The 63,739-nt window shown below is 37.4% G+C and overlaps 2 protein-coding genes and 1 long non-coding RNA gene across 3 annotated transcripts in view; 2 read left to right on the plus strand and 1 right to left on the minus strand.

Moving 5' to 3' along the window:
* LOC127850024 (lambda-crystallin homolog) overlaps positions 1-2,218 on the minus strand; it is an 8,966-nt gene extending 6,748 nt beyond the window's left edge. The window contains exons 1-3 of the mRNA XM_052382764.1: positions 2,033-2,218; positions 1,358-1,592; positions 9-170 (exon numbers count right to left, since the gene is read on the minus strand). Coding sequence (XP_052238724.1) covers positions 9-170; positions 1,358-1,592; positions 2,033-2,079 — 444 coding nt within the window. The 5' untranslated portion in view covers positions 2,080-2,218. The remainder of the gene's footprint in view (positions 1-8; positions 171-1,357; positions 1,593-2,032) is intronic.
* A 4,308-nt stretch (positions 2,219-6,526) lies between these two features.
* On the plus strand, positions 6,527-57,545 carry LOC127850025 (ATP synthase subunit b, mitochondrial-like). Its single transcript, XM_052382765.1, has 8 exons — positions 6,527-6,664; positions 29,117-29,144; positions 33,440-33,503; positions 43,041-43,266; positions 44,012-44,172; positions 49,663-49,791; positions 50,411-50,488; positions 56,940-57,545. Exons 1-8 carry the CDS (start codon positions 6,637-6,639, stop codon positions 57,105-57,107), a joined length of 882 nt encoding a protein of 293 aa, XP_052238725.1. The 5' UTR covers positions 6,527-6,636; the 3' UTR covers positions 57,108-57,545.
* On the plus strand, positions 40,268-40,995 carry LOC127850034 (uncharacterized). Its single transcript, XR_008035003.1, has 2 exons — positions 40,268-40,708; positions 40,866-40,995. It is a non-coding gene; the product is annotated as an uncharacterized LOC127850034 (long non-coding RNA).
* Positions 57,546-63,739: the final 6,194 nt, after the last annotated feature.

The following is a 63,739-nucleotide window of genomic DNA, read 5'->3' on the forward strand; positions in this document are numbered from 1 at the left end:
CCACTCACAGGATGCGCCACGAGGACATTTTGCATGTGTGCGAGACCGTCAGCAATCATGGAGGCACACAGACAACTACTGGAGCTAGCCAGGATCACGTCATTGCCGACCAGCGCGTCAAGCTCTCGGAACACCTTTTGTTTCAGCTCGAGGTTTTCTGGGACGCATTCCTGTCATGGATCATAGAAAATGACTTATTTGGGCTGGCTCTGGGTAAACAGGGCTCAATACATGTGCAGTCAGAACATGCTAATCATGAACGACACTTTCCGCCTTAATTTTATTTTTTGTTTAAATGAAATTTCTTCTTTGCGAAGATTGAAGTCTAGGTGGAAAGTGTCGTCAAACACTAGCCTGTGCAGTCCACTCATTATGGAGGTTATAAATATGTATAAAGAATTTATATAATATTTATCTTCAAAAAGACATTAAAACATTTATAAAAATAACATGGTTAAAGACAATTACCCACACAAATGTTAAGTAACATAACATAATTATGTATTTTAATGAGTTTGATTTGTGCTATTTTTTCAGTGTAGGTACAAAATTATAACACGTGTTAACATGTGGTATTTAATTCTGGAAGTATATAAGTTGTAGAAAGCTATGTTCCAAACCATTCAAATATTGGTTAAATGAACATATCTGAAAGATACTCAATCAAGTCTAACTACATAATTTGGTGAGATAGATTCAACTGATCTTTTTTTACTTTCATGATTTTTCTAAGAAAGTTAGAGCAAGGTTTTTTTGGCTTTTAATGTTCAAGTTGTTAGCACAAAGAGGAGGTTAAAACTAGGAGAAATTTGTAAAGCAACATGCAAGGGTCTTAACTACTCAAAATCTGTTGTTTTTTACAGGGCACTAATTGAGGTATGAAGCAAAATTCTTTGGGCTGTAATAATTGATACCATGTTTTCTCCATGAGACTGATGTCCTTGCATATATAAGAACATTTCTAGTCCAAAAGAATATTTATAAATAAAAAAGGGAGAAAATGAATAAAGTTATAAATGATGTTATGTGTATTTTAAAATAAGATTTAAAATAATGTTATGTACATGTATCAATGAAATACAAAATTACATATTAACTATCTATAGTAAAGGTACATTATTTAAGCAATCATGTAAAATAAGATTTAAAGTAATGTTATATACATGTATATATATATTTCAATGAAATACAAAATTACATATTAACTATTTATTATAAAGGCACACTGTTCATTAAATCATACATGCCAATTATAAAGGAAAATTAATTATGGTAAATGTATAAGTTTTTCTTGTAACAATGGAACATTATTTTTTAATTAAATATTAAAATTAACATTTAAATAAAGATATTTAACCTGGACATAAAATGCTCCATTCAAGCATTCCTGCAAGGAGCCAGTCCCTGATATTCGTTCAGCTTGTTCCTCAGCTGTGCCGGTTCCCTTTAGGAAACCCTTCTGTTCATACTTGGTCAGCTGGTTCCTGGTTCCTTCTAGGGCCCGTTGTAGCTGCCCTGGTTCCACGTCATACATGCTGGTCTGGTACCCTGCACTAGCAAACAGCATAGCCCAGTTCTGACCAATAAGCCCACTGAAACAGACAGAATTGGTCCATATCAATACTCACTGAGTCTTGATCCATTAACTACCTGACACAAATAATAATAAAGGCTGAATTAAAGAAAGGATTATTAAAAAGAATTTGTTTGTTGTTTTTTCAAATTAAATTACACATCTAAGTAAGTGAATGATAAAAAACCAATAACAAAAAGTTTTTTTAGTTATGAGACCACACAGTAACACTGAATTGTTGTGCTGATTTACATAACCAAAAGCCAAAGCTATTTACTTGTATAGAAATGAGTCAACAAACGGATCCGTGAAACAAACTCTGAAAATGTAATTGAGTGAAACAAATCCATAAAAAGATGTAGCTTAAAGTGATGTTATTGGGAATAAATGTATGGGATAAAAATGAGTTGGACACCGGCCAAAGTAAATAAATATATTGTAGAGTTTTCTTCATGTTACCTTCCAATAATAGCAACTTTACGTTGTATTGGTGCATTTATCTCCATTTTAGCTGTGTTGTTTCCGAATGAAAACAACAGAAAATCGTAGAATATGGGTTGACAAATAGGCCTATCTATTAAATTTCAAGAACGGTGATTTTTAACACGCGTCTCGTGTAAATGGTCCTGTATGTGAAACGCCCACTCGAGGTCAAAATTCAGAGCGTTCAATTGTTTCCAGTAACGTTACGATCTATTTTTATAACAAACTTTTAATGAGTTTGAAACGTTGCAAGCGAATCTGCACGTGTTTTTTTTTATTTGGAATGTAGGCTTTTATTACCGTTTAGCAAACGGAAAAAATAACGAATTCAAATTTCCGTATTGACGAAATAGATGTAGTTTGAAAACGTGGTGTACGTTAAACATTTTATTAAGCTAATCGGATATTTGTTCTATAATAATCTCAAACAAATATCTTTGAAAAAAAATTCGGCGTATACACTTAAAATAAAAGTTGAAGAATTGCTGTATTCTTTTCCATTTAAAAGTGGCATATCCACCGAACGAAATTGTTGTTATGAACTGCACGTAGCATATATATGACCACATAATAGTGTTCGTACATGCAAATTTTTCTACGGTAATGACATTTACCGATAGGTTTTCATTCATTTCGTTGCCTGTAATTCGTGTTATTTGAGATCAACGAAAGCAACATTATGTAATCAACTTTTCACATGTCGAATGACGATTTACTTACCCAGCAATGACCCTGAAAGTCCTGGGGATGAAATTTACTTGTAATTAATTTGTAATTGTTAATGGGCTAAAACGTGTTTCTGTGTTTCGCATCAACATGCAGAGAGTGGTCCGCATTTCCCTACACTGATAAGTGTAACGCCCTATACTACAAAGACGCGGTACTGTTGCCAATGTTTCGCGAGATTATGCTAAAATCAGACAATGGATTGAATGAAGCGTATTCATTCGGATAGTCTGGCGTTACGTGAATGTCATTTAAGATGAAAAGCTGGATTTAACAGTAACGCCGAGAAATGATTAGCATAAAGTCGCCGCTTTGTATGCCGATCCGATTTCTGTTTGTAATGCAACTAAGTTCTGAAATGAGCCGAATAAGTGTATCCAACAAACTCAATGTCCGTCTGTCCGTGGATCCGATACTTTGTGTCCGCGCGAGATAAAAGGAAGTAATGGTTTGATTTTGATGAAACTTTGTTTGTTTTTTACAGTTAAATGCTTAATGTTTAATAATAAAAAGTGTTTGGCTTTTGATAGCAAACAATGTACGAAAATTATATTTACCGGAAGTTAAAGACGTTATATGTAAATGTTTTTTTGGAGTCGGGCATCGTCATCAAATGTTCTTTATACCCATTTTGTCAAAGATAATACTAGTATTCGATGTAAATTGACGACCAAACGCAACAAACGTGTCCTGAAAATATTTGTGTTGGCTTTTATTGAGGAGGCAATTACTTAGTATATCAGACTGATCTGTGACAATTTTCAAATGAAAGCATACCCCTGTTTACCCAATTTTCTTCAAGACTTCGTCACCAAATAACATATAAATCCAAACCATTTTACAATCATTCTGGAACTGGACAGAAGACTAGCTGCATGTCCATTTTTTTGAAAGAGTAGAAATCATTCAACATTAACATGTTGAAGTCACAATGGCGTCGATGGATATGATGTCAACTTGTAATAGGGATGTCTCGTATTCGAACCCCACTTGGCGATATTTGTAACAATCGTCAAGTATTTGTTGATCCGAGGAAACAGACTCAATTGCCCCTCTGTAAGCAAAAGTTTTTAGTGTAAGCTATCGAACTTTGCCTAATATGAAACCCTCTCCACCGCACAATCTTTCTTATTATGTAAAGTGCACAAAATGAGAACGATTGACCCATTTTCGCCTACCTCCGTTTTTAAGACATAACGCAATTTGAAATATCGATATTATTCAAAAAATATTTTCAACAACTTGTTTTCGCAAACCAGTCGTTGACGAATTTTAGCGTTGAGGCAACAATCTTGAAAACATCCGTTTGCTCGCCGCTCAGATAGTTGACGGCGATCGGTATAGTTGGTTAGCGACCTAGGCTTTAATTGACAAAACTCTATTCACCAGCCCTTATGTTTGTGTTCACGTAATCGGAGATAAACACCTTCATCACATATATTAAACAAACGGTTGCTTGGACGCTCAGAAGCTTAAAATGCAATCGGTTGCAGTTCAAAGTCTCAGATGGACTAAGATGCGTCTACAGGGCCCGTAAACCGCTCTACCGTGTTCTCCACGAGAAGAGTACGGAGGCAGCATATGATGATCGTGCGGCAAGTTCACGTTCCTATTTGTCCGAAAAAGAGGATACATATCGCCTTATCGGATTATTTTAATATCACATATCCATATTGCCACACATGTATTAATTGTAAGGTTAACATGCGATGCGCGTATTGTACTCATTACCACAAAAGCGTTGAAAAATGGCTTGACAGTCAGATTGGTTTCCTCGAACGAATGAAGATTATTTTCAAATCAGACATCAGAAAGAGCTTCAGTTGCATATTCGCTCATCGCATGGGCACTGTGCTGACTTTTATGGGACATCATATAGGCCCATGCGTTTATTTTTTAATCTTCGAATCTATACGTAGCCAAAATACTAGTATCGTGTCAACTTGCTTCTAACAATCTTGTATATCGTTAAATCAAAGCGCTGAAGGCACTGAAGTTGTTCGCTATTGCATAATCTTAGACGTAACTCATTTTTCAAAATTATGTTATTGCTTTTTAAATCGCAAGTTTGAAATGAACACAACTCATTCGAAATTATAAAGAGTGTGTCTCAACGCACAGGTCGAAATGTTATGAATGACCAGTGCTGAGCGAAAATACCACGTGATTAAGACGCAGCAGATAGTGGACTATTTTAATCATTCATAAACATTCTTCCGCGACAAGTATATTTCTAATATTGTTTATTGATTCTTTTCTATATACGCTCCGTTCAAAAATATTTCATTTAACACGATATTCACATTATGTTTCCATTTGTGAATGAATATATTTGAAGAACTCAAACCTTTGGCATAAATTATACAACTCTTTCTCGGCCCGGATGCGGTACATGCGGCAGTTATCAGGTTTATCGTAGTTAAGAAATCGGCTCGAAACGCGTGGTATTAACCTTAGTTGTTAGCAAGCGAACAACCGAAAACTATTCCTATTGTTATTCACTGTTCAAAATGTTGCCTATATAAAACTGGTGGCGACTCCACGTTGGATACTCAGGTTTACTTCCCGTTAGCCTGCCATATCAGATATGGAGATGAGCGGAATGGGTTTGTGAGGTCGATCACGATGGCAGCTACCATTCGAGACAATGTCCGTTATTGATAGACTGGTAAATATATCGTACACTCTGGTGCACGCCTTGCGAAGGTAATTCGTGGACATCTCGACTAGTAGTCCGCTTCACGTAAGGAGTTATGACAGACATTTGCTTACAACTGCGTATTTTTTTAGCTCTCAATAGCGTGCGTTTGGTCGTTGCTGGATATATAAATATAGAAAAAGTCATAACGACTGTAGCCGGGTTGTGTATATAGAACACAAGAGGGTTGTGTATATAGAACACAAGTGGGTTGTCATTTATATTCTTTATTTTATAGATGTCTATAATATTGAAAATGATGGCATGAAAATTTGTACAAAAACAATTATGAATAACTTATTCAAATTGCAATAATTTAACATTGCAATGAAATACATAATAATCAAATACATTTATATAACAATAAGCTATACAATACAATGCAATGTAATACCATTAACAATAAAAATAAACTCACCAGCGTCCTGAGGTCTTAAGTTTTAAAATAAAAATTTGCTGACAAATGGAAAATACCAACATCTATCTCTTACGAGACTTTATGATGGAATATCATAAACTAGGGTATAAAACCATTAAAACTCTATAGTAAAAACATCTCACATAAAAACATGCAGTGTTAGTGAATCATTCACTCACCAATTAGCACCCACACTGATACTCGCTCACATTAGTGCATGGGTTAGTAATATTGAAGGATAAGTGTCAGAATGAATACCCTGTTACATGACGGTAATGGTTTCCACCTAAATATAAAAGATGCTTGTAGTCATATCAACGATGATTGTTTTCATCTCTTTATGAAATAAATACATATTGAATCTAGGTTATAAGAAGCACCGGTATGTCTATACCGAAATCATTGTTATTATTTGAATGCCTAAATTACTGGAATACATTAAGGATAGTATGATCATATTTCCTCGTTGTTGACAAAAAACGTCTCTGGTTATTTACAGTATTCATGATTTTAATGCATTTTGGATGTAAACCTCATTTTGAAGAGCGCAAAATACTTATCCGAGACGGCGAGAATTAACTACCTCTACTCAACGAAATGTGTGGAATTTAGCGATCAGTAAATTGATATTTATTAGTGTAGTTTAACCCATATTGTAGTCGTAAAAACGCTTTGCGGTAGCATATCCGGGTTCCGGCCGAAAATACTGACCTTGCCGGTTGGAATAATTTGTCGAAAATGCTTTCGACGCTTGCTTCAAAGACAAGTATGTATAGAACGCAATTTCATAAACATTCTTTAGTCAATTGAAACTCATCCATTTAAGCTCTCACTCATTGTTTTTGCCGTGACACTCAAATAAACACTTTTCGAAATGGTGGGTGGAGAACGGTTTTAACTTTATACACAATGGTAACTAGCCACCTTTGACTAAAACGACGCGTTAAAGTGCCATTTCCATGGTTGAAAACTGTTAAAGAAGGTGGCTTGGCTCATTTGATATGTATAGGAATGCAATTCTGTTTATGGTAATTCAAGGTTACACTTCGTAGTTAGCTCACTTTAGCCTAATAGGCTACCGGTAGTCCAAATTTGTGACGCTCTTAAATATTAAGCTACTTTTTATATGGGGAATATTTGGAGCGTACAAAGGGTGAAAGACCAATTATGTGGTGGGAATTTTTTGTTCTTTGTCTATATTGTTGCGCAAGGATTTTGTGCGCAACATACAAGCCCCGATATAAGACACTTAATAACAACGGATTGCAATAATATTTACATACCTGTGTAGATAATTCATTTCTCGATAATGTTCCGTTAAAATTATGTAATGACACTTTGAATTTTGCACGCCTGAGCAATTTAAATCCAACCACTATTCAATTTTTCAATATCTCTCGATTCGCTCGCTGTGTAGATATAAATCGATAACACGACCTCGATGTAAAGCATCTGGTTTAAAGTGGAAGAATAAACAGCGTAAAATACAGTTTGCGTTCGTCTGTTGCGGTGCAGCGCGTTACATAGTAAACCGATGTTATACTTTTCTGGATTAATTTAGCATTGTTTTTTTTTCTAAATTGACAATTAAAAAGTTCTGAAATAAATTACATCTTTTATTTTTATACTGTACATAAATAATATTGATACAGATCGTACAGTATACCGTCCTTTGTAACGTAGAATGTAAGTACATAACACAACACAGACAGAGGTGCGAAAAAGACATGCATAAACACTTCCTGAAACTTAGAACAGTGAATAGAAACTGCACCATATCTGTTTTGAACATATGCTTATTAAATCGACAAAGTTTAGCATACTAGATCTAGTTACGTAAAAGTCGGTGTAAAAAGCTCATGTTAAATAAAATTACGCGTACACGTTACACCGTAATGCCTTCTTCTGATTGGTTCATATTTAAATCAGTTACATGACATGGCTACAGGTCAGTGATTGTTTTGCGATTTAAGCAGAAGTTTAACTGAAGAATTTATGCCTTTCTTACTTCGAATCGACGATATTTGATGTAAAAATGAACTTCTGAATTAAAACTGAATGAGTTGGTAATGTTATTTTGCAATTTTACGCAAATTGATGAAAATTTAAACTTTCTGGTTTCCACCACAAAAAAGGTCCTTCAACGATGAGACGTTCCAAAGAATTTAGCCCATATAAAAAGTATCTCTAAATTCTTTGCGCGTCTTATAAATGAGACTAAGGCTACCGGCAGCGCCCTCACACTACTTTGGGCGAAGGGGTCCACAGCCTTTAAAAGAGGGAATTTTTTGTAAATGGAATTTTATATCACTGGTTTCATCTTCCTGTATAATAAAATTTAAGCCTATTATATTCGATAGTAGTGTTCCCTTTCATACTAGTTGCAATAATACAACTTCCAGCTATATTGACCCTCCAGGTCGCTTGGAGTTGCAACTGGTAAGACGATTTACCATAGAAATTTTACTGCCTGGATTCCAGGTGCTGATTTATTGATAACATTAGCAACATAAACTATTTTCTGGCATAAATTGACACAAATAGATCGTCAATATATCTATAATGAGCAAATTAAGATAACTTACATGATATGGTGTGCTCGCAGAAGAAAGATTTTGATCAAAGTTTCAAACACATCAACCGTAAATGCAGATGTCGAACTTGTTTGCACATGGAACATTTTTTATTAGCCAAAAGAAAGTTTAAAGGAACCAGGGGTTTTTATCTGATTTTGGGGAAAGGGCCTGGCCTTTTTTGAGGGGAAAAAAATCGCGCAAAATGCTGGATTTTGGGGGAAAAAATCGAGCGAAACGCCGGATTTTGGGGAAAATAAGGAAAGTCTTAAATAATCAATTCAACATATTTTGCTGTTTTTAAAACAAAATTAAGGCAACAGATAATTTAATTATGCAATATGTTATATTTTCTACACTGGATCAGGTTAACTTATGTATTTAAAGTTAAAAAAAAAAAAAAAAAAAATTTTTTTTTTTTTTAGGGGAAAAAAAAAGAAGTCTGGGGGAAAATTTAAATCTGAGGGGAAAGGGCCGATTTTTGGCGGGTCCCAAAGAAGGAAAAAAAGCCCTGAAGGAACGCATGCGGTGTGTTTACAACAACATGCACCAATAAACTGTTTACCTATGCTTTTCTCCGAATATACAATTTATGTTTTTAAGAACGTTTATTTTCAAATATTAAATATTTGTTTTAAATGGACAGAAATTTTGTATACAATTTGTTCAAATTTTAATTAATACTTATGCAGTGCTCCAGATAACATGCGTAAAGGCGTAAAAACAAATTAAATTTCTTAAATAACGATTTAGATTTAAAATCTTTGCGTAAAGTTACGCATTGAAAAAATAAAACACGAATTTCGAAATTTTCGAACGTGCGTAAAACTTCCAGTAGCAAATTATATACTGTAAACATTTCATCCCGGTTCTGACTCCTTTAATTAGGCGCTCAATTAAAACTACAACTTTAAGTCAACGTCACTCAAGCGTTTGCTGTGAGGAAGAGCCACACCTAAGAACGGTCGAAAGGCCAAATGGTCTCGATTCCGTTCTTCTAGTTTTGCAGGCGAGTCATTACTGTTTATTGTACCTTTTTGATTACGCTTATCGTAATTGTATTATACAAGTAATATACTGTATACCTATTCAAAATGTCATTAAAATTAAATGTTAAATATAGTTTTTGATACAGTGTATGACTTTAACGGCAACCAAAAGGCCATTATGACCTAAGCCGAGTGTCAGTGACTGTTTACATCAAAAATCAAAATAGCCGGAGAAGGAAAGCCTGGCTTTTCCAAGACTATAAACCAAAATGTTGAATTGTTGATGTATCAAAAACAATGAATAAAAAATTATTTGGTAATATATTGTTAAAAATTAATTTTATAAATAGGGGGTAAAATAAGAATTATTTTTGAAAATAGGGAGTAAATAAGAATTTGACAAAATTTTTATCTGGAGCTCTGTACTTGTGTTAATTTTATATGAAAAGCAGTCAGACAACAGACTTTTGGAAGAAACAAAAGGAACGACGACCCATAGATCAGCCGTAAGGGAATTATAATACAACAACATCTACAGCAGCAACATGTTGCAATATATTGTCAGTTCAAAAACCCGTATTGCAATATATTGCTAACTTGTACCAAAATTATAACTTGCCAATTACCCGATAATCCCGTATATTCCAGTTTTAAAGCAAATTCTGGTATAAATTTACTATAAATGTGCTCAAGAATAACAAGAAACACAAACATTCGCAAATTTTCTTAAGTATCAAATACATTTTGGCATTCGTTACTATTTAAAAATGTGATGAAATGACGTCCAACCGGGGCGTTTTTTTCCACTAAACACGCGTAATTTACCTAACATTATGTTCCCGTTTTTTTACAACACAAAATACACCCATACTTTCCATGCGAGGTTCTACATGTCTGTATAATTTTCATGCGCTTTTTATTGAGACAAATTAAGGATAAAGCACTTTTTATTTGACGCTAAAAAATTTTATTGTCGCATGAGCATTAAAATTTGGAAGCGTATTTCCGAAATTCGGATTACAAATTAAATAATGCTCAATTCATAATCGAACGAAACATTTACAGCTGTGTGCAATTAATTCAACGATAATCTGTTCAAAAGCATCGAACGAATGCTCCGATGTAACAACGCTACTCCGTATAATACACTTTCAGAATGCTATTTTTACGGAAAAAAAATATATTTACACTGCTTTGTTTTGTTTACCTTGTTATCATTATTTCGAAGGCTTTTCTGGACGAAATGTGAATGAATTTTTGTAAAATTTTCGTACTGGTATGATGAAAATCGTATCGCAATACAATATGCGGATTAAGTATTGCGATATATACCGATATACCGGTATATTAATGCAGCACTACCATTTACGCAATAGAAAATAACAAAAGTGTAATGCATGGATTATAAGAATTATGATTTCCCCAGGCGATTTTAGCCCAGCGGGCTAAAATGCCTGCTCTTGAAATTCTCACAGGCGCTTGCTGTCTGCATTTGGCCAATGTTCAATCAAAACATGCATGCTCTTATCAGCGGTGTGTCCATAAGGGGCTTAGATAACACGTATGAACGATTTACGGGTAGTTCATGGGGATCAATTATGGTGTTTGTCCCCTGATAATGGTCGATAATGATCTATTATTACCGGTACATGTGGAGTAAGAGCAATTAAAGATATGCTCAAATTTTGTGTTCGTTTTATTTTAGTAAGTTTAAACCTTTTTGTTTTAGCTCGATTGCATCGAAAGCTGTAGGCTTAAATAAACGCTCTCGAGTCCGTTTCCTGGAACTTGAACCAGTACTTTGTGTCTTTTGGGATCAAAGGAACACTCCCAGTGGGTTCGAACCCGTGACCTCCCGATCGCTAGGTGGACAACCATTTCCCCTACGCCACAGCGATCTTCAGGTTTTTTTCTGCCTTCTTTGGGAAAAGGAGTCTGACCAAATTTGGAATTTTTTATCAACAAAATTGCCCATTTTGGGAATTTTTGTTTCGTGAAACGGCTGATTTTGGGGAAAAAAAATTGAATTAATCATGCTTAAATAAGTCTGTGGTTTAACAATTTTCTTTATATAAACACATTCAAAACAAACACTGCCCAAACACTGTTACAGCAACATTTTTCTCTGCTTTCTATTTTTAAAAGCATCACAAAGCTCCTCCAATGTTTTGTCACTCAGGTCTAGACCTTCAATGCAGGTAAGCATTAGTTTGACATAGTTTAGCAATGCCCTCAATCTATTAAATCTGCAGCTGAAATTCGGCGGCAGTCCCCCACCTGAAAAGTATACTTTTTCCCCCTTTTGTTATATCTCAATTCTTTTTCAATTAAATCTTTGCAAACATACTAAATTATGACAAATGCAATGAATATAGTGCAAACATGTACAAATGTAATAATGAGAGAGTAAGTAAAAAAATCCCCCAAAAAGGGAAACGCAGCGAAAATTCCCTCTCCAAAGGGCTGCGGACCCCTTCCCCCAAAGTAGTGTGAGGGAGCTGTTTGGTTTGAGTGAATGTGCTGCGTAATGGGGAGAACAGCAGGTTCATGGTGCTGAATCCTCGCTCTACTACAGCAGTGCTAGTTGGTATTATGCACATCAGCTGGACGAGTTGGAACATTCTGGGGAAGCATGCCTGCAGAGCCTCGTCACCAGCAAATGCTGCCAGAAGCTTCCCTGGTGTAGTGGCCTTTCCACTGAGTCTACACAAGACAATACATTTTGCTGCGTATCTTCCGAGCCTGTCTGTTCAGGGTTACTCGCGGCAGTAATTTGGGAAGATTCTGAGCGTTTCGAAAACATCGATGATATCGTTACACATCCTTTACCGTCTATTTTTCGTGGTTTTTTAATGTAATATTTACTATTGTGCGAAGCCATGATTGAAAATAAGCGTCTGCAGATATGGTTTAGAATGTGTATTGTGCGGCTCTATATACTCATATATAATGCGGAACAGTTCGAACGTCAACGCTGAGAGTAAATGCATCCAGCAAATAAACCAAAATATCTGTGTCACTAAAGGCTTTATAACGTCACGAATGAAGGGAAGTCACTCTTTCGATATAAATTATGTTTACTTTTTACGATTTTGAAAAATTTTATTTTTTGGAATTGGGAAAAATGCAATCAAAATTCGATTGGGAACGTGTCCGTTTGCTTTGGGAATGCCTCCGTTTCCCGGAGGCGCAGACAGTGCTGAAAACCCCCTGATCTTTTAAATATTTTAATTTATAACGACTATTGCAGAAAATAAAAAAGTATAAAGAACTTGCTTCAAAAATAAACCGTAACTGATGTGTGTTGCGGTTGTGTGTAATTTAAGTTATCAATACAATTAATTGGAATCAAACGTCTTATTTGATTACTCCCGACCATTTAAAGAAACATTCCTACTCAAAATCAAAAAAACATTTCATACAATTGTTCGTAAAATAAACTTTACCAATTAAAAATCAGTGTTCCTTATGGCAATTGCCGAAATTTCAACGCCAGATGTGGACTGGTAAAAAAGATGTTTGTAGATACAAAATTTTCGTTATTATTATCGTTTTGCATGTTTATTCATACGACACATATCTATTCATACGACACATGGACACTAAAATGGTATTCGTGTGTCGAATGAATAGATATATTCGCGGGAATTAATTGTGGCCACAAATAAATAAACACGAGTATTTTGTATCTACAAAAATCTTTGTAATCATACCACATCTAGCGTTGAAATTTTGGAATATTGCTATAAGGAACACTGATTGTTAAGGTGTTAACTTTAATTTACGAAATACTTAACGAAATTTTCGTTGATTTTTAGCGTTATAGAGACTTTAAAATGTGTTCACATTATTTCTTAACGGCGACTATAACTTAACAGTACCAATAATTTATGTATTCAGAACCAATAGATATATAGTTTCTTTCATATTTACGAAATTGGCTATATAGCTCCAACACATTTTTCTTTAGTCTTTGTGCATGACAGAATACAATATAATAAACAACCAGTAGTTGGATTTTCCATTGGTCACAGAATGTTTTTCAATATCTTTTTGCTTTCTGTTTATTTTGGTTGTTATTTAATATTATAATATATGACTTGAATGAAATGAACTGAGGACAAATACATTAATATTAAAAGAAAGTGTGGATTTTGATTTATAACATTTAGAAAGTATATAAAGAATTCCACGCCTGCCGCAGTGCCTGACCAAATTCCTGGGGAAATGCCAGTATATCTATCTCTCTCTCTCTCTCTCTCTCTCTCTCTCTCTCTCTCTCTCTCTATATATATATATATATATATATATATATATATAGACATATATATATATATATATATATATACTGGCTAGTGTTTTTTTTATGGCAATTTCGGGGCCGATATTCGGCCCCATTCCCCTCAAAAAAGAGTATAATTTATTATATTTTTCCCCCATTTTGTAGAAAAAATCCCCTCCAAAAGTAAAAAAAAAATATATATATTTTTTTTAAATAACTGTCTTATGATAAATATACAGGGCTCAACATTAATGGTTTTCCTATTTCCCCCTGGCAAGTAAATGTTTGGTCTGGGCAAGTTATTTTATAATTTAGTTGTCCGTCCGGAAAAGTGCAAAAAAGAACAAAGAGCATTTAATTTAGACTTTAACTGCTGTAATCATTTTGTTAAATGTTCAAAAATAAAAAAGGTTTTGTGGTGTATCATTTTGGTTTATTAAACAATATGAGGTTAACAGTTGATGTGATATTTCATGTTTGGGCAAGTTGCTTTACCTTCAATGCAAGTAGATTTTGGAAGTACTGGTTGGTTTTTTGGTTAATGTTGAGCTCTGATATATCTCAAATTTATTTCATAAACAACTAATAAAGTATATAACTATTATTAATATGATTTTGAATTATTATAGAGTTATACTAAGTTAGTTTTTCTCAAATCAGTTCATTTAACTTGAATTGCATTTTTTTCCCAAAATGGCCAGGGAAAGGCCTGATGTATCTATATTGTGTCAATATTCGTTGATAAAAACATTCCAATTTAGTCCATTTTATTGATAAAAAATGCTCAAATTTTCCATTTTATCAATTTAAAAAATCCCAATCAGACTCAAAATGGCTAGAAACCCTAAGACATGAAGGCTGCACTGTCTGAAACTATAATGTTGAAAAAATCATTGATATATATTTAAGAAAAAGGACAAAGACATTCAGCTGTGAATATTACTTTCATGCATACATGTGTATTCATATAATAAATATCATTACGTATAAAAGAGTAAATTTTTATTTTCCCCTTTTCCTAAAAAACGACACGTTTTTCCCCTGTGGACGGGCCCCGTCACCATTCCCCTACAGGTGAAAAAACACTGCTGGCATTTCCCCAGAAATCTATATATAATATTTGCTTGTTATTCTTGTCTGATTATCATTACATTTTAATCAGTGACAATAATCGAATGAAAAATCTCTCCAAAACACCTATCACACCAACACATCCGCATTTTGCAAAGCACCTCAACAACACTGACAAAGATCACACTCACATACAGAACAATTTTTTAAAACGCAACCTTCCCTAACGCATAACACACTTTCACCCATCTCTTTAGTCAACAAGGTCTAATACAGACAGCCTCAAGCACTCAACACTCTTAAACGTCTTTCTCAGTCCACTGTCTCCCACTAACGAACGACCATACGGATAGACAACCAGTGCTTTCCACAAGATTTTTGTCAGGCGCACTGGGGCTGCAGATAGGGGTGGTTCGGGAGGGGTGTTCCCTTCCGACGTTGATTTTTTTTATATTTAACGTGTCAATTAACGTTCTGTGGTGCGTTTTAACTCAAAGAAAAACAGCGTCGAAAGACGTCATTTGGTGCGCTATGACTCTTAAAAAAATCCTCCTGTCATTTAAAAATATATGTACTTCTTTATATTGTTTAATTGTTTTAAAACTTTCCTGTATTGACAGTAAAATCCTGACTCGAACGATTCTCCAATACATCCGTTTCAACCCGACTCTTACTGCATACTTACTACTATTCAAGATTCTATTTATTATCCAAAAATCCCGTTTATTCCGTTTTTATAAATCACTTTCTGGTAAATATTTACGATAAAAGCTCTCAATTATTTCTTTTGAACAAACCTTGCCATTTTTCTATAATATCAAATTAATTTTAAGTGACTATTTATAGATTTGATAAAATATTGCCTCTGAACATGCGTCAATCCTCTGACATGTTGTGCGATTGTTCATGCGTTGTACATGCTGCATAATTTTCGCGCTCTTTTTAATTGAGAAAAAGATTCGACACAAAAATAAACTTGCACTACTAATTTGAAGCAAGAATATTTTAACGTTGCGGTAACATTTTACATTCGGAAGTGTGTTTCGGATTAAATACACGTTAACGTCGACTTACAGGAAAGGGTTTCGGATAACATATTTAATTATTCCCATTTGAGATTTTAATAAATATTAACAGTTGCGTTATGAATTAAAGATAATTTGTTTAAACACTTTAGTCGAATAAATGTTTTGACGGAATTATGCATAAAATTCACCAGGATTACGGCTGGTTGCCATCATCAGTCTTCTAAGGACAAAAAATTTACTAGTGTGCGTAATTAATTCAACGAAAATTTGTTAACGCATTACGTGTCGAATAAATGCCAGAAAAACGTTATAAATGGACATGATGAAATATACATGTACTGGAATTAAATTGTTATCGCATAATTGTAACCGGGAGTTATTTGCACAACTTACTCGCTATAAGTAATTATTACTCTCAGTTAATTTCTTGTATTAATTACAAGAGTCATAGGTAACACTTGTTTACAGTAAAAAGGTGTGATGATGATGCCCGAAACCGTCTTTAATGTACTTTTTTATCACGTAATTGGTACAAATTCTTGCTAATCAAGCTGCGAGTAACTTTTACATCGTGCCCGACGTCAATAAAAAATAATGGTCGATAGTTAACCCCGCCCTCATAAGCATTCGCATAACCGATTGGACGATGAACATCACAGTTTGATGACGGAAAGTTACCTGCAGTGTTTTTTTTCGGCTTAAGCTGTATTAAGACAGCTTTTCACCTTAGCCTGACCTTTGTTAGCGTCCAATAGAATTCAAATAAAACTTGAATACACTTCATTGACTGCATTGGCTGATTTGAGAATACGACCAGAACATTGGAAACATGTCCGCGTCTTTGTAACACTGTTTTACTGCGTGTTCAGCATGAAACAATTTTATATCTAATGAAAAGGCTTAATAGATAGAACAGTTTTACACTCAATCTCGACATCAATACAGTTTGTGCGTCCACCTTTTATTTTCAGAAGATTTTCAGCGCGAGAACGTTTGCACTTAAGGCTATTTTCTCATATTTAGTACTAACTTCCATATTCCTGTCAACATGTTAACATGTTAAAGTATAGAGAGCAGTGGAAGCGAAGACTCACTTTAATGCATTGCATTTCAACTCGCAAGGTATATCGGGTCAATTTGCGGCCACTGTGTGTGAATGTCAGAGTTTACATACAGGTCATCGCTGCGTCTCTACCCTATGTGCTGATCGGAGTTCGCAGCCAGGAAAATAATCGTTACATAATAAAGACGCTATAGCGTGAACTAGGTGAACTGGAATTTTCTTTAGACCAGACAGATGTTAAATGAAGATATCCAGCGATATCATATGGTATGTCAATAATAGATTCTTAATGTGTTTTACAACAATACCATGATAAATATTATTTTTAATTAATTTAACAAGAATTATGCCATCATATTGACTAATGAATTAAGCATGAGCGCAATGATTCTCGATACTGTTAAAAAGCGAATCAAATAGCAACGCCAGACAAACCACTAAAACAGGTTTGTTCGAAGAACGCACGTATAAATATTTAAAATATATACAGATACTTCGTGTGTGGCCGGTTGACTCATATGTTTTAATTTCACTTCCATTCTTCTTTTGGTTTTCTGTTTTGTATCTATACGTTTATGACCAGCAATATGTAATAATGTAAAATAAGCCGCGAAAACTCCGCGTATCATCCCGTACTGCGTTTGCTGCAGCTAAGAACTGCACAGAAAAAGACATTAGCTATCTTTGATCTCAGTCATTGAAGTCTTTACCTTTCATTAACTGCAACCACAATCAACGCCGTATATCTTTTTTAAAGATATTTCTTGTTTCACCTATAGGGGAATGGTGGCGGGACCCGTCCAAAGGGGAAAAACGCGTCGTTTTTTAGGAAAAGGGGAAAATTAAGAAGTCATTATTTTATATGTAATGATATTTATTATATGAATACACATGTATGTATAAATGAAACATTCACAGCTGAATGTCTCTGTTCTTTTTCTTAAATATATATCAATGATTTGTTCAACATTAGTTTCATTCAGTTCAGCCATCATGCACAGTATCAGTTTTCCAAGCCAATTGGAGTCTAATTGGGATTTTTTTAATCAATAAAATGGCAAATGTGAGCATTTTTTATCAATAAAATGGGCCAAATTGGAATGTTTTTATCAACAAATTTTTACACAATATAGATACATCAGGCCTTTTCTTGGCCATTTTGGAAAAAAATTAAATTCATGAAGTCCACTGATTTGGGAAAACCTAATTTAATATAACTCTTTATAATAATAAAAAATCATATTAATTATAGATATATACCTTGTTAGTTGTTTATAACATGAATTTGAGATATATCTATCATGAGGCAGTTGTTTCAAAAAAAAAAAAAAAAAATTTTTTTTTTTTTTTTTTTTACTTTTGGAGGGGACTTTTTCAAAAAAATTGGGGAAAAAAAACAAACTATTTTTGGAGGGGAATGGGGCCAAATATCGGCCCCGAAATTGCCATAAAAAAACACTGACCAGATAAATCCTTGTCTGCATTTAAATGACTGTGTAATGTGGCTAAGAATAATCTATACGCGCGTCATGCTATTCTCTTATCAGTGGATTATCCATTACCCCATGTGGTGTTTATGGCGATTACTTGTGAAAGTAGGTACCGAGTGCTCTTTTAAAACAGGGAATATTGATACACTGATAGAGAAGCCTTTGATTTTTTTTTACAATCTCCACTTTCTTTCACTGAAAAACACACGGGTCGGAAAATTTCAAGCGCCCCGTGGACTCTGATTTCGAAATTGTGGGGGCGCTTAAATGGCCTGGGGAAAACCCTGTAGACAACTGCAAGGGATGGGGTCTATATTCTTTTATTTTAATATGTATTTCAATATTTACACACATTATCAAAGCTTTACAATATGTACACTAGGAGACCTACATCTATACACTTTTATTATGCTCCCCTTCGAAGAAGAGGGGGTATATTGCTTTGCTCATGTCAGTCTGTCGGTCGGTCTGTCGGTCCGTCCACCAGGTGGTTGTCAGACGATAACTCAAGAACGCTTGGGCCTAGGATCATGAAACTTCATAGGTACATTGATCATGACTCGCAGATGACCCCTAATGATTTTGAGGTCACTAGGTCAAAGGTCAAGGTCACGGTGACCCGAAATAGTAAAATGGTTTCCGTATGATAACTCAAGAACGCTTAGGCCTAGGATCATGAAACTTGATAGGTAGATTGATCATGACTCGCAGATGACCCCTATTGATTTTCAGGTCACTAGGTCAAAGGTCAAGGTCACGATGACCAGAAATAGTAAAATGGTTTCCGGATGATAACTGAAGAACTCTTATTCCTAGGATCATGAAACTTGATAGGTAGATTGATCATGACTCGCAGATGACCCCTATTGATTTTCAGGTCACTAGGTCAAAGGTCAATGTCACGGTGACCCGAAATAGTAAAATGGTGTCCGGATGATAACTCAATAACGCTTATGGCTAGGATCATGAAACTTCATAGGTACATTGATCATGACTGGCAGATGACCCCTATTGATTTTCAGGTCACTAGGTCAAAGGTCAAGGTCACAGTGACAAAAAACATATTCACACAATGGCTGTCACTACAACGGAGAGCCCATATGGGGGGCATGCATGTTTTACAAACAGCCCTTGTTTTAATATTTATTTCATAATCACACACAGTATCAAGCTTTACAATATGTAAATAAGTAGACATACATCTATATACGTTTATGCTAATATTTATTTCATTCCGTTAATTAAATACTAAATTCAGGGAAACAGATAAGATTTCATGTCAATTAGTTTTCACTGCAAGCTTTTTTGAAACAATTAGTTTTTTCCCTGAAATAAATTTGTCAAAAAGTTTTTTACAGTTGATAAAAAACTTACCTTTATTTCTGGATGAGATGAGCTTTTAATTTTTGGTGGTGACAATTTGTAGCAATTCTTATTGCAATAAATAACTAAAGTCATTATGTATTCATATTGTCAATGTTTGCTTGTTTATATGAATACATTCATTTAATTGTCTATTGACAAAGCATGTATGATAATAAGTTCTGTTTTTTAACATTCCTGTGTTTCAGTCTCAGAGCACACCTTTTAGCTTTAAAGCACTCTTTACAACGTCTTTACCCAACGGTTTGTTTCGCGTTACAAATTGAAACATATTAGACGTGCACGCCGCTAATGGCATTTTCTTAGCACGTCCGCGTTTAGAACAAGATGTCGACATGTTCGCATTCTTTTTTCGAAGGAAGAATTTTGTATGTAGACACCATTCTGAACCGGTGTTCATTATAAACTTGTCACTAATATTACGACCGCACTAAAGGTTACAATATACTAATTAAAATCAAACACAGTATGACGGGAATCCGTAAAATAAAACAACAAAGAATCGATTGCAATTTGTTTTCCAATTTCGTTATCGTTTATTGTACGATCGATTTTTTATTATGCGCCCCTTCGAGGAAGAGGGGGTATATTGCTTTGCTCATGTCGGTCTGTCGGTCGGTCCGTCCACCAGGTGGTTGTCAGACGATAACTCAAGAACGCTTGGGCCTAGGATCATGAAACTTCATAGGTACATTGATCATGACTTGCAGATGACCCCTATTGATTTTGAGGTCACTAGGTCAAGATCACGGTGACCCGAAATAGTAAAATGGTTTTTGAATGATAACTCAAGAATGCATACGGTTAGGATCATGAAACTTCATGGGTAGATTGATCATGACTCGCAGATGACCCCTATTGATTTTGAGGTCACTCGGTCAAAGGTCAAGGTAACGGTGACCCGAAATAGTCAAATGGTTTCTGGATGATAACTCAAGAATGCATACGCCTAGGATCATGAAACTTCATGGGTAGATTGATCATGACTCGCAGATGACCCTATTGATTTTGAGGTCACTAGGTCAAAGGTCAAGGTCACGGTGACCCGAAATAGTAAAATAGTTTTCGGATGATAACTCAAGAACGCTTATGCCTAGGATCATGAAACTTCACAGGTAGATTGATCATGACTCGCAGATGACCCCTATTGATTTTGAGGTCACAAGGTCAAAGGTCAAGGTCACGGAGACCCGAAATAGTAAAATGATTTTCGGATGATAACTCAAGAACGCTTTTGCCTAGGATCATGACACTTCATAGGTACATTGATCGTGACTCGCAGATGACCCCTATTGATTTTCAGGTCACTAGGTCAAAGGTCAAGGTCACAGTGACAAAAAAACGTATTCACACGATGGCTGCCACTACAACGGACAGCCCATATGGGGGGCATGCATGTTTTACAAACAGCCCTAGTTTCATTTCGTTTTCTGTAAAATAAAAATCATAAAAACGATAAAACAATCCTTATCTGTTGCCCTGTAAATTGTATAGCATGAAAAAATAAAATATTGATTAAGTATTCCATACTGCAGCCTTATCTCTAGGCAACCCCTCTCAGTAATAGCCTTATCTAACCCTCGATAATCAGTACCCTCATCAGCTCTGAATGACTGACAGATTAGCTGTTTATTGTAATTTTGGTGGTGAGAAATAGGAAATGGACAGGTGTTTTCAGGTATTGTTACTTTGTTGACTGATTAGGTGACAGATGTTTTATTATTACATTCCCAACCTAACAATTAACATAGTAACGTATGGAAATTTATAAACCTTTCATATCTTATTAAAAAAGTAAAAAATATAAGCTTATATAAATTTAATAGAAATTAGAATACACATAACTAAAAAACAAAAAACATGAACGCGAAAATAGACCTATAAATGAACACGCGAACATTTCAACCTATTTGAAAACTCTTACAACTAACCAAATCTCCAAATCATAGCCAGCTGATGATTATACCCGCTATTCATAATTGCAAATTACATATATTCCGCTATTGGTTAAAAGTACTTAGTGGTTTCGCATGATAAAAATGCATGAATTCACTATACGCATGTAGTCCGTAGCACATATATGTTGATAAAGATAACCTATTCTTAATTTAGTCGATTTATACATGTATACATAACTAAGAAACTTTGATCTATTTTGCCGCATGCAACAAACATCGCCTAATTGTTGTTTTAATTTTCTTTAATTTAACTTACACCTGGACTTTGATTTTAAAAGTAAAACTGTTTAGTTACCAGCTAAAATAACTTTGATTGAATTGCGGGCGGTATACAACATGCTTTACAACATTATCCGTGTGGTGACCAATAATTAAAGTATCACTGATTAATTATCATACCAATTAAGTTTAATTGATTAATGTTTTCCCATTTTAATTATTGATTTTTATACGCCCGTATAAAATACGGGACGTATTATGTGAAACCCCTTGGCGGCGGGCGGGCGGGCGGGCGGCGGGCGGCGGGCGGAAGGCATCACTTTGTCCGGACTCTAATTCAAATTGTATTCATCCGATCTTCACCAAACTTGGTCAGCAGTTGCATCTAGTTGATATCTAGGCCAAGTTCGAATATGGGTCATGCCGGGTCAAAAACTAGGTCATAGGGTCAATAAGTGCATTTTCAAAGGGGCCACTTTGTCCGGACTCTATTTCAAATTGTATTCATCCGATCTTCACCAAACTTGGTCAGCAGTTGCATCTAGTTGATATATAGGCCAAGTTCGAATATGGGTCATGCCGGGTCAAAAACTAGGTCATAGGGTCAATAAGTGCATTTTCAAAGGGGCCACTTTGTCCGGACTCTATTTCAAATTGTATTCATCCGATCTTCACCAAACTTGGTCAGCAGTTGCATCTAGTTGATATATAGGCCAAGTTCGAATATGGGTCATGCCGGGTCAAAAACTAGGTCATAGGGTCAATTAGTGCATTTTCAACGGCGCCACTTTGTCCGGACTCTAATTCGAATTGTATTCATCCGATCTTCACCAAATTTGGTCAGAAGTTGTGTCTAGATGATATGTAGGTCAAGTTCAAATATGGGTCATGCCGGGTCAAAAACTAGGTCACGAGGTTACTTAGTGCATTTCAAGCATTTAGCATGGTGTCCGCTCTCTAATTGAAGAAGTTTTCATCTGATCTTCACCTAATTTGGTCAGAAGTTGTGTCTAGATGATATGTAGGTCAAGTTCGAACATGGGTCATGCCGGGTCAAAAACGAGGTCACATAGTGCATTTCAAGCATTAAGCATGTTGTCCGCTCTTTAATTGAAGTAGTTTTCATCTGATCTTCACCAAATTTAGTCAGATGTTACATCTAAGTGATATCTAGGTCAAGTTCAAATATGGGTCATGCCGGGTCAATAACTAGGTCTTGAGGACACTTTCAAGCATTGAGCATGGTGTCCAAAACCTTCGAACGGGCGTATCTTGTGACAGTTTGGCACTCTTGTTGTATATATGAACCTTCACACCTCTTACACACATTTATTTAACCCGTGAAAAACAGCGACCACAAGTGTAAAAGAGCCATTAAATGTGACAACCGTATATTCAGATTATTAAAAAAGGACATCATTTATATTATTAATACTTATAATCTACTTATAACCAATGATCATTATTTCATCCTTCATCTTTTTCTGTATATATTTTTGGGGGGTGCGAGTTGACTTCAAAAAGTGCGAGTTGACCAGAAATGCCGTGCCAGTTGACCAAAAAATGTGCGAGTTTACTACCGTGCGAGTTGAATTGGGTACGAGTTGACCGGCACCTGTAATTACAGTATTTTGTTTTTGGTAATAAGTTAGGACAAATGTCTTTCGTTTTGAGTATTTTGGCGTTAAATTAGTCCCCAAATGACTACGCAATACTTCCACAACGAATGGATACACGTTCAGCCTTGGTCTGGAATTCTGCGAGTCACGCGACATTGCCCTCTTATCAATTTTGGCTGATTGTGAAAATGGTCTATTGCCTCATCAATGACATTCGCACGTGTTAATCCCTTTGTCATTGCTCAGCAGAGTACATAACAGGGCGGTAGACGTACTAAGTATTTCAGAACACCCAACACTACATCCGGATTTTCAGTTTGAGATTGTACTTTGTTAATGTAAGGAAACTGAGTATTTAATGTAAGTTTGACCACTGTCAAGTAAAATAGACTTTCAACATACCTTTTTATGTGTTAAATATATGGTAGAATAATATTTTAACTTTATTTCTTAAATTAGTAATTATGTTTTTTCAATCCATATACAGAACAGCCAAAGCGGAACAAACGTATTTCGCGATCCGCGGCGGCAAGGCGAAACGAGTCGATGCCGCGTCAGTCGTTGAAGCCGCGTCAGTATGCGGCGGCAAGTCGCATTTCGCCGCGAAACTTCGCATCTGTCCGCCGAGGCATGCCGCGGTCCGCGACATGATGCCGAGTCGATGCGATCATGATTTTTTTTTTTTAAATTATTAGTTACATGTAGTAAACAAATTTTGAAAGAACAATTATAATTATAATTAAAATCATAATAAATGTATTGTGCGCGGATTGTATTAGCATATACATGTAAGCATAGTTAATGTGTCTGGCCAATTATTAAGTTTGTTTCCCGCCCGTAGCGTATGTATTTCACACATAAACAAGGTCACGTAATTATGTTTTCGCACATACAAGTGGTCAAGGCTCCAGCATATGGTGGATTTATAAATTAATTGCATGTTGATTCCGCTATTATATTTTAGCTGAGAAAATTAGCAGTTTGAAGCCACATCAATAATCAAGACGGTGACGACGTATTTGTAGTTTTGTTAATTATCAGCTTATTACAACTATTGTTTGAATATGCGTATATAAACACGTTTTATTTTGTTCATATTATACAGTTAATATCGCTACTAATTACCCGATAATCCCGTATATTCCAGTTTTAAAGCAAATGCTGGTAAATATTTACGATACACAAACATTCTCGATATTTCCTTAAGTATCAAATACATTTGGGCATTTGTTACTATTTATAGAGATGGTGAAATAACGTCTAATCGGGGCGTTTTTTTTCTCTACTGAACACGCGATTTACGCCTGACGTGATGTTCATGTATTTATACAACACAAAATACACCCAAACTTTCCAAACGACGTTCTACATGTCTGCATAATTTTCGCGCGCTTTTTATGAAACAAAGGATATTTTAGCACTGTTTATTTGACGCTAGAATTTGCCAAAGGACGCGTTAGCATTTAAATTCTGAAGTGTGTTTCGGATTACAAATATAATAATGATAATCGAACGAAACATAAACAGTTGCGCGTCATTAATTCCACGCTACACATACATGTATGTACATGTAGGTGGATATCTTTTCACTCGATCCGCCGCGTACGTATGCGGCGGATTTACTCCGCGAAAGTACGCGAGGTTAATACAGACTCGGCGTCGTTGCGCGGATCGATGCCGAGTGCCACGGCGATACGCCGCGTGAACACACGATTCGGCCGCCGCGGACTAATAATCTGGCCGTGGCGTAGCCGCGGATTATGTTTGTGCCGCTTTGGCTGTACTGTATATCACTTTCTTTTATTAAAACACTCATGGCTAAATTTTAAAACTACATAATAATCTCTTCATCACTTTTATTTACCATGTCAATTTTTTTTTTTTTTTTTTTTTTTTTTTTTTTTACTTATGAGTGCCAGCTCCTTGTTGTGTTTTTTTACTAGAATAATTTCATGTAGTATCTTATATGTGCATATAGATCTATTATTTATTTTTATATAGCTATTAATTATTAGCATGTGGATTTTTACTAACACCAAATCTGATTTGTATTTATATATGCCTTGTACAGGACCATTATGCCTTTGATTGTGTCGGTAAATAGCTATACATAGCTAATGTTAAAATGTTACTACTGTAAACCGACTTTAAATAAAAGTTTGTATCTTGTATCTTGTAGTTCAATTTGTATACAGCGCAATAACTGTTTCTACAATGCTGTATCTTAAAGCATGGACTCTGCCAATTATCAGATCGCAGCGAGAATATAAATAAGAATGTGTCCTAATTCAAACTACACTGTTATACTAACTACAATTTCAACTGCTACCATAAGATCAAATCGTCAGATACTACGGTGAAAACAATTTGTGCAGTGTAACCTTTTCTTTTGCTTTACTCTTATCGACAATTCACAACTTCTGCCATAAACGATTTGTTATAAAGTTTATGTTTTGAGCATTTATCAACAAAATACACGCAAAATGATGTCAATTGTAACAGGTATTTTTTTTGTAACAATGTATTAGTTTGATTGAACTCGATTTTATAGACATATGTGAGACATAATTTTTTTTATTAAAAAATGGGTTACAAGGAAGAACTCTGAGCTGTACGTATGTACTCATAAAAGCTCAGAGCATTCAAGAAGAACTACCTTTCATACATGAACTTACTTTACAGCAAAAAAATGCAAGAACAGGAACTGTATCAAAGCAGTTTACTATCCTAAACATCGTTTCTTGAAATAAATTAAAATAAAAGATCCATGCTCCTATTTAAAAGTGTAATATCATACCAAGGCCATATCAACAAACATGGCATCTTAACTAGCATCATGTCTAATAGTACTAGTGGAACAAAATGCATCTGCATCTGACTGGGCAAGGACTGTTGAACAGAAGATTTTTTTTTTTTACATTTAGCGAATGTTTTACTGTTGATTTTTATGCAATAAGACTTGCTGTAATGAGACATGATGTTGTTTTGACCTCTACCTTCCGGTCGTTCTTGATCGTCTGGTTGTTGTGTTACATACAACCAATTCCATTAGCACGAAATAATCATACATAGTTCAGTGTGCGAAAAACTGTCCATCTTCAAATATAAATCAGTGATTTTTTTTTCATTTTCTGAGGGGGAAAAATTAGTTTTTGGGGGAAAAAATAATTTTTTAAGGTGGGGGACTTTTTGATAGATTGAGGGCCCTGACCCGCATCAGCTGCTACTTTACCAAAAATCTGGTACAGTCTAAATAGGCCGGGTATGTGTTTGTATATTTTCTGTACCCAGGGTACGTTAAAGTAGTACCCTAGCTGCCAATGACCAAGCGTAATTCAAGGTTACACTTCACAGTTAACTCACTTTAGCACAACAGGCTACCTGCATCAGCTGCCACTTTCCCACACAGGGGCTGGAACGGTGTTAGGATAATAATTTATATTGTAGTGAGCTGGTTTTTAAGTACAAAAATTGTTAACCTTTTAAATACTTTTGTGTACAGTGACATTCGGTTGGTCTGGTGTTTTTACAAACATAATACGTAGAATATGCATATGAATCTGATAATACACAGACCCACTAACATATAAATCAAACCATGTTTGTAATTTACCATTTTTGACCAAGAATCCTCCCACTGTTCTTTCTTGTAAAGTTGACTTGAAAACGGTCCGCTCGTAAACACACTTTTACTTCAATTATCTATGTTTAACACTGAATGTTTATAGCTTAAAATAACTCCGTGAAAGTTGAGTACACATATTTCGCTAATCCATGCACGTTATACGAATATCTTCATTATTTGTATTGTTATTTGTAATGTTCAGTAGAAATCGGCATGTGATTTTTCCACTGTTCGCCATCTTGAAATGTCGACTTGTGGGTAATTTGTGCATAACAACACACAGCGGCGTAAACATAAATCTCACCTGCGCTTTATTTAAGCTTGAGGTAAGAAAGCTGCACCTTTTTTAGCAGACGTACGGTCATTATTTAGTTCATATAGTATGTTTTAAATTGTTTTGTCATTTAAAGTCTATTTTATTATTATAAGTGTTCCATAATTGGTCACGGCAGTTATTGTGACCCCTTTTGGTCACACTGTGACCAATATTTGGTCACACAGTGACCAATTTCTGGTCACAGTGACCAATTTCTGGTCGCAGTGACCAATTTCTGGTCACAAGTGGAACGCCGCGGCTACATAAAGTGACCAAATTTTGGTCACAGGATATATTTTAGTCAAAATCTTAATGCAGGCAACATCCACGCCAATTTTTTTCTTAAAAAGGTACTTTTTTTTTTCGTGAGTAATTTAAGTAACTTATAATAACAGTAATACCTTTGTAAGCAGATAATAAAGCGAACATTTAACATATTTTTATTAAACTTGAGCATTATTTAAGGTATTAAATCTATTTTGGTTATGATCGTTGGCAAGTGTCATTGGTCCTTAAATTCGGCAAAGTCCCGTTTACGAGTGTAATGTTCATTGTAAAATATCATCTTCTTTTGACGCGCAGTTTACCGTCGCAAGATTGAAAGTATTGTAAAACCTTAATTAAGGTTGCATGTCATCTTGTTGTTGGAAATATAACATTTTGTTGAGTTATTCGTGGAAACTGAATAAAAGTTGTTTGAAGTTGAATCGGACTTTGAGTTAAACATTTACCACCATTGATAAGGAGCGCACTAAAGGAGCGTAACAATATAATACTTTTACAACACGGAAAACTTTTAGAGCCATAAAAATCATGGACAAAACAACAAATTCGTTCTCATTTTTTTACCAGACTGGCTGTCCTGTAAATTAGACCTTTCACAATTTTACAGGACATGTCTGTCTGTCCGGCCATGACTTGCGGAGACTGCACACCAGCCATTTGCAAAGCTCATTTCTCCATCAATTTTTAACCAATTTTGCTAAACCTAAGTATGAAACCACACAAGTCTAATGTTAAGCGGTTGTAAATAAAAAAAGCAACCTGGCTAAAACATTTACTAGAATCAATCTGGCTACATAAAAAAACATTGTGCAAGCATGCACAATTTTATAACAAAATTGATGCAACTTTCTTTCACTTTGGAAATTTTAAGGGTGGCACTTGTGAATTTTATAATACTTTTATGATATGGGACCTTTTTACTTTTTGGTAAATTGACAAAATAGAAGATAATTGTTTCAGAATGGTAAATGTTTGTTGTAGTTATGATATTTGCCAGTTAACAGTAAAACTAAACATGTACCATGCTCTAAAATATCCATTATATGCATGTTTTGTCGATTTAAAAACATGAAAATTATCAAGTGTTCTAAACACTAAACTATTTAATAATTTGGAGAGTTCTGTTGTTAACGTTATATTTTGTGGCATTGCGTATATTATGTATAAAATACACCACTTACTGTATGAGAACAGATGGCCAAGTGGCAGACTGTTAACTTTTCCTTAACAACAAATTAATATTTAAATTAAAAATATTGATACATATATATGTACTCATATATGCATGAATAATATTTGTTATTGTTTGTTTTTCAGGGCTTGCCAAGCCTTTGGCTCAACTCAGGTCAGTTCAGTCTCATTTTCATTCAACTGATATTTGTTGACATCCAGCTTTATGTATATTTCAGATGTCTCAAATATAAAGTAAAGGGTGTCACTTGGGAAGGATATCCCAGGCCTTTTCCTGGCCATTTAGGGAAAAAAATTAATATTGGGATTTTTTTGGAGAAATGTCCACTTATTTAGGGAAATGTCATTTAATGTAACTCTTTGTAATAATTCAAATTAGAAGAAGAAAATCATATAAGTTATTGTTGCATATGTTGTAAGAAGCAATTGAAATAAAATTGAGATATAACAATCATATGGAGGATACTAGGTTAGCGTTGAATACAGAGAAGTTTATGTTGCGAGGCTTAGAACGCCTGGAACGGGAGCCTTGGCAAGCGCTTTCTGTGTTCGAGCCGAGCAACATAAACTTCTCTGTATTCAACGCCTATCCTAGTATTCTATTTATCCCATTTGATTTTTTTCAACGTGACATTTAACATAAATAGATCTAATAACCTTACCAATAATTTTAATTCAGTCTTAAATTAATGCTCAGGTGAGCTTTTGTGACTGGTCTTTGTCAGTTGTATGTCCGTCCGTCCGTCCGTAAACATTTGCTCTTAAACACTCTAGAGGCCACATTTCTTGTCCCATCTTCATGAAACTTGGTCAGAAGCTTTGTCCCAATGAAATCTCGGCACACTGAGGAAGTAACATTTTATGCCCGATCTTCATGTTACTTTGTCAAAATGTTTGTCTTAATGATATCTTGGTTGAGTTTAAAAGTGGTTCCGATCCGTTGAAAAACATGGCCGCCAGTGGGCGGGGCAGTTTTCCTTGTTTGGCTATTGAGAAACCTTGTAAACAATCTAGAAGTCACAATTTTTGCCCAATCATCATGAAAGTTGGTCAAAACATTGGTTCAATTGATGTCTTTGACGAGTTCGAAAATGGTCGAGATCAGTGTAAAAACATGGCCGCCAGTGGGCGGGGCATTTTTCTCTATATGTATATTGGCAGTTTTACCTATTTGGCTTTAGAGAAACCTTGTAAACACTCTAGAAGTCACAATTTTCGCCCTTTTCATGAAAGTTGGTCAAAACATTGGTTTTATTGATATCTCGGACAAGTTTGAAAATGGTTGGGATCAGTGAAAAAACATGGCCGCCAGTGGGCGGGGCATTTTTCTCTATATTTATATAGTGAAAACATGTGAACATGGTAAAAGTCACATTTTTGGCCCAATTTTCATGAAATTTGCTCAGAACATTTGTTTTCTTGATACAAGAGTTGAGTTCAAAAATGGTTCCGGTCAGTTGAATAACATGGCTGCTGGGAGGGGGGCAGTTTTCTCATTATGCCCCCCCCCCCCCTTTCGAAGAAGGGGGGGTATATTGTTTTGCTCATGTCGGTCTGTCCGTCCACCAGATCGTTTCCGGATGATAACTCAAGAGCGCTTTTGCCAAGGATCATGAAACTTCATAGGTTTATTGATCATGACTCGCAGATGACCCCTATTGATTTTCAGGTCACTAGGTCAAAGTCAAGGTCACTATTACCCGAAATAGTAAAATGGTTTCCTGATGATAACTCAAGAACACTTATGCATAGGATCATGAAACTTCATAGATACATTGATTATGACTTGCAGATGACCCCTATTGATTTTCAGGTCACTAGGTCAAGGTCACAGTGACTCAAAGCAGTAAAATGGTTTCCGGATGATAACTCAAGAACGCTTATGCCAAGGATCATGAAACTTCATAGATACATTGATCATGACTCGCAGATAACCCATAATGATTTTCAGGTCACTAGGTCAAAGGTCAAGGTCACGATGACCGGAAATAGTAAAATGGTTGCCGGATGATATCTCAAGAACGCTTAGGCCTAGGATCATGAAACTTCATAGGTACATTGATCATAACTCGAAGATGACCCCTATAGATTTTCAGATCCCTAGGTCAAAGGTCAAGGTCACGATGACCAGAAATAGTAAAATGATTTCCGGAGGTTAACTTTAGAACGCTTAGGCCTAGTATCATGAAACTTCATAGGTACATTGATCATGACTTGAAGATGACCCCTATTGATTTTCAGGTCACAAGGTCAAAGGTCAAGGTCACGGTGACCCGAAATAGTAAAATGGTTTCCAGATGATAACTCAAGAATGCTTATGCCTAGGATCATAAAACTTCATAGGTACATTGAACATGATTCGAAGATGACCCCTATTGATTTTCAGGTCACTAGGTCAAAGGTCAAAGTCATGGTGACCTGAAAAAGTAAAATGGTTTCTGGATGATAACTCAAGAGCGCTTATGCCTAGGATCATGAAACTTCATAGGTACAACGATCATGACTCGCAGATGACCCCTATTGATATTCAGGTCACTAGGTCAAAGGTCAAGGTCACGGTGACCTGAAATAGTAAAATGGTTTCTGTATGATAACTCAAGAACGCTTATGCCTAGGTTCATGAAACTTCATAAGTATATTGTTCATGACTCGCAGATGACCCCTATTGATTATCAGGTCACTATGTCAAAGGTCAAGGTCACAGTGCCAAAAAATGTGTTCACACAATGGCTGTCAAGGTCACGGTGACTCAACTTAGAAAAATGGTTTCCGGATGATAACTCAAGAATGCTTACGCCTAGGATCATGAAACTTCATAGGTACATTGATCATGACTCCCAGATGAAATAATGATGAAACTTGACAAGGATGTTTGTCTGGATAATATCTAGGTCAAGTTTGACATTTGGTAAAGATTGAATGAACCGACTCCTCTCAGGTGAGCGAACTAGGGCCATCTTGGCCCTCTTGTTTATAAATTGTTATGGGTTTGCCGTGTGTGATCCGATGCATCAATGGCGCCCTTGTTAAAATCATTTCCCTGAGAACAGGGAACGACAAAAGTACAAACAAAAACCAAAACTCGTTCGAACTAGTATCTTGCCTTTAATTACCCTTTAAAATCCATCTAATAATCCATTTAACTCAATAATTTGACGATTTTGCATCTAGGGTCTTTAATAATTATTTTAGCATAGTTAAATAAAGACCTTTATGCCATCCTATCACTATATTCAAATGAGTTTACGAACTAAATAAACTTTCTTGTCCGTCACACACTACGTCATGTACTCTATGTGTATTACAATGAACCGGAGCAGTTTATCAAATAATAGTCATTGGTAAACTCGGTTGCATTTGCAGATTTCTGCATACAAACATAATTATGTTTAAACTTGCACAATGTTTTATTTGTCTATGGTAAATGCCCTTATTGTACAAGAAAATAGTTTAATATATAAATACACAAAGAATTGCAAACATTCCATTACACAACAGATAAATGAGTGGATAATACCTGTGTACAAAATGGGACTATGAACTCCAGTGTGGTTCTATTTTTACCATCTTATACTTTACACAGCTCTATGCCTAACGTGAATTAAATCGAAAGGCAAATATTGCAGATTATTTATGAATTGTGCGATATTTGTATGTTTGTTGTACATTCTTAAATGTCAAAAGTATATGCATGGATTATAAACAATGCACATTACACGAAATAAGGAAAATGTGATAAATTGACAAATCAAATATGTTGATATAGATCTACAGTACATGTACATGTAAAATAAGTCGCGTTTATAATAAATCGTCAAAAACATTTTGGGGAAAATGACGCAATAAGTATGTCATTTTATGAAGCCATCAATCAGCTGATTCATTATACGGATGGCGAAAAATTATTTCATATGACTAGATTTAAATGTTGAAGGTCGTATAATGTTGAAGCTAAAGTTTTCTCGACTTTATTTCTTATGAAAAATCATTCAGTGGTAAAGTAAAAAGTAGTCCGTGCACACGACAGGTATATCCCTCAAGATTGAATACAGGCTAGTATATTCAATAAGGTGTTATACCGTCAATGTTGCGTTGAAAATGGGATAAAAGACACTTCTTTCTAAAAAAATATTGCTTTTTATGCCCCCAGAATGATCAGGGGGTATATTGTTTTTGGCCTGTCTGTTTGTCTGTCTGTCATTGTTTGTGTGTGTCTGTCCCAAAACTTTAACCTTTCTCAAAAAATGTCAGTTTGGGAATGGTTATGTTTAACAGACCTGCAGACACACCAGGAAAAGGCCTGGTAACCCAATTTAATACACAGGGAAAATGTTTGCAACGAGTGTCCTTTTCAGTTTGCACATTCCACATAATGTAGATTTATGACTCACTCAGACTACTTTGAAAAGGAAATATGAGTCTTGTTGTCTACAAAAATTTACATTTTAGGCCAATGATGCTGGTTCGCTCTGGGGCCACCTTGCCAGTGAAGAAAGACGAGGGAGTCGTTGAGGTCAATATGATAAATTGCACTACTGGCGCTCGATTGGTCATTTTTGGCTTGGGTACAACTATATAGTTTCCTGGGTACTCTTAAAGTATACTTTTAATGTACCTCGGGTACAGATCAATCTCTTAAAGGCACCTGTCCTATTTTAGAATGTACCCCAGTTTTATTATGATGTTGTAGAACGCCCAACCAAATTACGAAGCCAAATTTTCTTTGAATAAAACCTACTTCAACATTCTTTTTGAGTATGAGTTTCGACAATAAAGAGGCCATTGTACAGAAAAGTGATTTAAATATGAACAAAATTGATTTGGAAAAATGAGCCATATGGCATCAACTAATGTAGCCTCAATACTTCCAGGTATGTTATGGCATCAACTAATGTAGCCTCAATACTCCCAGGTATGTTTTATATGGCATCAACTAATGTAGCCTCAATACTCCCGGGTATGTTTTATATGGCATCAACTAATGTAGCCTCAATACTCCCAGGTATGTTTTAATATCATAAATACGTTACCTGTTATCTCTAGCTTACCCCTTTCCAAGGGAGTTATTTCATCCGGAAAATATTCAAGCGCTGGGAATCGTCCACCTCTATAAGAATCCAAATCAGGTTAAACATAGTACAATGCAACCTAACAGGAAATCAAGAACCACAACTCATCTTTCCTTTCCGGATAAAACCATGTGCACGCCTATTTTTGGCTCAGGACTTATGTGTTCTTTTCACTGTGTTTTTGGCGGAGTTTAAAAGGATAAAGTTTATTTATCTTTTATTTGTATCATTCGGTTTATATTTCTATACTTTTTGTTGCAGTAATTGTCATATTTCTGCTTTTGCTGGGTTTCTTTGTTTGCATCGTCGCTCATGTACATGACGTCATGAGCACGTGAACCACGAGGAATTCGTGCCTATTCCCCAATAAGTAATTGAGGTCAATTGGACAGCGTTCTTTGTGTTTACATTTTGTGGTTTAACTTTTTATTTGAATTTATAATCATTAATTTGTCTTTTGTAGGTTCTTTCTGTTTCTTTTATTTCAGAATGAACTTACAGGATAGAGGTTCTTGTGGTCATATCAAAGCAAGGTGGGATTCCCACGATACTTGCTTGGCATGTACCGGTTGCACATTTAATAACAAATGTGCGGTTTGCGATTTGTGGGCTTACGACGTATGGACAAAAGCAGGTCGCCGGAGGACGTCGATCAGCCGCAAACGCAACGAACCTCCATCCGACGTTGATTACCCGGTGACTCCACTGGTCAAGGATGACCAGCGGTTTTGTCAGTCACTGGGTACCGGGCAAGATGGTGTTGTTGTCAGTCGATCGTCAACAGATCTTATGACTCACACCATGCATACCGGCGACATTGATCATGGAATGACTGGATCAATGTCAGACCACATGGCAGCCGCCATTCTACGGTCTTTGGCCGGTGACGTAACCGATCATAATATGACCGGCCGGTCACCGGTCCGGTCACCGGTCATGTCACCGGTCCGGTCCGGTCATGTCACCGGTCCGGTCCGGTCACCGGTCCGGTCCGGTCATTGATCACCGGTCCGGTCCGGTCACCGGTCAACAGTCATCAGTTGGGCCTGCCACCGATAACACCAATCGCCGGTCAAGAAGAACTCGGTCTTCATCATCGGCGTATTCTTCTACATCTGATTCATCGTCAAATACATCGTCTTCATCAAGGAGTGGACATCGGACACGCTCTTCTTCGTCGAGCAGTTATCATCGTCGCGGCGCTCATAAGCGATCACGTCGTCACTCACGGAGACGGTATTCCAAAAAAATCTCGATCTCATCGCAGCCGATCCACATCTCGACAGCGCAGCCGATCCAGAACTCGACATTGCAGGAAACGAGGACGTCGGCAACGTTCACGTAGACAGCATCGGACTTACCATACGTATAGTCGTTCACCATCGTGTTCCGTTATGGAATCGCATGTTTCCATGCCAAATGTGTCGGTTCCAACGTTGACTGCCACACGTATTGCATCTTCAGGAGCTCATCTCACTACTACGGCGTCAGTGTCAACACCACGGGTATCATCTACAGTATCTAGTCGTGTACCCCCTTCAGCTACCCTGTCGAATCCTGATACACTATGGATACAGAATTCGGCGGGACATTTTGTACCGGTCAATGCTGATAATTTACCTTCTTCCGGTTTACATTATCAGTTTACTGACGTCGGGGATGATCATTCGCTGTTACCAGACAATTACAATCCGGTACAAGATATTCTCACTTCTGTTCCTGCTGATTCTATACAAACCGCTGGTGTTGTAGAGAGTGAGGCTGATTCAGATGCAGAATCTAATGTTGAGACGGATCAATATTTAGCTCCGATTGGTCAGATCTATGAACTGATGTTTCGTACTCTTGGTGAAGATTACTGTCCAAGACCTGCTGAACTGTCTTCAAATGCGACGATTTCTGTGACAGAACAACTTTTTCGTACATTTGATCCCAACAGGGTTATTAAGTCGACGGCTCGTCCTGACCCACGACTTCCCATTGGTTCTACTGTTCTATCTGTTCTTCAATCATTGGAATCAGCTAATAAGACTATTCCAAAACGAGGAGAAACATGGAAAATTCCTAAGGAACTAGCTGATCCAAAACACCAGGAAGGTAGTAAAAGTTACAAACCTCCTGTACCACATGCAACATCTGGGTTGGATTTTTCAAAACTTCCGGTTCCAGATCCGGACATAAGCAAGCTATCTCTTGTAATGCCAAGTGGTTCCAATTCAGTTTCTGTTCCGTTTTCAATGTTGGAAACTTGGGAAATGAGGGAACGTAGATCATTAGGTTTGACTAACCAAATTGACTTCATGCTAGCGACAATTTTACAAATGGTGTGTGAATGGTCGGAATCTGTTCCGGAGGAACTCCGTGATTTGTTAATTCATCTCTCACGGACCACACTGGCCTTATCTCACACTTCTGCTTCTTCAATGTCCGAGATGCTAAGGATTCGTAGAGATCTTATCCTTACTTCTTTACCTAAAGATTTTCTGTTGGAACCTGGTATGCACTCGCTCAGAACAGCTCCTCTCACATCAGGGTTTCTTTTTGGTGGAAGGATACAAGAAGCAATCACAGCTGACAAGGATGACCAACTTCATGCTTCTTTAGCTAGAAACAACTCTGGACAACGCCAAGGGGTCTTTAAGCATCCTGCTTCTAGGCCACCAGCAGTTCCAGCATTCAAGACGGCTAAGAGAAATAACCTTTTCTCTAAAAAGCCTTCTTTTAATCCACGGTCAGGTCCTAATAGGCAGTCTTCCTATAACAGACCTTCTTTGTCACACAAGTCTTCTAATAAAGATTCTGGGAAAAAGGGCAAACCCAAGCCGGGACAGAGGAATTTCAAACCTTCTACCGGCAGGGGCGCACCTCCTGCTTATCAGCCCTAGGTCCCTTCCCTTTCTACCGCCACAACCTCCGATGCCGGAAATACCAGTCGGGGCCAGACTTTTCCACTTCTCAAATCGATGGCTTCAAATTACTTCAGACGCATGGGTTCATTCTCTTGTGACAAAAGGCCTGACTTTTCAATTCGAAAAAAGGCCTCCACTTTCTCGCGTCCCTATAGAGCTGGTATCTCGGCATCCACATATTCCAGAGTCCATTCTCGGGCTCTTGGAAAAACAGGCGGTAGAAAGGGTTCAAGATCCTTATTCTCCAGGATTTTACAGTTGTCTTTTTCTTGTTCAAAAGAAAAATGGTTCCTGGAGACCAGTAATAGATTTAAAAGTGTTCAACATGTATCTCCTCAAACCAACTTTCAAAATGGAGACTCCTTCTTTCATACGGGAATCCATCAAACCCCTGCACTGGGGGGGGTGTCTTTGGATCTGGAAGATGCTTACTTCCATGTTCCTATACATCCCAACTACCGAAAGTACTTGCGATTCGCCTTTCAAGGCCAAGTCTACCAGTTCCGGTCTATGCCTTTCGGGTTGGCGACAGCCCCACGAGTTTTTACCAAACTAATGTCGGCAGTCGGATCACACCTCAGAGTTCACGGGATTATTCTTCTTCAGTATTTCGACGACTGGCTCTTACACCAGCTCGATCGTCAATTGCTTCTGTACAACCTAGAATTCTCTTGGAAGGAGCTCCTCTCGTTAGGGCTCCTTCTCAATGCAGACAAATCAGACCTCATTCCTTCACAGGACATTACGTTTGTGGGAATGAATTTCTTGACCCACATCAATCGGGTCAGAGTGTCTATTCAACGTATATCAGACCTTCTGATGAAGGTCAACTGGGTTTTGTCCCAATCTCATATAACAGCTCAAGAATTCCTCTCTCTCAACGGTATCCTGAGCTCAGTAGCAGACTTTGTGCAGTTGGGACGTCTCTTCCTACGTCCTCTTCAGTACTATCTCTCAGCTTGTTGGAAATGGTCTCCAGGCAATCTATTAACACAGATTCCAATCCTTCCCTCCTTAAGGTCTCATCTTCAGTGGTGGCTAGACGAGGAGACTCTGTTGGCAGGAGTACCCCTTCTTCCCCCGCAACCGTCATTATATCTAATAACGGATGCGAGCAAGGAAGGGTGGGGTGCTCACCTGGAACCTCTCAGTCTGATAATTTCAGGGTTGTGGTCTCATCAGGAATCTCACCTTCATATCAACAATCTAGAAATGCGAGCAGTATTTCTAGCTGTATCTCATTTCCAATCACATCTTCGAGACTCTTGTGTGATGGTGTCAACAGACAACACATCTGTGGTGGCTTACATCCAGGCACAGGGGGGGACACATTCTCAATCCCTGTATCTGGAAACCAGAAAATTACTTGTTCTTTGCAAAACACTCAACATTCATCTGCTGGCAAAATATATACCAGGTCGCCTCAACGCCCTGGCAGATGGTTTGTCTCGCAAACACCAGTTACTTCCATCGGAGTTGACACTTCATCAAGAAGTGACCAACCAGATCTTTTTCAAGTTCGGTTATCCCCTGGTCGATCTATTTGCAACCAGACACAATCACAGACTTCCTCTGTATGTGAGTCCAGTTTACGATCCAGCAGCGTGGGCAATCGACGCGCTTTCGTTCGCATGGGACCAACTGGACGCTTACGCCTATCCCCCACCCATTCTAATTCCCCAAATATTGGGGAAAATCAGGGTGAGCTCTTGCAGGATACTCCTGATTGCCCCTTGGTGGCCCAGAAGATCTTGGTTCAACGATCTTCTCAGTCTCCTGTACGATTATCCCAGGAATCTTCCTCACAGGTCAGATCTTCTGTCTCAAAGCGGCAGACTACATGCGGACCCAAAAATGTTCCACTTACACGTCTGGCCGTTATCAGGCAATCTTTGCAGAAGAAATGTTTTTCTGTCAGGGCTTCAACCCTCGTTGCTTCAGCAAGGAGAAAATCCACCAGAGCAGTCTATGATGCTCGTTGGAAACTCTTCTCCAATTGGTGTTTTCGAGGGAAAATTAATCCCCTCAATCCCTCTGCTAGACGAATAGCGGATTTTCTCATTTATCTTTTTGATGATAAGAAACTTTCTCTTAGTTCCATCAAAGGATACAGATCTATGATTTCGCATACATTGGCTTTCACTAAGTCTTCACAAGTCTGTGCTGATCCAGCTATTTCAGAACTTGTTCGAGCTATGGAACTTAGTCGTCCTGTATCTCGTACACTTGCTCCTAAATGGGATTTAGCTTGTGTGCTTGGTTCCCTTATTAAGGCTCCCTATGAACCTCTTGATCAGGCTTCATTACAATTCCTAACATGGAAGACCGTTTTCCTTCTTACTATGGCTTCAGCCAAACGGAGAAGTGAAATTCATGCTCTTTCTATCGAGGATAGTCATCTTCGTTTTGACTCTTCTGATGGTTCTGTTACATTGTTGTGTCAGTCAGGATTCCTTGCTAAAAATCAACTCCCCTCTATGGCTTCCAAACCCTTCAAAGTTCCAAGTCTATCTAGAACTTGTGGACATGAAGATGATGATAGACTCCTTTGCCCGGTCAGGGCTTTGAAGTTCTACCTTAAAAAGGTAAAGTCTATTCGAGGTTCTCGCAAGAGACTTTTCATTCCATTAAAAGGGGGGGGGCGATGTGTCTGCGGCTTCTATTTCTCGTTGGATAGCCTCGACTATAAGGAAAGCTTATTCTTCTCTTTCATCGAGGGATTTATCCCTGTTTAAGATAAGACCGCATGAATTAAGAGCTCTTTCGGCTTCGTGGGCTTATATTAATCAGACCCCACTATCTGAAGTGCTTCAAGCTGCTTTCTGGAGGAATCCGACCACCTTCTCCTCTTTTTATCTTCGTTCTCTTGAGTGCCAACAAGACAATTTGTATAAGTTGGGTCCTCTTGTAGTGGCTCAAACTGTAGTTTCTTCTATGGCGTAAGTACACTGGTGCCATCCGAGAATTAAGTACTATACTGTACTAACAAAGATTATAAGAGGACTTGATTCTACTATTTCTGGCTGTAAACCCTCTATATGGGTTTTGCTGTGATGGGAAAAAATATGCGAACCTTCCCGCCGCAGCTGCAAAATCAGCTAGAGATAACAGGTAACGTATTTATGATATTAAAACAAATTTTCTTAAGTAAAATTCATTTTAATTATTAAATACTTACCTGTTATCGGTAAGTCCCACCTCCCACCCCGCTCATCGCCTTTTTATACGCCCGTATAAAATACGGGACGTATTATGTGAAACCCCTTGGCGGCGGGCGGCGGGCGGCGGGCGGCGGGCGGAAGGCATCACTTTGTCCGGACTCTAATTCAAATTGTATTCATCCGATCTTCACCAAACTTGGTCAGCAGTTGCATCTAGTTGATATCTAGGCCAAGTTCGAATATGGGTCATGCCGGGTCAAAAACTAGGTCATAGGGTCAATAAGTGCATTTTCAAAGGGGCCACTTTGTCCGGACTCTATTTCAAATTGTATTCATCCGATCTTCACCAAACTTGGTCAGCAGTTGCATCTAGTTGATATATAGGCCAAGTTCGAATATGGGTCATGCCGGGTCAAAAACTAGGTCATAGGGTCAATTAGTGCATTTTCAACGGCGCCACTTTGTCCGGACTCTAATTCAAATTGTATTCATCCGATCTTCACCAAACTTGGTCAGAAGTTGTATCTAGACAATATCTAGGTCAAGTTCGAATATGGGTCATGCCGGGTCAAAAACTAGGTCACAGGGTCACTTAGTGTATTTCAAGCATTTAGCATGGTGTCCGCTCTCTAATTGAAGTAGTTTTCATCCGATCTTCACCAAACTTGGTCAGAAGTTGTATCTAGACAATGTTTAGGTCAAGTTCAAATATGGGTCATGCCGGGTCAAAAACTAGGTCACAGGGTCACTTAAACCATTTCAAGCATTTAGCATGGTGTCCGCTCTCTAATTGAAGTAGTTATCATCCGATCTTCACCAAATTTGGTCAGAAGTTGTGTCTAGACAATATCTACATGTAGGTCAAGTTCAAATATGGGTCATGCAAGGTTAAAAACTAGGTCACGAGGTCACTTAGTGCATTTCAATCATTTAGCATGGTGTCCGCTCTCTAATTGAAGTAGTTTTCATCAGATCTTCATCAACTTTGGTCAGAAGTTGTGTCTAGATGATATGTAGGTCAAGTTCAAAAATGGGTCATTTTAAAGTTATCAAGTTGTCCAAAGCCTTAAAACGGGCGTATCTTGTGACAGTTTGGCACTCTTGTTATGTTTGCGTAAAGGAAAGATGAGTTGTGGTTCTTGATTTCCTGTTAGGTTGCATTGTACTATGTTTAACCTGATTTGGATTCTTATAGAGGTGGACGATTCCCAGCGCTTGAATATTTTCCGGATGAAATAACTCCCTTGAAAAGGGGTAAGCTAGAGATAACAGGTAAGTATTTAATAATTAAAATGAATTTTACTTAAGAAAATTTGTTTTAGTATATCTTCCGTACCTGGGGTACTTTTATGTTGTATCTGAGCCACGAATTTCCAATCAAGCACATTTGGCCTCTAGCAGGGCTTGACACAAATTTTTTTTACCTACTGACTTAAAGGACCACCAACTTTCAGAAATTACTGGTCCTCCAAGATTTCAAGTGGTCCGACAATTTCTCTGTTATTTTACCTAAATTTCAACTTAACTTTCCGGACTATCCACAATGTAAACTATACTATCTACTAAACTATCTCAATATCCCTTTCATATTTTCGCTGTACTTCAAGCTTCTCTTCATTATTTTGAGGTTTTTTAGGCGTAGGTTCAACCACCCCCGGAATGAAATTCCACATCGTGAAAACTTGTAATCTTGAAAAACTAGTAATCTTGAAAATACGCACATTTACTCTCCCGCAATATCAAAACATTATTCGGCGCCCTCCGTCAATTCTTACGGTAAACAAAGTATATTCTGATGGTATTAAGATCGCTAAAATGCTGATTATTGCTGCTTTTTCAAAATAATAAATACCATTTTGTTCATTTCTCGATCCAAACGATTAGAATTTTATGTTAATTTGTGTATCGATCACAGCGAAGTCCGGAGTTGTTTTCGGGAGACATTTGCAGATTGCAAATCGATTTTTTGATGGGACAACAGGTTTTTGTCATCCGGGCATCTAGAAAAATTGAAATTTCCAATATGTTGCTATTTTTATCCCGTTCTTTAGTCGGCCCATAAAATAATTATGAAATTATCGGTTTATTATGAACATATAAAGTTGTTTTATTGATGAAAACAGCTTTCCACCAGTATTTCACAATAAGCTGGCCAGGATTTTTAACTGGTCTGACGGATCAACCAAATTTCTAGTTTCACTGGTCCTCACTATTTTTTACTGAGCCCGGGTCAACGGACCACCATTAGTGTCGAGCCCTGTCTAGTTGATCCATTAAAGTAAGAAGTGAATCTGTAACAAAGCTATTGTCATGTGTATGTTCAACATGTTTTATAGCAGAATATTAGCAGTGGTGTTTTTTACCTGCCAGTCCCGAGTCCTGGACTCACAAAAATCAGTGAGGATGCAAATTTTCAAATTATGTGAGTCCCAATGATGCATTCAGATTTCTAACAAAATTTAATTTTTAAGATTGAAGAATATCATAATAACAATCATTATGCGGGTTTTCAACAGCTTTAAGTGTAAAGAAGCCAGTTTTACAAACGCCTGTAACGGGTTGCTTTAATGTTTTGTAAACAAAAATATTTGGACTCGTTCTTTCAATGTTTGGACTTGTACATTTGGAAGTCATTAAGTCCCAGGACTCGTTTATGGCAGTTTGTAAAAAAATTACTGTATTAGAAATAATAATTTGCAACAGGCAAAGTGTTACATTTATTTCTGTTTATCCCATACGGGAATAAATAATTGGTGAAATTTAAACTAGTTCATTTCAAAACAGGAATAACAATTCAATCACTTTTGACAAATAAGTCACTATGAGATTAAGTTACCCCTAAAATCTTTGGAATTATAGTTAAAATATTTATTTTTAAGTTAATCAACAAGTTGTTGCGTTTCTCTTGCAGGTTTATGAGAACGAGGAGGATTTCCCGAAGTTCTTACAGCCGCAGCTTCCTCTGGCACAGAAGATCATGTACTGGAAGAAAGCCAATGAGGTCTTCTTTGGACCAGATCGCGATGTTAAGAACTACCCCCACTTTCAGACCCGGGAGACCATCCCCGAGACGTACCAGTTCTACCTGATCCCCACAAGATGGTTCATGAACCTCTACCCAAGGCTTGGGGTCTCAGGTAAGTGGCTGACCCATACTTAAGTAGGGCATTATTCTAGTTGAGCCCCATGATATCTATCGTGTCCAAGTTTAAACTCTTTAGATACTATTTCATTATGAGTCGCATTCTGTGAAAAGAGGGTTGAATGTGCGTAAAGTGTGGTCCCAGATTAGCCTGTGCAGTCCACACAGGCTAATCAGGGAAGTCACTTTTTGCCTAAATTGGATTTTTGAGATGAGGACACTTTCTTTAAAAGAAAAATATCATAAAAGCAAAAAGTTTTTTCCCTGATTAGCCTGTGAGGCTTGCATAGGCTAATCTGAGAGGACACTTTACTCACATGCATTAAACCCCCTTTTCACAGAGCACAGCTTGTGCCACCTCAAGCCTCAAATAAGTATGTTAAATATGGGTGCTTTAAATGGGAAGTTTTGAAATTAATCTTTACCACATGGAATCCACATTTAATCTTTACCACATGAAAAACACATTTAAATGTATTACCAAACTCAGTCTTGCTTGCTCAGTGATTCTTGCTACATACAATTGTCATATCATTCATGCCAAGGGTCATGCCAGGTCTGTGGCTTGCAATTTGGTCAGGAGCTACCCTGTCAGCTGGTGAGACCACAAATCTCGCAATAAACAGAGAAGGTAGGTCCTGACCAGAGCACGCAGGCTGGTACGCTTAATGCATATGTTATAAGACCTATTTTGTCACGACACGGCCCCCATTACATCTGCCTGTGTGCTGGTGTTGCAGGCTGCTATTCCTTTGTGCTGTTCTCGTTTTGGTTCCTCCTTGGCAAGGAGCTGGTCAGCGTACACGAGATGCTTGAGCGGGGTGTTATCCTCTTTGTTGCGGGTTTCCTCGTCTCTAAAGTGGGCATCCGCTGGGGACGCATGATAGATAAAGAAACAGAGGTACGTATTTGAAGATGTCTGAATCCAAAGTTTTTGTACAAGACTCTAGGGCAGGGAAGGCACCTTCAAATGTAGCAAAAGATAGCACTGTGTGAAACACAAAAATTATAACATGATGTTAGTGTTATGGAAATGGTCTTACTTGAGATTTGGTTTCATTTTATGGGAAAATTCATCATCCTTAAGAAAAGTATTGATAGGATGTAGCCTATACACCTTGAATCCAATAGTCCATTTCTGTTTACACAAATGTTCCGTCCATTACGTTTCTTAAAGTCATGTCTGTTCTGTGTAAGTTTTGTTACAGCTCACTTGAGTACATGGTGCTCATGGTGAACTTTTGTGATCATCATACATGTATCAATGGCAATTCATCAACATTTACCATGTAAACACTCTATAAAGGCCACATTTATTGTCCAATCTTCACTAAACTTGGTCAGAATATGTGTCTAAATGATATCTTTGATGAGTTCAAAAAAGGTTCTGGTTGGTTGAAAACATAGCTAGCAAGGGACGTGGCAGTTTTCCTTAAATGGCTATAGTAAAACCTTGTTAACACTCGAGAGGTCACATTCATTGCCCAATCTTCATGATACTTAGTCAGAATATTAGTTCTAATGATATCTTGAATGAGTTTGACAATGGTTTCGGTCTGTTGAAAGACATTGCCACCAGGGGGCGGGGCATGTTACTGTATATGGCTAAAGACATTGCCACCAGGCGGCGGAGCATGTTACCGTATATGGCTTAATTAATGCCTTGTTAACAGTCTGGAGGTCACATCTTCATGAAAATTGGTCAGAACATGTGTCCCAAAGATATCTTCAACGAGTTTGAAAATGGTTTTGGTTGGTTGAAAAACATGGCCAACAGAGGGTCGATAATTTTTATCTGGACTTTTATATATGAAATATATATAGTGGAGCTATCCTACTCGCCCGGGCGTCGACTTGAGCATTGGGATGTTTAAGTTTGCGTACCACCTCAAATATTGTCTATGTTCCTTGACATATTGCATTTATATTTTGCATACTTCGTAAACTACATGAATCCAATTTATAAACAATAGCAGACAACTGTTATCAAGCATTTTGAAAGAATTATTTTCCCTTTTTATACGCCCTTATAAAATACGGGACGTATTATGTGAAACCCCTTGGCGGGCGGGCGGGCGGCGGGCGGAAGGCATCACTTTGTCCGGACTCTAATTCAAATTGTATTCATCCGATCTTCACCAAACTTGGTCAGCAGTTGCATCTAGTTGATATCTAGGCCAAGTTCGAATATGGGTCATGCCGGGTCAAAAACTAGGTCATAGGGTCAATAAGTGCATTTTCAAAGGGGCCACTTTGTCCGGACTCTATTTCAAATTGTATTCATCCGATCTTCACCAAACTTGGTCAGCAGTTGCATCTAGTTGATATATAGGCCAAGTTCGAATATGGGTCATGCCGGGTAAAAAACTAGGTCATAGGGTCAATTAGTGCATTTTCAACGGCGCCACTTTGTCCGGACTCTAATTCAAATTGTATTCATCCGATCTTCACCAAACTTGGTCAGTAGTTGCATCTAGTTGATATCTAGGTCAAGTCCGAATATGGGTCATGCTGGGTCAAAAACTAGGTCAAAGGGTCAATTAGTGCATTTTACTTTGTCCGGACTCTAATTCAAATTGTATAAATCTTATCTTCACCAAACTTGGTCAGTAGTTGCATCTAGTTGATATCTAGGCCAAGTTCGAATATGGGTCATGCCAGGTAAAAAACTAGGTCATAGGGTCAATTAGTCCATTTTCAACAGCGCCACTTTGTCCGGACTCTTATTCAAATTGTATTCATCCGATCTTTACCAAACTTGGTCAGTAGTTGCATCTAGTTGATATCTAGGTCAAGTTCGAATATGGGTCATGTCGGGTCAAGAACTAGGTCATAGGGTCAATTAGTGCATTTTCAAGTTGTTGTTGTTTTTTTTGCTTATTTCCAAAACAAATACATCAATCATCAGTGTATCATCTCCAATGGCACACGAATCGGGCGTATATTGCTCCGTCATGCGGCGCTCTTGTTATACTTAGAAAATTGAAAATTTGGTTAAGTTTTGTGTTTAGGTCCACTTAATTCCTAAAGTATCAAAGCTATTGCTTTCATACTTGCATTACTTACTAAATATAATAAGCAGAGTGTGCAGGCAAAGTTTTGTAACTTTGACTGGCATTTTGACAGAATTATGGCCCCTTTTCTATTTAGAAAATTGAAATTTGGTTAAGTTTTGTGTTTTGGTCCACTTTACTCCATAAGAATCATAGCAATTCTTTATGACTTGGAAAACTTGCTAAATATTGAAAGGGGACTGTACGTGCAAGTTGCATACATGTAACTCTGGTTGGCATTTTAACGGTATTATGGCCTTTTTTTGTCTTAGTAACTTTGAATATTTTATTAAAGATCCACTTTACTTCTAAAGTATCAAGGTTATTGCTTTTAAACTTTAAATACTTTCTTACTATCATGAGGGTACTGTACCTGGCAAGTAGAATTTGAACTTTACCTTTGAATGACCTTTTGGTGAATCGTTGCAGCTCTAGACTACCCAAACCATCCCCCACGCCCCACCCAAGAATTCCCCCCCCCCCTGTTTTTGCCCTGTCTGTTGGTTGGTTGGTTTGTGTGTTTGTTTGTGCAAATTTTAACATTTGCAATTACCTTTGCAATATTGAAGATAGCAACTTAATATTTGACATGCATGTATATCTCATAGAGCTGCACATTTTGAGTGGTGAAAGGTCAAGGTCTTCCTTCAAGGTCAAATATATGGGTCAAAATCGCTAATTTAATGTACACTTTCGCAATATTGAAGATAGCAACTGGATATTTGGTATGCATGTGTATCTAATTTAGCTGCACATTGTGAGTGGTGAAAGGTCAAGGTCATCCTTCAAGGTCAAAGGTCAAATATATGGGGACATAGTGTTTCACAAACACATCGCTTGTTTTTTCTTATATATGAGAGATCATCTTATAAATGACTACACCCCCACATTATACCCCCCGGCCCTCTCCACCCCCCACACACACACCCAAAAAGATTTTTTTTGAAACATGGTTAAAAAAACAACAAATATTTATTTATTTTATTTTTGAAGGATCTTCCATCCATCCAACCATCCCACCCTTGTTATTGCTATCAAACTTGAAATAAAATCTTATTGGTTTTGTTTTATGTCTTTACAAATGTTCAATAGATTGTGGAAAATATACCTGAACTCAAAGTCGTCTATAAAGTATAACTTCTATAAAACATAAGCAATCAATATGATTCTTTTTTTTAATTCAATATCATACATTTAATGTAAACATGTATATGATCACACAACACAGTGATTGTATAAAGCAATAAAGTTCAGACATGTTATACAAGATATGCTAATATATATATATATATATTATTTTATTTTTTTTTAAGAGAGAAAAGAATCAATCAATATGATTCAATTATTGGCCTTTTCCACTCAGAATATGATTATGTTACCGTGACCTTATTGAGTATGAACAATTTTCCCATAATGGCTTACGTTATACTGTCAAGCACTCGAATAGTCGAGCCCACTGTCTTCTGACAGCTATTGTCACTTTTATGGCTAAAACCTTGTTAACACTCCAGAAGACATATTTATTGGCCAATATTGGTCAGAACATTTGTTCTAATGATATCTGGGCTGAGTTCTAAAATGATTCTGGTGTGTTAAAAAACATGGCTGTCAGGGTGCAGGGCATAATTGCATATTTGTAAAATGGCTATAATTAAACTTTGTTAACTCAGAAGTTTTAGTGCAATTTAAATGATTTTTTTCTGTCTGTCCATTGAAAAACATGGCTTTGGGGGGGGGGGTAGTGTTTTTCCCAGGCCATTTTAGCGTGGCGAAAAGCCACGCCGCCCTCCGGGATCGCCACTCTGCCCTTTTCAAAGGCAAATTTCACCACGGGCCCTTCTTTTCAAAGGCAAATTTTGCCACGCGCCCTTATCGATAACATCTTTATTGCCTTACGATCTAACTTGGTCCGCAAAATCAGCTTCCTTGATTGTCTGTGACGCTCGGACTGTGCTTGATTTAACGTCTAATCGACTACACATGTACATAAATCGAGTAGATTTAATATATAACAGTGCTCGATTTAAAGGTAGTCAAACTGACTGCTCCAAAACTGTGAATTAGTCATGCGTGAATAACCCCGTGTCAGTATCAATCGATAATGCACTTTTCGGTCGGCAATGTGTACTCCTCCACGATAAAATCATAACTTCGGAGACTTTTGATGAAAAACTCGATGTTATTCTCGTGGCAATTGTGCATTGCATGCATTATTCAGTTATATCAAAACATATATTTTTACGCATAATTACATTTAAAATCACAAACAAATTTATTCTTTATCGTTTTTGTCTGTAACATAATTAGATCTAAATATTAAAATAATTACTGAGACGTATACTGATTTAACAAAATGCGAATCGCGTATACGATTTAACGTTGCTATGCGCACCTGTCGCTTACATCATTTGACATTTTATCAACATGGCGGACTATACAGAATTAAATTGTGACTCGGCAAAAATGGCAAATAACGTTGTAAACGATCGAATTAACGATGGAGATTATACATTTAGAAGGAATTTATGAAATGTCTGTGTTAATCAACGCTGCATAAAAATGTTTTAGATAGCAACAACATTATTTATTTATTTGTAATCTACTCGGTGGATGTATGTCACGGAAACGAGTGTTTGCATATTGTTAGCGATCAATTTACTGGAAATGTTATTTAAAACATCTGTCAAGATTATTGTTAGAAAATGGGATAAGACAAACATGGTTTCAATTATATGTTAGTGGATCTGTGTATATTCAGAATCATATGCATATATTGCTTTATTATGTTTGTCGTGCTGTACAGTTTATTGAAACAGCATGGAACTTAAATGTAAATTGCAAGGTAAATATATTAATATAAATCATAGTAAGCTAAATACATCTATTACCAATAAATGTGCTTGTTTATATGTTATGTTTTCCACAACTGATTCTGATCTTTTGCCCTTTTTTGCCTAAACTGCGCGCTAAAATGCCCTTTTTGAAAGTAATGCGCCATGCCCCTTTGCCCTCCTGGGAAAAACACTAGGGGGGGATGGAGAATATTTCTCCCATTGAGATTGAGTTAACACATCACAACATGTAAATACTTTAGAAGTTACTCGTTTGGTCCAATCTGTATGAATCAGCTCGCACTTTTTCACAATAATCTAGTGCCTTAGGGCCCATGGCCCTCTTGTGTTAGGGAGTTATTGCCTCTTGGGTTATGATAAAATTGTACACAATTATGACATACATCGACAAAGTGCTACATTTGGAGCCTTCATTCTGATTTATATTCGAAGTTTTCAAAGAATGCAATTGTAAACTAAAGCAGTGAGATGCATCATTTGTTGCAGAATCTGCGCGTGCAGTGGTATGAGAATCCTCTCAACACTGCCTTGAGCACGTACAACTCTCAGGTAGCAGCCATAACACAGAAGATTGACACTCAGCAGGCTGTGCCCATAATTTACACTGCCAAACAGGTTTGAGAACGGGTCTTGTATTTATCATTGTTCGTTAGAAATGCAGCTGCTTTCCCCAGTAAAATAAGGACATAATTCCCTCTTTAACTGCTAGAAGAATCCCTAGTAAATTACAACATCATAATAGAAGGACTTAAGATTTTTAATACGTTTGACTCCATTTAGATAATATGATATTAACCCATAGAAAAGGTAAGTTGAGTGTACAATTCCCCTTATTTTGGGAAAAATATGCATTAAGCTCCATTTTCCCAGAACTCTGCTCGTACTTATTCAAATGCATGTGTTTATAGTCTGATTACTATATACATATTCAATCGACTTTGACATTTGCCCCCCGATCACTGGGATATCAGTCGTCCGTTTACATTCGGCGCAGTTTGCAGCCACGGAACATTGACTTTTATCCCTCACAGGTACCCATTTATACACCTGGGTAGAGAGGAGCAGATGTGGGATAAATTTCTTGCTCAAGGAAATTCCAGTGGTCAGGGCGGGATTCGAACCCGGGACCTCTCGATCCCTACGCCAGCGTCCTACCATTAGACCACCGCTCACATAATTTGACAAGACAATACAATGATCCTCCATACTTGATGCTCCATCTTTGTTGTTGTAGGAGACGCTGGATCTGCAGCTGGAAGCCCAGTACAGGCAGCGGGTGAAGGACGTCTTCACGGCAGTTAAAAACAGACTGGTAAGAGTAGATGTGCAACATGTCTCGTAGGGACTTTAACTCTTTACCACTTAGATACGTAGTTTGACACATGTGTGGTCCCTTAGAAAGTTAAATTAATTAAAGACCTTTCTTACTACATTCAAGTTTTAAAGGCTTCATTTCCAACCCTTATAAACTGATGAGCAGCAAACAGCATAAAACCTTAACAGACTTCGCAGGCTGTTCTGGTTTTACAAGGCTTTTCACCCTTATATAACAGGGGCCAACATTCGGCCCCTTCCCAATCGAAAATAAGGTCATTTTTTCCCAAAATTGATAGAGGAATTTCCCAAATTGTAAAAAAAAAAATTTTTTTTTTACTGAGACATATTGGGCATCTCCCAAATTGAAAGCAATGAGCACTAATATGATTAAGAATGCACCACATTGTGTCTTTTAATATTTCTGCACAATGAAAAAGACCCTGTTTCAAAAACTTTTAAAAACACTGTCTTCCCAAAATGAGCAGTTATCGCGCATGAAATTCCCAGTTTGAAAGGCTGGGGCCTCTTCCCAATTTCCCGATGAAAAGCCCTGTTTTATGCTGTTTGCACATAGCCATTTTTACTATGCTTTTGAGTAGGAAAGAGTTAATATCAATAGTATCAATAATATGAACTGAATGCCACATCTCCCATGTAAACAATCTACGGTTTAAATGGGTTCAGATAATTTTGTAATAACAAACTATACTGGACCAGGTTTGTGGAAGGCTTTAGTTGAGATGTGATTGTCACAGGTAGGTTTTACACTACTTGTATGAAAAGACTGGTTAAATGTTCATTCGTAGCATCTTGCAAATTATGTTGGAATTTGTACTGATGCATCTTTTTTCACGACTTGGATAGAAATGACACAGAATGATCAGGAATGACCAGAATGACCATTCTGTTATAAGATTATTCACCCTAAATAGAAATTGTGACTTGTATAACTGACTTGCTGCAAATTTATCCCACTCATGGCCAAATTGAGCCACTTCCTAGGAAAAATGGGCCTAATCATCCCAGATTAGCGAGTGCAGTCCACATAGTCTAATTAGGGACAGCACTTTCCCTGGATTTTCATTTAAAAGAGACTTCCTTTAAACATAACTGTACCATTACAAGGGAATGTATTGTCCTGTGCGCAGGCTTATCTGGCATGACATTACGCTCAAGCATTAAGCCCTGTTTTCCCAGAGCGAGACACATTTTGCTGTCTAGACAAATGTCTCTTTCCTACACTTTTTATGCCCCTGGATAGATAAATCAGGGGTATAGTGTATTTTGCCTGTCTGTCTGTCATTCTGACCTTTAATCTGTCCAAAAACTTTAACATTGGTCATAACTTTTGCACTTTATTAGTTACAAGTTATATTATTGTGTAGTCAACACAATCTTCTAGTCAGAAGTTTATTGATATTAATATTGAGTTTATAATTTACTAATTTGTTATGTGTTTTATTCAAATATTGACATAGTTTGTCAGAAAATTGTCAGTTTCTTGCTAAATATTTCTTACAAATGTTAATTTAACCGACTTTAAAGTTTTCAAAACACTGTTGAACAAACCAAACTTTATCTAACAAACACACACATGCCCAAGATATCTAGGTATGCAACACATTTTAACAGAAATGTTTATTTTGAGGCAGAAGAGTGAATATTTGATAAAAGTAGGTTGAAAGATGAATCGAATCGAAACAATCAGTATCCGACTCTCTGAAATCGAATCGAGCTTTTGGTGAATCGTTGCAGCTCTAGACTCCACCCAAACCATCCCCCCACGCCCCACCCCAGAATCCTCCCCCCCCTGTTTTTGCCCTGTCTGTTGGTTGGTTTGTGTGTTTGTTGGTGCAAACTTTAACATTTGCGATAACTTTTGCAATATTGAAGATAGCAACTTAATATTTTACATGCATGTGTATCTCATAGAGCTGCACATTTTGAGTGGTGAAAGGTCAAGGTCATCCTTCAAGGACAAATATATGGGTCAAAATCGCTAATTTAATGTACACTTTCGCAATATTGAAGATAGCAACTAGATTACATGCATGTGTATCTCATATAGCGGCCCATTTTGAGTGGTGAAAGGTCAAGGTTATCCTTCAAGGTCAAATAAATGGCTTCAAAGCTGCGCAGTAGGGGTCATTGTGTTTCACAAACACAGCTCTTGTTACTCATCATTAAGCCCCGTTGTCCCAGAGCAAGACACACTGTCTAGACACTTGTTTCCGCCTTACACTTTACACTTATGCATTAAGCCCCGTTGTCCCAGAGCAAGACACATTGTCTAGACACTTGTTTCAGCCTTACACTTAACACTTGTGCATCAAGCCCCGTTGTCCCAGGGCAAGACACACTGTCTAGACACTTGTTTCCGCCTTACACTCAACACTTATGCATAAAGCCCCGTTGTCCCAGAGCAAGACACACTGTCTGGTCACTTGTTTATGCCTTACACTTAACACTTATGCATTAAGCCCCGTTGTCTCAGAGCAAGACACACTGTCTAGACACTTGTTTCCGCCTTACACTTTACACTTATGCATGAAGCCCCGTTGTCCCAGAGCAAGACACACTGTCTAGACACTTGTTTCAGCCTTACACTTAACACTTATGCATTAAGCCCCTTTGTCTGAAAGCAAGACACACTGTCTAGACACTTGTTTCCGCCTCACACTTTACACTCATGCATAAAGCCCCGTTGTCCCAAAGCAAGACACATATTGTCTAGACACTTGTTTCCGCCTTACACTCATGCCTTAAGCCCTGTTGTCCCAGACCAAGACACATACTGTCTAGACACTTGTTTCCGCCTTACACTTTACACTCATGCATTAAGCCCCGTTGTCCCAAAGCAAGACACATATTGTCTAGACACATGTTTCCGCCTTACACTTTACACTCATGCATTAAGCCCCGTTGTCCCAAAGCAAGACACATATTGTCTAGACACTTGTTTCCTCCTTACACTTTACACTCATGCATTAAGCCCAGTTGTCCCAAAGCAAGACACATATTGTCTAGACACTTGTTTCTGCCTTACACTTTACACTCATGCATTAAGCCCCATTGTCCCAAAGCAAGACACATATTGTCTAGACACTTGTTTCCGCCTTACACTTTACACTCATGCATTAAGCCCCGTTGTCCCAAAGCAAGACACATATTGTCTAGACACTTGTTTCCGCCTTACACTCATGCCTTAAGCCCTGTTGTCCCAGACCAAGACACATACTGTCTAGACACTTGTTTCCGCCTTACACTTTACACTCATGCATTAAGCCCCGTTGTCCCAGGGAAAGACACACTGTCTAGACACTTGTTTCCGCCTTACACTTTACACTTATGCATTAAGCACCGTTGTCTCAGAGCAAGACACACTGTCTAGACACTTGTTTCCGCCTTACACTTACCACTCATGCATTAAGCCCCGTTATCCCAAAGCAAGACACATACTGTCTAGACACTTGTTTCCGCCTTACACTTTACACTCATGCATTAAGCCCTGTTTTCCCAGACCAAGACACATACTGTCTAGACACTTGTTTCCGCCTTACACTTTACACTCATGCATTAAGCCCCGTTGTCCCAAAGCAAGACACATATTGTCTAGACACATGTGTCCGCCTTACACTTTACACTCATGCATTAAGCCCCGTTGTCCCAAAGCAAGACACATATTGTCTAGACACTTGTTTCCTCCTTACACTTTACTCTCATGCATTAAGCCCAGTTGTCCCAAAGCAAGACACATATTGTCTAGACACTTGTTTCTGCCTTACACTTTACACTCATGCATTAAGCCCCATTGTCCCAAAGCAAGACACATATTGTCTAGACACTTGTTTCCGCCTCACACTTTACACTCATGCATAAAGCCCCGTTGTCCCAAAGCAAGACACATATTGTCTAGACACTTGTTTCCGCCTTACACTCATGCCTTAAGCCCTGTTGTCCCAGACCAAGACACATACTGTCTAGACACTTGTTTCCGCCTTACACTTTACACTCATGCATTAAGCCCCGTTGTCCCAAAGCAAGACACATATTGTCTAGACACATGTTTCCGCCTTACACTTGACACTCATGCATTAAGCCCCGTTGTCCCAAAGCAAGACACATATTGTCTAGACACTTGTTTCCTCCTTACACTTTACACTCATGCATTAAGCCCAGTTGTCCCAAAGCAAGACACATATTGTCTAGACACTTGTTTCTGCCTTACACTTTACACTCATGCATTAAGCCCCATTGTCCCAAAGCAAGACACATATTGTCTAGACACTTGTTTCCGCCTTACACTTTACACTCATGCATTAAGCCCCGTTGTCCCAAAGCAAGACACATATTGTCTAGACACTTGTTTCTGCCTTACACTCATGCCTTAAGCCCTGTTGTCCCAGACCAAGACACATACTGTCTAGACACTTGTTTCCGCCTTACACTTTACACTCATGCATTAAGCCCCGTTGTCCCAGGGAAAGACACACTGTCTAGACACTTGTTTCCGCCTTACACTTTGCACTTATGCATTAAGCACCGTTGTCTCAGAGCAAGACACACTGTCTAGACACTTGTTTCCGCCTTACACTTACCACTCATGCATTAAGCCCCGTTATCCCAAAGCAAGACACATACTGTCTAGACACTTGTTTCCGCCTTACACTTTACACTCATGCATTAAGCCCTGTTTTCCCAGACCAAGACACATACTGTCTAGACACTTGTTTCCGCCTTACACTTTACACTCATGCATTAAGCCCCGTTGTCCCAAAGCAAGACACATATTGTCTAGACACATGTGTCCGCCTTACACTTTACACTCATGCATTAAGCCCCGTTGTCCCAAAGCAAGACACATATTGTCTAGACACTTGTTTCCTCCTTACACTTTACTCTCATGCATTAAGCCCAGTTGTCCCAAAGCAAGACACATATTGTCTAGACACTTGTTTCTGCCTTACACTTTACACTCATGCATTAAGCCCCATTGTCCCAAAGCAAGACACATATTGTCTAGACACTTGTTTCCGCCTCACACTTTACACTCATGCATAAAGCCCCGTTGTCCCAAAGCAAGACACATATTGTCTAGACACTTGTTTCCGCCTTACACTCATGCCTTAAGCCCTGTTGTCCCAGACCAAGACACATACTGTCTAGACACTTGTTTCCGCCTTACACTTTACACTCATGCATTAAGCCCCGTTGTCCCAAAGCAAGACACATATTGTCTAGACACATGTTTCCGCCTTACACTTTACACTCATGCATTAAGCCCCGTTGTCCCAAAGCATGACACATATTGTCTAGACACTTGTTTCCTCCTTACACTTTACACTCATGCATTAAGCCCAGTTGTCCCAAAGCAAGACACATATTGTCTAGACACTTGTTTCTGCCTTACACTTTACACTCATGCATTAAGCCCCATTGTCCCAAAGCAAGACACATATTGTCTAGACACTTGTTTCCGCCTTACACTTTACACTCATGCATTAAGCCCCGTTGTCCCAAAGCAAGACACATATTGTCTAGACACTTGTTTCCGCCTTACACTCATGCCTTAAGCCCTGTTGTCCCAGACCAAGACACATACTGTCTAGACACTTGTTTCCGCCTTACACTTTACACTCATGCATTAAGCCCTGTTGTCCCAGACAAAGACACACACTGTCTAGACACTTGTTTCCACCTTACACTTTACACTCATGCATTAAGCCCTGTTGTCCCAGACCAAGACACATACTGTCTAGACACTTGTTTCAGCCGTACACTTTACACTCATGCATTAAGCCCTGTTGTCCCAGACCAAGACACATACTGTCTAGACACTTGTTTCCGCCTTACACTCATGCCTAAAGCCCTGTTGTCCCAGAACAAGACACATACTGTCTAGACACTTGTTTCCGCCTTACACTTTACACTCATGCATTAAGCCCTGTTGTCCCAGACCAAGACACATACTGTCTAGACACTTGTTTCCGCCTTACACTTTACACTCATGCCTTAAGCCCTGTTGTCCCAGACCAAGACACATACTGTCTAGACACTTGTTACCGCCTTACACTTTACACTCATGCATTAAGCCCTGTTGTCCCAGACCAAGACACATACTGTCTAGACACTTGTTTCCGCCTTACACTTTACACTCATGCCTTAAGCCCTGTTGTCCCAGACAAAGACACATACTGTCTAGACACTTGTTTCCGCCTTACACTTTACACTCATGCATGAAGCCCTGTTGTCCCAGACCAAGACACGTACTGTCTAGACACTTGTTTCAGCCTTACACTTAACACTCATGCATTAAGCCCCGTTGTCCCAGACCAAGACACATACTGTCTAGACACTTGTTTCTGCCTTACACATTACACTCATGCATTAAGCCCTGTTGTCCCAGAGCAAGACTCACCTTCCTAACACTTGTTTGTGCCCTTCAGGACTACCAGGCAGCGCGCGAGGCAGCAGAGCGCAAGTTTGAGCAGCAGATCATGGTGAACTGGATTGTGGATGGCGTTAAGTCTGCCATCACCCCCCAGCAGCAGAAAGAAACCCTGCAGTCCTGCATCAAGACTCTGCAGGGACTTGCCAAGACTGCCAGCTTGTAATTATCTCGTTGACTGGAGAGTGTTAGTGCATTGAAATGTTGAGATGACCTTTAAATTTGTAATACGACCATCTGGAAGGAATCTTTAAATGTTGAGTTCACAGAAACCTTGTAAAGAATAAACTTGTTGAGCTTTGTTACTTTTGAATTTTGAGCTGACTTTCAATCAATAATACCCCTAGTGTGAAGACTATTGATGTATTTTGAATTTTGAGCGAATTAAAAACTTTGACTACTATAAAAAAAGTGGAGATGTAGGTTAGATTAAGCCTTTAAGTTTTCTTCATGCAGTAACACAAAGATGGAAAGCAGTTTTTGTGTTGCTATTATATACTACAAGATCAATTATAACAGCTCTGTTGAAATTGTGTGTATTTTGAAGTTTTTTTGGTGTACATTGTAAATGATGTATTGGTTGAGAATAAAATATTTAAATATACTTATTGGCTTGGATAGTTTTCTGTTAAAAGTCTTAGATTAATTGTGATATTGTTAACAGTGAAATGAAACTTTACATACATAGTTTACAAACCTATTAATTATAGAGCTGTTTGTGTATCTAGTAATTAAGAAGTTTAATTAACTGTCAGTCCTGCAAACAGGAAACTGTCAGGTCCTGCAAATATGGGTCTTGTGCCATACATGTCCAGCGTAGCTCCAAACTGGATTGCACAGACAAATCTGTCAATACTTCCGTTTGGCACTGCCGATTGTGTTCAATATTTCTACATATTTTTAGTTAAGAAAATTGACCTGCCACTGACAATAAGACTTTAATATAATAAAGTACAGTAAAAATAAATAAATAAGGTTTTCTTTGGAATTAGATAAATTATTTACACTACTATGCAGGTTAATGTTGGTGAGCTATGCAGGATATCTGGTAAATGTTGGTGAGCTATACAGAATGAATTGTAAATGTTGGTGAGCTATACTAGTGTCTGGTTAATGTTGGTGAGCTATAAAAGTGTCTGGTTAATGTTGGCGAGCTATACAGAATGTCTGGTTAATGTTGGTGAGCTATACGAGTGTCTGGTTTATGTTGGTGAGCTATACAGAATGTCTGGTTAATGTTGATGAGCTATACAGAATGTCTGGTAAATGTAGGCCAGTTGTACACAGTGTCTGGTTAATATTGGTTAGCGATACAGAATGTATGGTTAATGTTGATGAGCTATAAGGAGTGTCTGGTAAATGTTGGTGAGCTGTACAGAAAGTCTGGTTCATGTTGGTGAGCTATACGAGTGTCTGGTTTATGTTGGTAAGCTACACAAGTGTCTGGTTAATGTTGATGAGCTATACAGAATGTCTGGTTAATATTGGTGAGCTATATGAGTGTCTGGTTAATTTTGGTGAGCTATGCAGAATGTCTGGTTAATGTTGGTGAGCTATGCAGAATGTTCGGTTAATGTTGGTGAGCTATACGGAGTGTTTGGTTAATGTTGGTAAGCTATACGAAGTGTCTGGTTAATGTTTGTGAACTAAACAGAGTGTCCTGTTACTATTGGTGAGCTATACAGAGTGTCTGGTTAATGTTGGTGAGCTATACAGAGTGTCTGGTTAATGTTGGTGAGCTATACAGAGTACCGTAAATGTTGGTGAGCTATACAGAGTGTATGGTTAATGTTGGTGAGCAATACAAGTGTCTGGTTAATATTGGTGAGCTATACAGAATGTTTGTGAACTATACAGTGTCTTGTTACCGTTGGTGAGCTATACAGAGTGTAGGGTTAATGTTGGTGAGCTAAACTGAGTGTCTGCTTAATGTTGGTGAGCTACATAGAGTGTAAGGTTAATGTCCAATGGCTATACAGAGAGTAAGATTAATGTTTGTGAGCTATACTGAGTGTCTGCTTAATGTTGGTGAGCTATACAGGGTGTCTGGTTAATGTTGGTGAGCTATACAGAGTACGGTAAATGTTGGTGAGCTATACAGAGTGTTTGGTTAATGTCGGAGAACTATACAGAGTGTAAGGTTAATATTGGTGAGCTACACAGAGTGTAAGGTTAATGTTGGAGAGCTATACAGAGTGTAAGGTTAATATTGGTGAGATATACGGAGTGTAAGGTTAATGTTGGAGAGCTATACAGAGTGTAAGGTTAATATTGGAGAGCTATACAGAGTATTAGGTTAATATTGGAGAGCTATAAGGAGTGTAAGGTTAATATTGGAGAGCTATACGGAGTGTAAGGTTAATATTGGAGAGCTAAACGGAGTGTAAGGTTAATATTGGAGAGCTATACGGAGTGTAAGGTTAATATTGGAGAGCTATACGGAGTGTAAGGTTAATATTGGAGAGCTATACAGAGTATTAGGTTAATATTGGAGAGCTATACGGAGTGTAAGGTTAATGTTTGAGAGCTATACGGAGTGTAAGTTTAATGTTGGAGAGCTTTACGGAGTGTACGATTAATGTTGGTGAGTTATACAGAGTTTAAGGTAGATGTTGGTGACCTTTATGGAGTGTCTGGCTAATGTTGGTGAGGTATACAGAGTGTCTGGCTAATGTTGGTGAGGTATACAGAGTGTCTGGTTAATCTTGGTGACCTTTATGGAGTGTCTGGTTATTATTAATGAGCTATATATAGTGTTGTGTTAATGTTGATGAGCTATAGTGTACAGTTAATGTGGTGAGCTATACAGAGTGTACAAATAATGTTGGTGAGCTATACAGAATATTTGGTTAATGTTGGTGACATACTGAGTTTCAAGTTAATGTTGGTTAGCTATACAACATTTAATTTCTTTTTTACAGCATAACTGCGAAAAGTAACTTTTTTGTATGGTATTTTAAGATAAGAAAAATTCAAGACATTACAATAATATTCAACCGGTAAGTCTTTATGTAATGACAGAGAGCTTAATGAAGTGTAGATGATCATAAAACAATATATTTCCTTTACTTTGTAAAGGGTTGAAGCCTTTTGATTTTTAGCTCGACTATTATATATGAAATATATATAGTGGAGCTATCCTACTCGCACCGGCATTGGCGTTCTCGTGCAAATGTTTAAGTTTGCGTACTACCCCAAATATTTTCTATGTCCTTTGACATATGGCTTTCATATTTTGCATACTTCTTTACCAACAAGACTCCATTCTATCAACAAGAGCAGACATCTGTATCAAGCATTTTGACAGAATTATTGCCTCTTTTACACTTAGAATATGCATATTATTGATAAATCTATGTTAAAGTTTGTGTACCACCTCAAACAGAATTATGGCCCCTTTATACTTAGATAATTGAACATTTTGCTTAAATTGCCATAACTGCTTAATTTATTATCACATTTGATTCATACTTTGACAAAACAACACTTACCTGACATACCACAATGCACTCCATCCAAACCATCCCCTCCCCCCAAAAAAAATAAAAAAAATAAATGTTTTTCCTTATTTTTGAAATATCATCTATAACATGACCACACACCCACATTATACCCCCCCCCCCCCCCCTCTCCATGATGGCTTACGTTATACTGTCAAGCACTCGAATAGTTGAGTGCGCTGTCCTCTGACAGCTCTTGTTTACTGGTGCAGACAATGCTCTTATTGACATTTTGTATTGCTTGGTCTTTACAAATGCCATTTCTAGCTTTTAGTTTACTGCGACCTGGCCTTGACCATATATGTAGCAACCTTTCTAAATGTGAATCTCTACCCTATGAACATGGCCCAATAAATGGAATACAAATAACATGTCACAATATAAAAATGTAATTTAAGTCTATTAATGACAATGTAAGTATATCAATTGCACAGCATTTTGTTTGAATAATTATGTCATTTATTGTTCAAAGACATGGTAAAATGGTTTAACAAGCATATACATTATGTACAACAACTAACATATCACTTTCAGGTTTGTATCATTAACAAATAGAAGCTTGCAACTTCATGGACTTAAATATAATTGACTACACAATGCCTTCCTTTGTGAAAACGAGGCTTAATGAATTCTGCACAGGCTAATCAGGTACATGTACAACACTTTTTGCCAAGACTGGATTTTCGTTAGGACTAGACTTTCTTTAAGCAAAAAATTCTGTAAAAGCGGGAAAGTGTCATCCCTGATAAGCCTGCTTTTCCCAGCCCAGCTCATTAATTTGTGTGTAAAGTGTTGTCCCAGAGTAGCCTATGCAGTATACACAGGCTAATCAGGGACAACATTTTCCCCTTTTATGATATTTTTCGTTTCAAGAAAGTCCCTTCTTAAAAAACATCCCGTTTATGTTGGAAAATGTCGTCCTTAAATGTGCAGACTGCACAGGCTAATCATGGACAATACTTAACTCACATGATCACCTTTTCACAGAACGCGGCTCATATAAATAATGAAACTCTGGAAACATCACCTGAAAGTCATTTTTTTAAACAACTGCCTTGTGTGATGAAATACTTATTGGACAATCTAACTTCATTGATTGAATGCAGCAGATATTAAAGCGAGACTATACGGTTTTTGTATGTGTTAAATTGCAATATATTGATAACAAGAGCACCGCATAACGGGTGCCACGCTCAGCTGCGAAAGCTTGTCAGAATTATTTAAAAAAATTTAGAGGTCACAGTGACCTTGATCTTTGACCAAGTGACCCAACAAGAGATGTGTTTGTCAGAAACACAATGCCCCCTACTGCGCCACATTGAAATAACATTTCTATTTATCATTTGGCAGGTTTAGAAATCATCTCCCTTTAAAGGTTGTTACTTCCCTTGAATTTTGTCCAATCCAACCAGGGGGGGGGGTAGTCTCACAGTCAATTATGACCATGTCAGACATCACTTACAACCAAGGCCTGTGGTTTAAAAGAGATCATAGCCAGAGTTGATCATGCATCTACGGACATAAGTCCACAGGTTTCATCAAAGAAATTATAATTATATCATTAAAAAAAAACTTTGACAAACCAATCATTCGGGTTATAAATAATCAAAATAATAAATCTGTACAGTAACTGTGAAAAGAACTTCAATTCTTGGTAAGGAAATATATAATATGAGATTTATAATTATTTAAATTACTTCCCTTGAAAATAATTGTAACAAATCTCTATTTTTGGTAGCAAATAATTAAAAGCCACTACCGTGACTGTAGATTCACCACTCAAAATGTGCAGCTCCATGAGATACACATGCATGCCAAATATATAAAGTGGCTATGTTCAATATTGAATAATTTTCTCCCTTTTTAAAGCTTATTACTTCCCTTAAATCTGTATTTTTTACCATAGACCGTAAAGGATGACCTTGACCTTTTACCACAATGTGTTTGTCAGAAACACAATGCAGCTACTGCGCTGTTTTGATTTATTTAACAAAAATATATACGCGGGCAGGTCAGATAACTATGTCCATTTAAAGCTTATTACTTCCCTTGACTTTGTTTTTCCGACCCTAGACCTTGAAGGATGATGTTCACCTTGAACTTTTACCACTCAAAATGTGCAGCTCCATGAGATTCACATGCATGCCAAATATCAAGGTGCTATCTTCAATATTTAAAAAGTTATGGCCAATGTTAAGGTTTAAGCACGACGCCTACGGCGGACGTCGGTCGGCAGACGGCGGACGACGAGCTGACTATGACAATAGCTCGGGTTTTCTCCGAAAACAGCCTCGCTAAAAATAAGTTACAATAACACAAAATAGCCAAGAAAACGTATACATTTCAGACGAATTTCATAAAATGCAGCAAAGACAAATTAGCTCCCTGAGCCGATTGTGACGAAAATATAACCGAAGCATTCGTCTTTTTATTAGGATTGAAGTTAGTGTCCGCATGTCGTATGAATAGATATCGTTGCAGGAAATTAAAAGGATCTGTTAAACTAAATTAATATTCACATCGTACGCGCATGACATACATGCTGGCGAATTTGACTGTACAGACATTTGATGTCACATTTTTTCGACACATGTTCTTCCTAACTTTTATTTTAATTTATATTGAAATATATGTATAATATGTTTTTTACACATTTTATATAAATTCATAAATATTTGACAAAATCGTAAAGTCTCACTTTAAATACTGCAGTCACAAAGTATTGTGCACTATCATAACAAGTTTGAAATTATACCAGAGGTACACATAAACTATTCAACCCTTTACCCCTTATAAACACACTTTGATGCGTTTGTAGTCCAGTAGAAAATCTAATTTAATTTAGATTCTGCATTAGTATAATCGAGTTTTAAAGGCTTCATTTGTAACATAAAGTAATAATGATCAGCAAACAGCATAAAACCTGAACAGTCTGCAAGTTACTTGCAGGCTGCTGTGGTTTTATGCTGGTTGCAAAAGCCATTTTCACTTTTGCTTCTGATAAAAAAAGGGTCAATAAAAAAAAAATAGGTGTGAAATGCCCACTCTTGAAGCCATGTACCGGTAATAAACTATTTAGTACAAAAAATGTACAACTAAAATTGTTCAAAAAGTATAGTTAATTCACCTACCACTTTTACAACCAGAACAATACATTCTTGTTCCATAATTAACAATTACAGATGTGCACAAATCAACAAGATGGACCTTTTTCAAAATGCTATCATGGATAACATTCAGTTGTTATTGGCCTGAACATGTCAGACATAGCCATCTATGTGAAAATATTGATCGATTT

Source organism: Dreissena polymorpha, chromosome 11 (genome assembly GCF_020536995.1).
Source record: "Dreissena polymorpha isolate Duluth1 chromosome 11, UMN_Dpol_1.0, whole genome shotgun sequence".
Lineage (NCBI taxonomy): Eukaryota > Metazoa > Mollusca > Bivalvia > Myida > Dreissenidae > Dreissena > Dreissena polymorpha.

Coding starts and splice junctions, on each gene's coding strand:
- LOC127850025 (XM_052382765.1), top strand. CDS start 6,637: ATGCTTTCGACGCTTGCTTCAAAGACAA. Junction 49,792..50,410: donor TAATTTACACTGCCAAACAG/GTTTGAGAACGG, acceptor TTGTTGTTGTAG/GAGACGCTGGATCTGCAGCT. Junction 50,489..56,939: donor CGGCAGTTAAAAACAGACTG/GTAAGAGTAGAT, acceptor TGTGCCCTTCAG/GACTACCAGGCAGCGCGCGA.